General features: G+C 33.4%; 5 protein-coding genes across 6 annotated transcripts; 1 reads left to right on the top strand and 4 right to left on the bottom strand.

The window, feature by feature from the left end:
- Positions 1-7,614: 7,614 nt before the first annotated feature.
- Positions 7,615-12,489, bottom strand: LOC113512725 (protein artichoke-like). Its single transcript, XM_026896639.3, is given in 3 exon segments — positions 7,615-9,477; positions 9,479-10,863; positions 12,316-12,489. Coding segments are annotated over 3 exon segments (3,144 nt in total). The 5' UTR covers positions 12,320-12,489; the 3' UTR covers positions 7,615-7,722.
- Positions 12,490-17,893: 5,404 nt separating this feature from the next.
- On the bottom strand, positions 17,894-25,671 carry LOC113509888 (toll-like receptor 3). 2 transcript variants are annotated; one of them, XM_026893318.3, is made up of 4 exons: positions 25,539-25,671; positions 24,962-25,042; positions 24,632-24,706; positions 17,894-21,877 (listed from the first exon to the last, which is right to left on the bottom strand). In XM_026893318.3, exons 3-4 carry the CDS (start codon positions 24,645-24,647, stop codon positions 18,552-18,554), a joined length of 3,342 nt encoding a protein of 1,113 aa, XP_026749119.2. In that variant the 5' UTR covers positions 24,648-24,706; positions 24,962-25,042; positions 25,539-25,671; the 3' UTR covers positions 17,894-18,551. The 2 variants fall into 2 exon arrangements, with proteins under 2 accessions (XP_026749119.2, XP_026749126.2); XM_026893325.3 differs by lacking the exon at positions 24,962-25,042 and having other exon boundaries at positions 25,539-25,609.
- Positions 25,672-28,427: 2,756 nt separating this feature from the next.
- On the bottom strand, positions 28,428-35,618 carry LOC113522203 (protein artichoke-like). Its single transcript, XM_052899861.1, has 3 exons — positions 35,494-35,618; positions 33,476-33,527; positions 28,428-31,827 (listed from the first exon to the last, which is right to left on the bottom strand). Exons 2-3 carry the CDS (start codon positions 33,492-33,494, stop codon positions 29,693-29,695), a joined length of 2,154 nt encoding a protein of 717 aa, XP_052755821.1. The 5' UTR covers positions 33,495-33,527; positions 35,494-35,618; the 3' UTR covers positions 28,428-29,692.
- Positions 35,619-36,683: 1,065 nt separating this feature from the next.
- On the bottom strand, positions 36,684-60,147 carry LOC116413068 (uncharacterized). Its single transcript, XM_052899868.1, has 13 exons — positions 60,057-60,147; positions 54,773-54,876; positions 53,994-54,065; positions 53,197-53,349; positions 51,571-51,769; positions 50,740-50,907; positions 48,251-48,402; positions 46,989-47,120; positions 45,234-45,302; positions 44,762-44,908; positions 43,068-43,193; positions 38,489-38,580; positions 36,684-36,933 (listed from the first exon to the last, which is right to left on the bottom strand). The coding sequence occupies exons 1-13, from the start codon at positions 60,145-60,147 to the stop codon at positions 36,750-36,752; spliced, it is 1,689 nt and encodes a 562-aa protein (XP_052755828.1). The 3' UTR covers positions 36,684-36,749.
- A 2,041-nt stretch (positions 60,148-62,188) lies between these two features.
- Positions 62,189-71,681, top strand: LOC113522604 (eukaryotic translation initiation factor 3 subunit J). Its single transcript, XM_052899914.1, has 7 exons — positions 62,189-62,527; positions 62,606-62,691; positions 62,831-62,941; positions 65,162-65,300; positions 66,706-66,870; positions 68,291-68,430; positions 71,074-71,681. Exons 1-7 carry the CDS (start codon positions 62,512-62,514, stop codon positions 71,134-71,136), a joined length of 720 nt encoding a protein of 239 aa, XP_052755874.1. The 5' UTR covers positions 62,189-62,511; the 3' UTR covers positions 71,137-71,681.
- Positions 71,682-72,089: the final 408 nt, after the last annotated feature.

The raw sequence follows: 72,089 nt of genomic DNA, 5'->3' as shown, positions 1-72,089 counted from the left end.
GTAGAAACACAAACAGACCAGAGTAAGCAAACGACTTTTGTACAAAATCTCCTTGTTTCGAAAACCTCTACAGGGAGCTCATTGCATCCTACTTGTCTTTCTCACTCTAACATATATGTTATTTATTATATACGTTACCAATACTTTCTAATTGGAAATCTGGCGAACTCGCCTAAGTGAAGTTCGATTATAATTTTATTTCACGTTAATCTGCGCCTAATGGCCCTGGTATTGCAGGTGTTCATATGCTACGTTTACCGCTTACCATCAGATGAGCCGTATGCTTATTTACTACCTCAGTGGTATGAAAAAAAAATTTAAAAAAAAAATTTAAGTTATCTATCAATTATCTGGTATCCATAATACAACCTCTGCTTAGTTTGGATTTAGATTACGTTATATAAAATATGTTTAATTATTAAAGAAAACAAATATTGAACAGTGCCGTCCAGATCAATCAAATAACTTCTAAATTCGAATTAAAATCTCAAAACCGAACCTCTGAATTTTAAGAATTTTATACTCCAGAGACAAAATATTCCATAAACAGTTGGACCACTTATAACAAATGAATAATTTTAAAGGACAATCTATGTATAATTCAATTTGGATTCAAACTATTGAATCAAATTGGAACTTTAAAACAGCCTGTTCATTTTCAAGTTACGAACTCCTTATGGGACACTTAAATTAGATATATAATCCTGTTTCGAAACTTAATTTAAAGTAAATAAAAGCAACACGACAAAATTAAAGAGCATCGGAGCAGGTTTCCTGTTCCACTAAGTTTGGACCCTTCATTTTAATGGAACTTATAGTAATTTCTGATGAAAATAATTTTACGCCGCTTTGTAGGAAAACTTGAAATGTTGTAACAACTGAGAAGGTTATCCATTCTGTACAGGATTTGGTAACTCATAAATTCATTTAAATTATTATAAAGATAATTAAATTATTTCTCTCTCTCTCTCTTTTCATCCACTTACGTGTCCTTGTCGTGTCCTTGAAAGGTGTCTGTTGCCTTTCTTATGAAGTTACTCCATTTCGCGCGCAAGCTGAAGCCTCTCGCAGATTATTAAATAAATATTTAAACTATTTACTCGCTAAATTATTTTAAGTACTTGAAACATCAAATTTGATTACTTTTTTAAACTGGTATTTACCCGTGGCTTCGACACATGACCTGGACATACTGATTAGCCGTGATACTAAATAACTTATATTCTTAGATAAGAAATATCAATAAAACAAACATACTTTTTAAAAGGCCGGCAGCACACCTGCAATGACGTAGGTGTTATGGGTGACCATGGGCGGCGGTAGTCACTTACCATCAGGTGAGCCGCATGCTCGTTTGCCCCCTGTGTTGTAAAAAAAACAACTTTCATATTTACATAATATAATAATTAATAAAAATTATAACAAACTAGTGAGTAGATATGTTTATAAGAAAACTATCTGTTGCCCGCGGCTTTGAATACGACACCGTATGTATGTTGTTGCCCTTTTAAATTGAAATTTTCTGTTAATATTGCTAAATATATTTTGTGCAATTTAAAATAGCAATAAATATATATAATTAATGATAATATAATTATAGATATAAACAGCATAGTTATCATAATATAGATTAAGAAATATAAAATAGATACGTATGCGTGCTTCATTTTTCATTTGTTAGCACTTGTTAATACGAGGCCGTTAATTGAGGTTCATTGATCCGACAAGACTGGTAGTTTATTGTCTGCGATAGGCTCTCCCCTGTCTTCTTATGCTCAAGTTGAATTGTAGCTTTGAAATGCTAGCAATCTCTTGTGAAATTCGTCACGATGGACTAACTGACCTGCTTTCATTCTCGCCTGTTATCTATCACTGGTGCCCCGCCAGCGTATACCGATAAAGCAGTCGAGGTAACCATTCTATTATCATCCATAAAAAAAAAAAATACGCAGTATAAAAATTAATAAAAATCAATTTTAACATGTGAAAGTATAATACCTCCATATTGGGGGAAAGGGATTGTTAGTAATGGAGACTGAGAATCCCATTGCTAGCAATATACCCAACCAGGTCGACCTCCACGCGGTTCCCCCTGGAAACCATTGTGGTTAATTCTAGTGGAATTCGTCACGATGGGCTAACTGACCTGCTTTCATCGTCACCTATCATCCTTCACTGGTGCCCCGCCAGCGTATATCGGTAGCGCAAGCGGGGTTACCATTCCATTATCACCCATTAAAAAAAATACCCTAACAGGTCAATTTCCACATCATCTCTCATATCTCGATAGTACCCCACCAGTACATACCGATTGCTCAAGCGGGGTAACCATTCCATTATCACCCAATAAAAAGTCACCTTCATTTGTATTAATTTCTATTTATACTTAACGTTTATTTTAAATATTCGCATTGTTCATACATATTTTAAATACACAATTGGAACTTAACGATGCGATGAAAAAGGTACTTTTACAGGTATTATATTTATTTATTTATTACATCCACTGGGTGAGCCTTACAGTCTTCCAATACGCTCACCCAGGAAAGCATGAGTACAATAACATATAAAAAGAAATATTACACAAAAATAACCAAAATAATATAAAAAGATTTAACTTAAACAAAAAACATCTGAACACAAATACTCTGTGGTCACTCGACGAAACTCCAGCAAGTTGGAGGCAAATACATCCAATTGCGGATACTGGCTCAATATCATTGAGTAGTTTCAATGCAAGAGATAGGGGAGCTTGCTTAGCCGACTCTGTTCTTCGTAATGGAACATCGAATAAGTGTCTACATATTACCTACATACCTGCTTCTTTTTAATTATTAACGGCTGAAATAATAATAATAATAAAAGTAATAAAGAGAAAATATCTCGACTTGGCTCACGAGGTGACCGAAATGTAGGGGGTGACGTCCACCGAAATCATTCAAATCGTTCTATCGATGAACGGTCTTATCCCAACTAGTCTGGAACATCTAAGACAATTGAGATTTCGACGCGGCTCACTCCCGGGAAAGACGCAGAAAGTGGTGCTCTTAGATTCTGCTTGCATTGTACGCCGGTTTATCTCCCTGGAACCCTGAACCCCGGCTGACTGTGCTTCTGCCGGGATTTAGTTTGCCATCTCCTCTCCTTAAAAGCGGAGATGTAAATTTTCTAAAAAATTAAAAAATAGTACTAGTCTGGAACAACATCTCAGACGGTTGTGATTCCGAGGCGGCTCACTCCCGGGAAAGATGCAGAAAGCGATGCTCTTAGATACTGCCCGCATTGTACCCCGGTTTCTCTCCCTGGGGCGTTGAACCTCAGACGACTGTGCTTCTACCGGAGGTTAGTTCGCCATCTCCTCTCCTTAAGAGGAGAGATGTGATTTTTTTAAAAAAATAGAAAATGATAATACCTGCTCTTTTATTGCGTTAAAGTCCGATTGTGTATTTAAAACTTAATGTTGTTTAATTGTGTTATCCATCACCGGAGTGCTAGTCAAAAGTTTTGATTAAATTGAATTTTATTTTATTTCAGCCCTTAACTGTCCACTGTTGAACTTAAGCCTTCCCCATAAGAGGAGTTTTGCCTGTAGTTACCACGCTTGGCAGGCGGATTGGCAACCGCAGTTAGGCTTTTACAGATGTTTTAAGAAGGACAATGCTGCCCATCCCTCTAACCAAAATTTATTTAACATATTTAAATTCTAAATATAAAAACTCAACATAGTATCTCATTTACTTGTTGTAAAAATGTTAGTAACTATACAAAAATCGCCATAAACACCTGTAATATAAGAACTATTATTAAATCTACTTTAGCATGTTTTTTTTTCTGGAAGTTCGCTAATTGACTCGGGAATAAATTTCAAGCGACGATCAAGTTGGGACCGCAAGGCGAAAAGCTGCTTTGCGCCTGCACAAACGTCTACTTAAAATTCCGAAACGATATCGTGGGGTCCAAGTCACAAGGCGTAAGCGAGTATAAAAGTCTCATATTGCATTGGTTATTTTAAACAGCTATTGAAAGTAGGCGGTTTTTAACCGACTTCAAAAAGGAGGTTCTCAATTTTGTTGTATTTTTTATGTTTACCTCAGAATTTGTCATTTATAAACTGATTTGGAGTTTTTTTTTTTATTTGAAAAGATATACTTTCAGATTAGTTTCATAGAAATTTCATCAAAATCGATCAAATAGTTTACTTTTTAAAAGAAAATAACTGATTGTGGTGGCTTTTTTTATACAAAATTTACTTGTTGATTTGTGTACATTTTTTGTGTCTATGTTATATGTTTAGATACAAATACTTAACATCGGTTTCAATAGATACTTCGTCTCCATAGAAATATTTCACCAAGTTCAATTGTTTTACAAAAACAAAAACGACTTCAATTCATTCACTAAATTGATTTTTATTTAAATTTAAATATATATACTAAACTACAACTGATTATGATAAACTCTCTATGAAACCAATCTGTGAGTATCCTAAAAAATACAACTGAATTCAGAACCTCCTTCATTTTGAAGTCGGTTGAAGAAAGTACTGCGTTTTATTAATCCGTTCTTCGAATACTTACAAATATATCGCCATTTCCTGTAAATTACACCCATAACTTTAAAATAACTCAAGTTTTGCCAAGGAAAACTTAAGCAAACGAGCCAAGGTATGGTGTAGAGTTAAGAGTGGGAACTGGAATATATTAGTTTATAGTTTCGGAAAAATCTAATTTAAATAAAAATATAGGTACGCTTGAAACATACAAATCTCAAATAATGTATTTATTATTGATATGTTTATAATAGAATTATAAACTATAAAGGTCTGAGATAGTAAACATAAAAAAAGCGGCCTTTTTTGAAGTCGGTTGACAATGTACAATAGGTAGATAGATGAAGGTAATGAATTCTTATTAATATTAAAAAAAGTGCGAGTTGATGTGGATATATATATATATATATATATATATATATATATATATATATATATATATATATATATATATATATATATATATATATATATATATATATAAATATATATAAATAAAAAAGTAATCTATTTCATGAGGTTTTCTATTTCTGAAATCCATGTGTATCAACTTGTGGGCAAAGGAAATAATATAAAAAAGTAAATTTTGTATTAACATACTACAGTATGGTATTATACAGTATACTATGTTCAGCAGTGGACAGATAGCGATAAATCATATATATATATATATATATATATATATATATATATATATATATATATATATATATATATATATATATAGTATTTTATAGACATAGTTTTTAACTATATATATTCTATCGCATTCTTCATACGAAGTAGATACCTAACAGTTATTATTATTGATACTTACGATTAGCAATTTCATATATTGGGTCATAATTGTGGTTAAAAACTATATCGCATGGCTGTTTGCATAATTGCTTTTTGAAGTATTTTGATAAGTTCTCAAAAGCAGTTCTAGTTAATAACACGATTTCATTTCGCCTGTAATATTCACATGCCCCTCTATACTATATACTGTAATTATTTTATATTTTTCACTCCAGAAATTTCGGGTTTTTATTCTCACATTTTTGACCATAAATTAAAATAAAACTACGCAGTATAAAAATTAATAAAAATCAATTTTAACATGTAAATACTTCCATATTGGAGGGAAAGAGATTGTTTGTAATGGAGACTAAGAATCCCATTGCTAGCAATATACCCAACTAGGTCGACCTCCTCGCGGTTCCCCCTAGAAACTATCATGGTTAATTCCTGACGAATTCATCATGATGGGCTAACTGGCCTGTTTTCATTCTCATCTATCACCCTTCACTGGTGCTCCGCCAGCGTATCCTGTTAGCGCGGGCGGGGTTACCATACCATTTTCATCCATTAAAAAAAAACACAACTGCTTCACGGTTGAAACACGAATGGGACACTTAGGTACTTTAGCAAACGACTTTTATACAAAGTCTCCCTCTGGTGAAACTTTGTAGTACAGACCCCTAAAAACAATATTTTTCTCAATTGCAGTAATATTAACACTGATTATTCATCAAATACATATCTACGTACTATCAGTACAATGCGAAGGTCTAAGGCTGAGGTAGATAATATTATATCTGCCAATTTATCAACTTATTAAATCAATTGACAATCACGTTCGTACCTAACTTACATTTGCTTTTGTACAATTTTTGGCATAATCGTACTACATTTTATATTTATTTATTCATTAGTACAAATATGTGTACATGGCAGAGCTAATGCTAAAAGCATTCTCTCCCAGTCAATCTTTGAAATACATTGTGATTGAAGAATCCTGGTGCCTGAGCTAGGTAGCAATGAAGCGACCTGTGTCAGTGTACAAGTCACCAAGTTCCCACCACAACTTTTGAGCTAAAGAAAACCTAATATAAATAAATCATCAACATTATCATATCAGCCTTTAACTGTCCACTGCTGAACATAAGCCTCCCCTTTGGAAGGTTTTGCCAGTAGTTTCCATGCTTGGCAGGCGGATAGGCAACCGCAGTTAAGCTTTGGAGATGTTTTAAGAGGGACGCTGCTGCCCATCCCTCGCCCTCTCTTAGTCGGCTCTTACAACACCCGCGGGTTAGGAAGGAGTCGTCTATTCCATGATGATAGAAATTGGTGGCCTGTTCTATGCCGGATTATATGGCAAACAGCTGAGTACAAAGTAAAGAAAAAAAAATGGCACAATTTTTTCACACATCTTTATTAATATTACAAAGAGGAAACATTTGTTTGTATGTTTGTAATGGATAAATTCAAAAGTAGGCAACTGTTTTTAAAAAAAATTTCAACCGTTCGGAGCCGAGCCGGTTTGCTAATTAAATGTACTTTTTTAATTTATTACTGGCAATACAGCTTCGCACGGGTAGATAAAATTTTCTAAAATAATATTATATATAACCTATGTTAATAAAAAGATAAAATAAAAAAGCCCTTTATTTCCTTATCCTTAAAATTACTATTTCAAAATATAGATATTTGTTTGTTTATATTTAATTAGTTATTAATTAATGTTTTGCTTATTGTCTAAATGTTAGTAAGAGTTAGTTTTATTAATGGATATGGAACCCTTCTCGGGTGAAGGCCTCTTCCAGTTCTTTTCACTTATAATTTGCCAATAATTACCTATGTTATTCACTCATAATGTAGCTTTCAAACTGTCAAACTGTTTATAATTATTCTTCTCCATCCAAATGTTGCCTGACTGGTTGATAATTTGCATTGACTTTTTAGTGTAATATTTTCTTGCAATTGTTTGTATTTATAATAAATTTACTATTGTAATGTTATAGAGAAAATAATAAAGAGTATCAGTAGTTTTTGAGATCATCCATTACAAACAAACGACTAAATCTTTCTCCCCTTTATAATATTAATACAAATTAAGGAAGCAAAGATACTGACTTCAATCCACCTATTGAGAAGTAGCTGTTATTCCCCACAAATGTGTACTTAAGACATGAAATATGTTGCTTCTTTTTGTATTTAAACATCAAAAGTTTTATAAGGACTTAAACAATGGCATTTTTTATGGTCATTATCATAAAAAAAATATTCATTAATTGTACGCAATATTTATATAAAAATAATTTATTTCTTAAACATTAAAGGAGGTGGTTCTTCTAATTATTACTTAATTTATTTACAATTATTTACTAACTTAATTATTATATTTACACAAATTAATCCATTTCTATAACATCATTTGTTAGATGTTGAACACTAGGCATAATACGGTCGTTGTTTAAACGATTACGCCATTTATAATAACTATAAATAAAGAACCCACACAGTCCTAACAGTACAACAAGACACGCCAGAGTAACATATATGGGGATATTAGAATTTCTAACTTCTTTTTTATCACTTTTCACATGTTCTCGAACAATGATTTGAGCATTGTCTTTTTCTAATAATTGTTTTAAGTAATTATTGGTTGTTGTTTGAGATTCATTGTATACCTTAATAAGTTTATTTATAGAGTTAAGAACTTCTTTCATATTTTTCTGTATTTCATCGGTGTCTACAATATTTCTGTTAGCAAAATTTTGGATTGTATTACGGAATATTTCCATAGCATTAGACAAAGTATCGAATGCTGTAGTAATATTACTTAGTATATTATTATTAGGTGTTTGATAATTTGTTTTAACCAGATCAGTTCTGCATGTAACTCCATCAACATTTTCAGAATGATAATCCAAAATTTCTGCTGTTATTTCTAATTCACCCAAGTCCTGCGCCTTCAATTTAATTAAATCATTACAAGGAATTATGTTTCCCCCTATAAATAACTTTTTCACATGTGTATCCATAAACTTATCGAAATTTATTTTTTCAATAAGATTGTCATTTAGGGATATAATTGCAACTGCAGGACTTTTATGCAACAGATTGACTTCAAACGAATGTAAAGAATTACTAGACAAATTCAGTTCATGCATATTCTCAAGTCCATCGAAGACTCCATATTGCAATGATGGGATATCATTTCCATAGAGATTTAATGAGCGTATCTCTTTAGTATGAAGAAACGATCCAGGTTGAATACTAGTGATCAAATTAGAACTCATATCAAGGACCGTCAGGTAAGGCATGCTTTGAAAAGAATGCTTGTCTATAAATTTTATTTTATTTGAACTTAAATTTAAATACGACATTCTTTTTATTTTATAAATAAATAGTGGATAAATTTCAGTAATACCACAATATGATAAATCCAACTTATTTATAGTAGTATTCTTAGAAGATTGAAAGTTGAAGTGTTTCTTTACACTTTTAAATGAAACATGAACTAGAGATGATAGATTATCAAATTCTGTTCCATTTAATACTAATTCCTCATTATGATCCAAATATACATGTGATAACTTAGTCAAAGATGTAAATGAATCTGCGTCTAAACTTACAATATTGTTATTTTCTAAGAATACTGTATCAATATTAGTTAAACCATAAAAAGTCTCCTTCGATATGGTTCTGATTTTATTATTATTTAAATACAATTTATTAACACTGGCAATACTAGCAGTGTCAATAAAAAACTTCTCCAAAATATTATGAGACAAATCTAAAATTTCTAATGATCCAGTATTTTTAAAAGCTGCATAATCCAAGGTTGACAATTCACCATAAGACGAATTCAGTACTTTAAGGCTAGTCATGCCCGAAAAGGTCTCATTTTCATATGTAAATGTTCTAGTATTCATAATATTAAGATCCTTTAACGCTACTAATTTCTGAAAAATGTGTGATTTCAATGAATTTGTAAATAAATTGTCATTTAGATATAAAGTCTCCAACGATAACAGATCATCAAATGAATTATTTTCAATTTCAATAATTGCATTTTGAGATAAATCTAATATTTTTAGGGAAGTCAGATTTTTTAAGACAAGCTTTGTTATCTTTTTTATTTGATTATGGCTTACATAAATATTCTAATTTGTTCAAGTAACTAATATTGAAATCAATGTAGTTTAAATTGTTGTAGGATAAATCTAAATCTACCAATGATTCTAAAGTTTTAAATGCCTCCTGAGAAATATTATGTATAATATTTTTACTGAAATTCAATGACTCTATTGGATATATGCAATTTTTATAAATTACCGACTTGATGGCCAATATTTTATTGTTACTTAAATCTAGATTTGGTTCACAAATGCCGTTAAACATGGTACTATCTATAACACCTGTTATATTATTGTTAAACATATGAAATTGCTCAATAGCTTTTCCACTAAAAATTTCAGAAGGTATAGTCGTAAAAGCATTATAAGAAATATAAACTGTTTTCAATTTATTGTTGTTCTTAAAGAAAATATTTGATAGAAAAGTAATTTTATTATTGCTTAAATCTAAAACTTGTAAATCACTGAGATTCTGAAATGCAGTTTCTTCTATATCTTGTATCACATTAGAGCTTAGATTTAATTTTTCTAATTTAGACATTACTTTGAAATTAGGTTCAATTATAACCGTGATTTCATTATTATCCAATGTCAAATCCAACAAATCGGAGAATCTCATTAATGTGTGACCAATATCTTTAAGTTTATTATTAGATAAATATAGTGTCTGAAGTTTCGACAATCCTTCAAAAGTTAGTATTTCAAAACTGTTTATATTATTGTGAGAAAGATTTAAATGAAGTAAATTATCGAAATTTTTAAAATGATTATTTGGAATCTCTGATATTAAATTATGGCTTAAATCTATTAAACTTATTATATTACCATTTCTGACTAAGTCAATTGTAGACATATGACTATCGTCTAACTCCGTAATGACGTTATTCGAAGCATTAATTTTCAGTAGATTATAATTTTTTGCAAAATTTAACAAATTTATTGTGGTAAGGTCATTATGACTTACTTGAATCTGGGTAATTTTCGGTAAATTATAAACTTCATCGGGTAACGAAACCATTTCACAATTAGTTACTTCCAGACTTTTTATATTACTTTTAGGTATCTGTGTGGGTAAGATCGACGAATCCTTATTCAATGGTATTCCATCCGATGATTTTGATTTTAGATTATATATCTTTAGATATATTTGATAGTAATCACTATCGAGTCGCGAATTTTGCGAATCGTAAGAGTTATAGTATCTACCTCTATTATAATAATGATTGTTTAAACAACTCCAAGATCGTATCGAATCATATGCATATCTATAAATTCTATTTCCATCACACACTACATTTCCGATGCATGGACTTGTATCAAATTCAGTGAAAATACAAAATCCCTCGTGGTCGCTCTTTGTGCCATTTATAATTGAAATTAAGAACAAAAATAAAGCGAGATTCTTGAAATCTGGAACAAGAAAAATGTTTTGTTCTTAGATTAATAATTTACAACACGTAATCCTTACTAATATATTAAATGTAAAAGTAAGTTTGTTACTTTTAGACACTTTCACGGCTCGACCAAAGGATATGAATTACTGTTTGTAATGGTAAAAAGAGTATAAGGACAAATAGTAGCATTTATAATAACAGACGCAGTTGCAGGTAAAAACTGATATCACGGAATGTACTCGCCAATCACCACAACCTCCATACATTATCATTCCCAGTATCAGTCAGGATTCGCAGACACGGTGGGGAGGAGGCCTGAACTTGTGGGAGGAGGGGGAGGGGCACTAGTTCTCCCAACTTCATAAACATTCTATGGCAATCCAAATTAAAAACACAATAAATATAGTACTTAAATACTACAAAAAAAAAATAGCACTTAATAGAATAATATTTATATGTATATAATATATCTCACCAGAGGAAGACTATGTACAAAAGTCGTTTGCTTGGGTACCTTTGTCCCTTTCAAGTTTTTACCGTGAAGCAGTTGTGTTTGCATGGCTGTGTTTTGGTTTGAAGGGTGGGATATAGCGTGAATTTACTGGATACAAAGGAAGAACACCTGAGTGCTCAGGAATGGCAACGCATGGGAGGGGGGTATCATAGGCGAAACAGTACACTCTGTTATGTCCATGGTACTGCTCATGTCTATAGGCGACGGTTACCACTTTTCATTAGATGAGCCGTCAGCTTGTTTGCCATTCTGTTGTATAAAAAAAATGTCTATAAAAAATATTACAATTAGATATAAGAACTATAATTGCATTAATTATATTATGTCGCGTAAACAATTGTTGTAACCGGAATGGATCTGTACGTAATTATTAGTTCCTTATATAAGTTTCCACGCCATTCTAAAAATGCTGGGCAGGTTTTGATGAAATTTGCTGATCGTGAAACCTTCACAGCACCACTAACATTATAATATATGTGAAAGTGACTTTGTTTCTTGATTTTATAGTGCTACTTTTGATTCCGGTCAATATAATTCAGTCACGTGTACAAAAATGTAGATAAAATAAATGGAGAGATTGTTATGAGCTTTTTTTTTTCTTTCTTCTTTCTCTCTTTCGTTATTCTCTATTTGTTAAAATTATCCTACTTCTATGCCTAGATTTTGTCCATCGATCACAATTTATTGAAATACATTCAATCTTTTTAAACTGATATAGGATTAATTAATCCGAAGTATGATCTGTCTATTATATAAAAATTAATTAAAATTTATCTAGCCGTTTAAGCGTTTAACTTACAAACGTGCATACGTAATAACAAACTTTTATATTCATTAGTAGAAAGCTTATATAAAAACTATCTCTTTATATAAAAATTATTATATAAATCGCAAAATTGTAATATAACCTAACAAAAAGTATAAAAAGAAATAACGAAAATTTATAACACATACCCATTTTTATTATTTTTTATTTCATATTTTCTTAATACACTTTTTTAATATAATCTTCCTTTATTTACTCTATGAATATTCTTTATAACACTTTATAGCCATGCAGCGCACTAGAATACTAGCTTCTTTATGAGAACAATATTATTATGGCATGTACCTACAATCGGTGACTAATTTATTATCAGTGGCTTAATATAAGCGAACAGTCTCTACAGTCAATGTTATCTCTGTATATCCATATTTTTAAACATATATATAATAAATTGACCATACATATTTTTTTTTATGGACGATAATGGAATGGTAACCCCACCCGCGCTATCGGTATACACCGGCGGGACACCAGTGAAGGATGATAGGTGAGTATGAAGCAGGTCAGTTAGCCTGTTGTTACACAAATTCAACAAGAATTGTTCACGATGGTTTCCAGGGGGAACCACGTGGAGGTCGACCTAATAAGGCATATTGCTAGCAATGGCGCTGTCAAACTCCATTGCTAACAATCCCTTCCCCCCCCCCCCTAACAAACCAGACATATTATCCTGTCTATGCTCGTATTTCTATTTGGTTTATGATCACAATGTAAGGCTTATATGGACACGTTAATATTCAACATTCTTGTCTCAGTAAAATTATCATATTTGGACAAGAGTACCTGAGCAGAAACAATGAAATGCTCCAATTCAAACATACATCCTTCGCTGTCTCCACATTCCCCAATACATTTTTTCATCAATCATCAGATAATGAGTATTTTTAACGTGACCCATTACTGTACGATTATTCTTATTTTTTATACAATTTAGAATGGCAAACAAGCTGACGGTCCACCTGATGGAACGTGGTAACCGTCGCCTATAGACATGAGCAGTACCATGGACGTAACAGAGTATACTGTTTCGCCCATGATACCCCCCATGCGTTGCCATTCTTAAGGACTCAGGTGTTATTCCTCTGTACCCAGTAATTTCACGCCACATCCCACTCTTCAAACCGAAACACAGCTATGCAAACACAACTGCTTCACGGTTGAAACACGAATGGGACAGAGGTACTCAAGCAATCGACTTTCGTACAAAGTCTCCCTCTGGTTGATATTCATTGATAACGTTTTACATTATAAAATAAATTCATTATAATGTTCCAACCCTTATAACAATTATTATTTGGGTCGACGTAATATGTTTTTCCCTTCCATTCTTCTCTATTCGCAGTCATTTCCGCATTCATTCTCATTCTGGTCATATAATCTTTCATACTGTCCATCTATGCCTTTTTAAGTCTCTGCCCTTATAGCCTTATATCTATATTCATACTTAATAACTTTCTTAACTATTTAAAAAGAAGTTAACATTCGAAATGTAATTATTTATGAACCGATATGTATTTTTTTTAATTAAATATAGATACACTGAAGACTAGATATTACAGCTAAATAGTAGTGTGTCTAAGAACAAGAAATTACATAGAAAGAATGATAAAATAAAAACTGTAAATCACATGGTTGCCTCCTTTCCTCTTATGCAAATATAATTAATAAAAAAAAAAACGAAAGATACACCGTCAGCTGCTTTTTTCTCAATGTATAACAGGCTATAAAATATAAATAAAAAAAAACGAGTCAGCAATTTTTTACACCTTGACTTATTTTACTAAAGTTTTAGTAAGGATCCCTAATATTTTCTAGCAATATATATAGTCTATGTTACTCAGGATGAATGTAGCTTTCTAATGGTGGAAGAATTTTTGAAATCGGCAAAGTAGTTTTTGAGTTTATTCATTACAAATATACACACAAAAATACAAATATTTCCACTTTATAATATTAGTGTAGACAACAACTTAGCCAATATTAAGCATGCAAATTATAACTTAATTTTTTTTTTCAATACGACACCAGTAATTAAGTTACACTTGATAGTATAGTACAGTACATAGGATGTTATATTAATATTTATACATATTAAAATTAAAAATAAAAAATTGTTGCAATTTAGTTTATTACAATTAGTTTATATAAATTACTTGTAACACTAAATTACTTGTAGGGGAATTACCAACTTATTTATTATAATATGACTCTGCCTGATATTATGCAGACGCGTTCATTTTATTCTTGTGTGTGCTTTATCAGCAGAGCCATATTTTAGCATATTGCGCAGTAATACAGTACATAGCTGCTACTATAGATAAAGAAATATTTTTAAAATAACTGTATCCCGCAGGTTCGCCCGCGTAAATCGATTTTTTTTTATGGGTGAAAATGACATGGTAACCCCTGGTTCGCCCTGGAAACTATCGTAACCAATTTATCATTGAATTCGTCACAATGGACTAACTGACCTGCCTTTTCATCCTCACCTATCACCGCTTACTGGTGCTCCGCCAGCGTATCCCGTTAGCGCAGACGGGGTTACCATACCATTTTCATCCATAAAAAAAAACTGATTACTATGAACTTACTATATGGGATGATGAAGGATAAAGTCTACAATTGAACCAAATATATTCCAGTCATCCGGACAAAGTAGTCGGTAAAAGCTAGTATTTATAATATTCATACCTTTTTTGTTTGTATTGTACACAACTTCCAATAAAAGTTGATTCTCAATTCGGTTGTATGTTGTTTTTTTTTGTTTGTTACGTCATAACTTTTTTTGTTTGTTACGTCATAAGGATAAGAAAGGAGATTGTTAGTTTATATATTTTTGTTTTTGTATTTTTTTATTTGTGCTTTTTTATTTTTATTCTTTTGTCTCTTTTGCTGTGTATTATGTGTATGTTTTTTTATTATAATTTGTGTGCTGTAAGTAATGTAAATAAATTATCTATCTATCTATCTAACTCCGTCAATTGTGAACCGATGTAGAAAATTCCTAATTTTTTCATCTCACAGATTAGTTCCGTAGAAATTTTATCAAAACCGTTTCAGTAGTTCAGTTTTAAAATCAAAATAATTCGTTTTGCCACAATTGAAGTAATTTTTTTTTTTTTGTGAAATACAATTTCAATATTACAATAACTTATTAATATCGAATTGTCTTGAATATGTTTTTTAACATTTATATATGTAATTTATAATGGCAAATAAACTGACAGCCCACCTGACTGTCGGCAAACCTGCCTTACGGGGGGGAAAGGGATTGTTAGTAATGGAGACTGAGAATCCCATAGCTAGCGATATACCCAACCAGGTCGACCTCCTCGCGGTTAATTCCTGATGAATTTATCATGATGGGCTAACTGGCCTGTTTTCATTCTCATCTATCACCCTTCACTGGTGCTCCGTCAGCGTATCCCGTTAGCGCAGGTGGGGTTACCATTCCATTTTCGCCCATCAAAAAAAAACCTGCCTTACGGCCCAATTAGTATAAAACTTTGTACATAGTTCAATATAAAATTATATGCATACATACATATACATACACACACACCACACCGTATATATTACGTTCATATATAATATCCATTTACGTAACACTTAATTACTTGTTCTTGATATTTATAGCACGTAGATGTTAATTCTAAATATATGTATATATATTGTAGTCCAAACAAAAAAAAAATTCATGTCAAAAAGAAAAAAAACATCAAATGAGTATATCTACTAATTACAGAGGAAAATAATACGTATAATGAATAATACATACATTATTAAAACATTATCATGTGTTTTAGTGATCATCAGCTTGTTTGCCATTCTAAGTTGTATAAAAAAAATACGTACTGTGAAAATTTACATGAAACACAGACACGCAAACATATAAACCGACTAAAAGTACCGTATCGTACCGTAAAAGGGATGGGTTTTTTTTATGGGTGAAAATGGAATGGTAACCCCGCCTGCGCTAACGGGATACGCTGGCGGAGCACCAGTGAAGGGTGATTGATGAGAATGAAAACAGATACAGCCCACTATGATTAACCCATCAGGAATTAACCATGATAGTTTCCAGGAGAAACCGCGAAGAGGTCGACCTGGTTGGGTATATTGCCAGCAATGGGATTCCTAGTCTCCATTCTTAACAATCCCTTTCCCCCCTAAGGGGATGGGGGGGTTGGTACTGAAGAGATTCAACGGGAGCTCCGAGGTACAAAAGATATAAAAGAAACGCCATAGAATCAGGTTGCTGAGCCCTATTAACACTTTGCTCTCGTATGCACCTCAGTGAAATTTGCTGGAGAGAATCAAATGAAAATTTTTGGTTGACACCCGAAAATAAGGGCATTATTTTCGGTGTCATCAAAATATTTCTCTAACATGCACCTTTCATTATCATTAGAACACTTTACTATGTGTTATTATGTATATCTGAACCAATATTATTTGATACACCTTGTCGATTTGGGGTCTATTTTGTAAAAACATGGTAACAAAGAGTTAAATAAATAAGCCAGGCCTGCTGGCAAACATACAAACAGAGAAAAAATGAAAAGCCACTTTTTTTTTTATCAACTTAAAATAGCAAACAAGCTGACGGCCCACCTGATAGAAAGTGGTAACCGTCGCCTATACACATGAGCAGTAGCATGGACATAACAGAGTATACTGTTTCGCCCATGATACCCCCCATGCGTTGCCATTTCTGAAGACTTAGGTGTTATTCCTCCATACCCTGTAAATTCACGCCATATCCCATTCTTCAAACCGAAACACAGCCATGCAAATACATAATAAACATTACCAAAAATATTTAATGTACAATTTCAATTTCATTACGATCACCTTAGTGCCTAAATAGTCGCATACAACGAGCTTTTATAGACGCTTTCTCTAACGCTCAGATTATGTACCTATTTGTAATGATAAGCAGGGCGTACGTAAAGCCTCTGATAGGCGTTCATAGGTTACTGTAACCACTTACCATCAAATGGATAATATACTTGTTTGCCACCTAATACAAAACCTCTATAAAAAAATATAAGTCCGAAAGTTTGTGAAAAGGATGGATGAATGTTTGTTACTCTTTCACGCCATAACTACGGAAGTGATTTAAATAAAATTTGCTACACGGGTAGGTTATATACTAATTTAACACATAATATACTTTAAATATATAAGTAGATTCAATCGGGTGAAACCGCTGTATAGAGCTAGTTTCACAAGTAAAGATAGGAAATTTTCATAATGTCCTTCTATTACTTTTTAACTACTTCGCGCCAAAATTATGAATATTGAATGGACTTGAAATTTGATTGACGGACAGGTTTATATAAAGGATGTTTTATTCACTATATGATATTATAATCAGTGGGAAATAGATCGTGAATCATAAATCTAATATCATCTTAATTAAAACAAAAACTATGTATTACATTATGTTCTTAGTTCTGGTACTTTGTTTGCACGTTCTCTTACTTATACTCGTGTTAATGCAACTTGCCAACGCAAACTGATCTTAATTTTAACTGAATTCCTATACGTAACTGACAGTATGCTTGCAGCTTCACTATCACGCTATAAAAGGAGAACTATTTTACTTCCTTGTAATTGTATAGAGTCGTTATTAATTTCCCACTATATGTATATGTGGCTACTTGAAATATAGAATGAAAAGATTCAAATAAAAATAATAGATAACTTTTTAAAATATTTATTGTAAAACATCGTGTTACAATGCATCCTTATTATTACTTATTAATTAAAGCCAGCTCCGTGCAAGAACCTTTATTAAAAACATTGGCTATGCAAGCCACATCCGAGCTAAGCAACGCCGACAATAGCCCCCAATGCAAACAACTAATCAATAATAGCTAAGACGAAGCGGTCGCAGATAATATTCAGGTCTCACCATAAAAAAAAATATTACAAATTATTTTATAAATCATGTTACATGCCAATGTATGATTTTGAACATTTATTTTCTTATATGCTACTTAATTGATTAAGAACAATTAAATGTTCTTGTCAAATTACTTAAAGAATTTATAATGATAATTTACAAAAAAAAAATCTCGTACATAAAATAATGATTTAATTGCTATTTTAAATTGTAATATTATAAATATTACACTTTAATTATACGGGAATTAAATTATAAATGATTTTTTACAATTCTTATAGAAATTAAAATATTTTTTTATTTATTTTCGTTTACCTAAATACCATTCCCAAAACTTACATTCCATTAATAAAATTCCTTATTTACCCTTCCTTATCTACCATAAAATTGACAAAAATATAATAAAATAGTATAAATAATATATTACTATTAAAAAAAAATAGTAATCTCCATTTACAAGTTTGGACTTTCCATGGATCCTGGCAATTCACGTGAACTATAAGTTCTTCTGGCCCTCACAAACATATTAGATTTATAAAATTTAAACAAAATATATATAACTATAATTATTAGTATCAAAGCAACACAAGTTTCAATAAACCATGGCTGACTCGTAGATTCCACTGGCTTTGTACTGACTACCAATTTTTCGCTACTAGGTCGCTTTGTCGATGATAATAATAATTCTACAGACCGAACACGTGAGTTTAGGGAAGATATTTTACTTTCCAATTCATCGAGTACATTTTGTTTCTCTACAGCCATAACTTCTCCTAAATCTTGTTTTATTTTATTTACATAAAGTATAATAGAATCGAATGTTGCATTGTCTTTTGACAGAGGTATCTGGGATATTTTAAATGTATTATTAAAAATCAATGCTTTTAAAATTTTCTGTAATAAAACATTAGTATAATTACTCTCTCTTGATACAACTGAGGAATAATTTGTCAATAATGTAAATTTTTTTTCAAAATCATTACTAGACTTTTCGATGTTGTCTGTAATATTTTTTAAGTAATCAATGAAATTAGTCTCTTTGGGATATTGTGTATTTCTTTCATTTGCCACTTTTGACATAATGTCTCTTATATCGTTTAAAATTTTCTCGCTTTCTAATAATTTGTTATCATTTATAGTACGATCTGAAGTGGTATGTGTAATTGCGTTACGTTTTTTACAAGTAATACCATGTGAGTTTTCATTATTTATATCAAACCGAATTGAAGTTACCTCAAAAGATATACTGCTCTTCTTCAAATTAACTATTATATCACAAGGTATTGGATTTTCGCCTATGCTCAGTGTTTTTAAGTTAGTTCTATTGAAATCATCCGCAGGTATCGTACTTATTTCATTATGGTCCACTATTAACTTTTCCAGGTTTTTAGCTTCGTAAAATCTTTCACTTTCTAAATCATTAATATAATTATATGATATATCTAATGTACTCAAGTAACTCAGCCCCCTTAAAATACCATACGTGAGTGTGGTTAACGAGTTGTGTGAAATATTAAGCCACTGTAAGTGAATATTATCCTTAAATGAACCAGGTTGTATATACGTGATTAAATTATAACTCAAATCCAATATGTTTAAGTAATTTAATTTTGAAAATGCATGACTATCTAATTTTTGGATTGTGTTATTATTTAAATCTAAATATTTAATATAAGGCAATAATTGCAAGTTTAACTTTGTTACATTTTTAATATCACATTGTGCTATATATAATTTTTTTAACGTAAGCGAGTTTCCATTATTTTCATATTCTATTTTTGTACGAATACCAGATAAATTTAAATCGTATAATTGTTTATTGTTTTGAATCAGGGACGTTTTGAAATTTAATTTTGAATTATATGACAGATCTAATTCCATTAATTTAGGCTGATCAAAAAAGGAACCGCTGTCAATAATTTGTATTTCATTATGTGCTAAATTAATTGTAGTCAGACCAACTAATCCTTGAAAAGAATACGAAAACATTGATTTTATTCTATTATTACTCAAAAATAGAGTCCGTAGATTTTTCAATTCCGTTGAATTTATAGTAAATTTTACTATCGCGTTATAAGAAAGATCTAATGATTCTACAGCACCCGTATGCGAGAATGTATTGTATTCTACTGCACTAATATTACTATGCGAAATATTGAGATCTTTTAATTGTGACATTCCATTAAAAGATTCATTTTTGATAATTGTTAACTGGGATCCTGAAATATCTAGAGATGGTAAAGAATTTAATCCATCAAAAGTACCTTCTTGTAACGCACCGCTGAGAGGATTGTTATGAATTTCAAAACTTATTAGATCACGTAATGACTTAAATGCTTTAGATTGTAATGATGATATATTATTATTGGATAAATCCAAAACTCTAAGCGAGTTCAAGTGACTATAATATTCATATTTTATTTGAGTTAAATAATTGTTGCGTAGCATGAGAGAACGAAGACTTACTAAATCTTCTTTATTAAACTCAATGCTGGTAATTTTATTGTTTGATAAATCCAAATGTACTAAACTGTGAAGTGATTTAAAACTTTTTTCAGATAAAATTCCAATGTTATTATGGTTTAATAATAGTTCTTCTATTTTTTCGAGGCCGAAGAAAGCATAATCTTCAATAGATGTTACTTGCTGATAACTTAAATCTAATTTCAAAACAAGTCTTAAACCTTCAAATAAGCCTTTTACAAGAGAACCCTCTAAACTGTTACCTGTGATAGAGAATTCAAAAATAATTTTATCTTTAAACATATCTTTGGGTAATGTCTTAAGTTTATTATTTGAAATATTAATCTTAGTCAAAAAAGTATTGTTCAAAAACGTATCTCGGTCTATTAAATCTATCTTATTATTGTTTATATTTATTGTATTTAAAAAAATCATATTACAAAATATGCTCTTTTCAATATTAACAATGTAATTGTGACTTAAATCCACTGATACCAACTTCTTCAAATATGCAAAATCTGTTTTTTCTATTGTGCTAATTTTATTATGGCTAATGTTTAATGTTGTGAGGTCAGTAAATCTGAACATTGAAGAGTTAATGTTACTTACCTCGTTATTTGAAAGGTCCAGGTATTTTAAGTGTTTTACGCCTTCAAATGTCCCTATAGTTAGCTGCGATATGTAATTATTTGACAAATCCAATGATGTAAGTTTACTAAATGAATCAAAGGTGGCATCTGGTATTTCCCTTAATAGATTATGTGATAAATTTAATTTGGTTAGATTTTTATAAGGAAACTCGTCGATTTCATTAACCTCTATAATTTTAATTAAATTAAACGACATGTCTATTTCACTTAAAAGTGGTAGTATCCACTTGTTTGAAAGTTTTGCGACATTAAAGTTGTTTCTCGACATATTCAAATACATTAAATTGTCCATTGGCATAAAACTGGGTGAAATACTATTACCATTATCGCTAAGATTAAGGCTTACAATTAAAAACTGATAAACGTTTGGAACAGTGAGTGGATCTTGGTGAACTATTTCGTTATATTTGAATTCAAGAGATACTTTTGAATAATAATTTGTATTGCCGTGATAAGGATTATAATGGTAGATAAAATTTGAACAACCATCATTATCGTCTACTCTAATTACATCGTCTCTTGTTTGTATAAAGCTTTCAAAATTATTTAAGTTATTCGTACAATAGATAACAGTTAGGCATCTTACATCATATCCACCTGTACATCCATCCTGAGGCCGTGTTACTGTAACCACATACTGAAATGTGTTTACTAATAACGAGATATCTGTAAAACATTTTACACAATTAGTTAATTATTACTCATTATCAACCAATCACTGTTAGTTTACAATTGCACAATTATCCATATTAATCCTTATACATATTATGAAAAATAGCGTTCAATCACGACTTTGTCCTCTAGACCAGGATACGCTCGCTTACGTTTAATATGAAAGTGAGTTTGTTTGTTACCTCTTAGCGCCTTATTGGCTTGACCAATTAAAGGATGGAGAAGAGAATAAGCTATTATTTATCCCGATCACGAGGAAGTACCCGCGAATACTAACTAGTATTAATGGGGGGGAGGGACATTACTAGCAATGTACTCAGTCAGGTCGACCTCCACGTGGTCCCTGGAAACCATCGTGTTAAATTCCAAGTGTATTCATTGCAATGGGCTAAGTAACCTGTCTTTTCATTGTCACCTATCATCTCTTACTGGTGCCCCGCCAGCGTATACCGTTAGCGTGGGCGGTGTTACCATTTCATTATCATCCCATAAAAAAAAACTTGTATTAATGTAGTTAATATTTCTGCAGTTTATATTATTTATGTAAGCTGAATTAAAAGTAAGCTTTAACAAGAAAGGTTCTCGTGTTATATGTCCCCATACAAATACTACGTTTACTTAGTAGTAGTTTAGGCCCGTGCCCGCGTCACAGTCACTCATGACTAAGGATCACGAATTGATTCCGAAACCAGTCGAGCTTTTTCGATCTAGTTACAAGTAAGTTAAACAGGTAGCCATTAAATTAAAACAAATCTTTCCTCTTTCCAGTATTAGTGTAGTCCATAAAATCGTACGATCGTAAATACATGCTTTTTATATAAGGAAACTTTGTACAGAAGGCCCACTAGGGCATGGGTACCACTGTCCCACCTATAACTTTTGGCAGTTGTGCTTCACTATAAATAATAATCTTATTAGTATAATAAAATAATAACTAGACGATGTCTATGTATATAAGAGATATTTATATAAGAAAAATTTAATGAGAAGTTTCAATAAAAGCAATAAAAGCTAAGACAATATTTTTTTACAAATTTGTTTGTCTGTACGTTTATTTATTTAACGCTTTATTGCACCAACATAACAGGATTTGTTGAACAATTTTCAATAAATATAGTGTAGTACAAAAGGCGATCTTATTGCTAAGCAATCTCTTCCAGACAACCTTTGGATAGAAAGAATTAAAGCATAAATAGGTATTTTTTAGAGTATACTGTTTCGCCCATGATACCCCCCATGCGTTGCCATTGCTGAGGACTCAGGTGTTATTCCTCTGTAGCCAGTAAATTCATGCCATATCCCACCCTTCAAACCGAAACCCAGCCATGCAAACACAACTGCTTCACGGTAGGAACACGAATGGGACAGAGGTACCCAAGCAATCGACTTTTGTACAAAGTCTATATCTATAAGCTAAGGTATTCTCCATTGCATCGAACCTACAATTGTTGCACTTATAAATTACATAGATACCTCTTATCTATGAATATTATTTTTTTTTATACCACTGAGACGGCAAACAAGTATACGCCCCACCAGGTGGTGAGCGGTTACCGTAGCCTATAAGTGCTTGCAATACGTATACCTCACGTATTGCAAGCATCGCGCGCGTTGCCAACCCTAAAAACATTTTTTTTATCCTTTGTTGCAGAACTCCATGCTGTGGTCTCTTGGAAAATCCTCGAATATTATGAGCAAGGCTGGATTTATCACTAAAAGATCTCTTCTAGCCAACCCAATACAATACAATACAACCCAATATCTTTTACTGTTTCAAGTTTTTTTTATAAAATTTAAAATAGAAAATAGCTAACGGCATACTTAATGGTAAGTGATAACCTTGGTCTATGTAAATGAATAGACTTGAGCTTCACAGTACTACTCATACCGTAAGGGGAAAAGAAATTATTAGTAACGCGGTCTAACAGCTCCGTTGCTAGCAATATACCATATCAGGTCGACCTCCACGCGATTCCTCCAAGAAACCATCGTGGTTGACTCGCTTCCATGCTCACCTATCATCTGTCATTGGTCGCCCGCCAGTGTTAAACAATAGCACGAGCGAAATCACCATTCCATTTTAACTTGAAAAAAAAGTCGTTACTTTATAATAGTATAATGGTATTGGGGGGGAAGGGATTGTTAGTAATGGAAATTGAGAATCCCATTGCTATCAATATACCCAACGAGGTCGATCTCCACGCTGTCCCCGTGGAAACTATCATGGTTAATTTCTGATGAATTCATCATGATGAGCTAACTGGCCTGTTTTCATTCTCATCTAACACCCTTCGCTGGTGCCCCGTCAGCGTATAACATTAGCGCAGGCGGGGTAACCATCCATTTTCACCATAAAAAATTACAATGGTATTATGCCTCCGTATCTTGTAATTTGGCAACTATTAGCAATACCCTCCTTATGGGGGAGACCTATGTCCAGCAGTGGACAGTTAACGAATTATATAATGATAATATGAATCTTATAATTTGGCTTAGGGTTAATGTTAAAGGCATCCATAGGCTACGGTAACCGCGTCTACCATCAGACAGGCCATATGTTTGTTTGCCTTCATAGTAGTATAAAAAAATAATCTTGTAATTTGACACCACATCCCCTACTATTTAAATCAAAACACAGTCATGTAAGCACAGCTGCTTCATAGCAAAAATACGTGTAGGACAGAGGTACCCAAACAGACGACATTTGTACAAATTCTCCCATCAAACTGTATTAAAAACAATACTTACAAAGTAATGGATCCATGTCAATTCCATATAGATTTTAATTTTAAATGTGGAATATGGTAGGTATTTTTTTTTTAACTGGAACAATAAAAAATATGTTAACAGCTGAAAAAAATAATGTATTTTATTTAAGAGCAAGGGAAGAGATTGTTAGTAATGGGGAGTCAATATATATAAATATACCCTATCAGGTCGACCTCCATGCGGTTCCTTCTCGAAACTATCGTGACTAATTTATCATTGAATTCGTCACAATGAGCTAACTGACTAGTTCTGATTTTAAAACCATAATTAATTTTAAACTTTTGCGTTGTTTACACATATTTTACATACCTGTCCTGACGTGATCACCACTTAGTGCAATCCACGTCGAAACGTCGGCAATAAAGAAACAGGTATGTAGGTACTATTTACCTGCAAAGTTTTTTCATCACGTTAACTCCCAATTGTGTATTTAAAAATAAAACACCATATTTTGTAGACACATTAGATTAACAATATTTAGTTTTCAACGCTTCATTATGTGTAATAATTTAAATAGTTTAAATTAAAATAATAAAATAAGGAATTCGGCTGTGTTTCGGTATGAAGGGTGGGATATGACAGTGAATTTACAAGGTACAGATGAATAACACCTGAGTCCTCAGGAATGGCAACGTATAGGTGGTATCATGGGCGAAACAGTACACTCTGTTATGTCCATGGTACTGCTCATGTCTATAGGGGACGGTTACCATTTTCTATCAGGTGGGCCGACAGCTTGTTTGCCATTCTAAGTTGCATAAAAAAAGGAATTCTTTATTTTTCTCACTGGAGCTTACAGTAAGCGTGCTAGTCTTCCTAACGATATAATCGCAATTATATAAAAATCAAACAAAAATAATAATTGTGTAAAATAAAACACACTTACATTAATTAATTATAAATTAAGCGTTACACTTCCATCTGAATCCGTACTTAAATTAGGAATGTCTATTAATATAATGTTTAAATAGTATAAAGTATTTAGGATTACGTCGTGAAATGTTAGAAACCATTCTAGAACTTTGTAAATTAACAATTCGCTTCTTGCAGCGTTGTCGATCGATGAAAACAATGGTTTTTCCTTTCTTTATTTCTACCCACTAGGGACTTTAAGCTGTTTGACTTAAAAATTTTAGCCTGTTTATAAATTAAGTTTTTTATTAAGACTTAGAATACTAATTATTTATATTTAAAAATATCGTAAGTAGTCGTTGACTGTAAACATGGACGCCATGTTTATGGCGTAGTATGTGTATATATTGCTAAATACACTGAATACCAACACAAAACTTCTTGTGTTACATGGGTATCAAAATACTTATGAGTTGCCATTTCTGAGAACTACATATGCGTATGCGTCCTTACACTGCAAAGTCACTGCAATATCCCACCATTCATTCATTCATTCATTTGCATTCCCTTTATGAGAGAGGCCTCTTTATTTATTTATTTATAAATAACTATTACCACACTTACAGAAACGAAACGTGTCGTTAGCCATAGGTTTATTTTACAAACTTTAAAATTTTAAACAACATTAAAAAAATATGTCTAATTTGTCATTAAATATATCAATATCCGGCTTCTGAGCAATTGGAGAGTTGAGCAGAGAAATGGCCTGATTAATTAATTGGTAATTGTGAGCAATGTTCAACAATCGACTGTTAAAAGCTAATATAATGATGTTGAGCCGACTCTTCGAAATACAGCCATGCAAGTACAGCTGCTTCACGGTAAAACACGCGTGGGATTCATGTACTTGGGTACACAAAAGACTTTTGTAGATACAAAGCTTAAATGTAGATAGAATGTCTTTACACAAATAATAATGCTTCGAGAAAAGCGTGTCAACTTTTTCATACAATTTTGCGTGATATGTGTAAGATACATTCTGTGTGTAAGTATATAGAACACTGATAAAGAAACGAGTCGGTCAATTTGATAATTAGCTGACAAAAAGTTGCCTCGTTTTTGAGACACGATGCTCTATCTATATAATACGAGGTTTGTCCGGAAAGTACGTATAAAAGTTTTTTAAAAATTTTATTTTACAATTATTCAGGTAAATCAATTTTATCCCCTTCAAAGTACTCCCCCTGTGACATAATGCACTTGTGCCAACGCCGTTTCCACTGTGAGAAGGCTCCTTGAAAGTCCTCTGGTTGTAGGTTTCTCAGCTGCCCCGTCGTAGCTTTTTTTATCTCATTTATGTCCCCCAAATGCCGCCCCCGAAGTACCAATTTGGTTTTTGGGAACAAGAAGAAGTCACACGGGGCCAAATCCGGCGAATAGGGGGGGTGTTCGGTCACCGTAATGGAATTTTTACTCAAAAACTCACGGAACGATCTTGGCGCAAATTTTTTTCATTTGAAGTTCGTTTCTTAGAATTTCGTGGACCACGGTTTTGCCCAAATTAAGCTCTTCAGCCACCTGTCTGACCGTTAAACGACGGTCCCCATTAACACAAGTTCGAATTCTTTCCACGTTTTCGTCGGAATGTGAAGTGGAAGGACGTCCTGAACGTGGGTCATCTTGAACGCTTTCTCGGCCCTCTCTGAATCTTTTTAGCCACTTGTGGACGGTTGGTTCCTTCACAGCATCATCCCCATAAACTGTTCTGAGATCGGCAAAAATTTCACGGCCATTCTTGCCGAGTTTCGAGAGAAACTTGATTACGACGCGCTGCTCTTCAACGGAAGCGGGCTCCATGCCGACGGGGTTTCGTTAAGAGGTAACTTCACAGATGGCGTGACAAGCCAGTTCGCACCGCACGGCGGTCAGACCAGAACTGAAGCATTGTTAGGGACATAAGGAAGGGGTCCTGCGCTTACCTGGCCTCTCCACTCCTCTTTCTCGCATTCCAGAACACTTTTATACGAACTTTCCGGACAGACCTCGTATAAGATACAAAGTTTTCCTCTGGTAAATTAATTCAATTTAAACAAACCAAATATACGGAACCATGTCTTAATATATACAAATAAATGTTAGGTCTTTATCAATGGTACTGACAGGACGTAATGTGATACCGCTGTTCATTTCAGTCTACATACAATTTTGTTTGTATATATGTACATTTATTATCATATTAATTATTAGATGTTTGGATGTTTGTTACATAATGACAATCCATTCATGTCCCACTACTGGGCATGAGTCTTGCTTTTTTTTTCAACGTTCCGTACCAAAAATATATAAAGGAAACCCCTTATGGTACGAGTATGTCCATCCGTCTGTCCGTGTGTTGTTTTTAAAATAAAATAAAGTTTTTTATCGTTTTTTCTTTTTTTTTTTCACCTATGAAATACTTGCAAAGTGTACTCTTTTTGAACAAAAAATAGTTGGTCACCTTACCATTAAAGAAAAATCATTGCATCATTCAGCCGTTTAAGCATGATTAAATAACAAATATACCGATGTCTGTACAAACTTTCACAATCAATTGACTCGCGACTTCCGTTAACGTATACAACATAACACCCTATAACACATACTTTAACCCTGCAAAATGTATTTATATGTATATACTAACCCTGCATTTGAAGATATCGATCTTCATGTCAATTTCCCTAGAAACTATCATAAATTAATTCTTAGAGAATTCAACACGAAGAGCCAAGCGACCCAACTTCATTTTCACCTATCATCTCTCACTGGACACCAACCAGCTATATAAAATAACATATTCAAATAGTACACATGTACTAAGTATTACTATTCCATTTTCACCCATTAAAAATTGTTTACATAGTGATTTTAAATGAAACAGTCAAAATATTAGACAGTTTATATATTACTGAAGTTATAGCTAAATCTAACGTTCATATTTTTCCAAATATTTCATAAGAATGACAAATCACAATGAGAAAACAATACAAATACAAATAAAGTAAATTAACCTCATTTACTCATCTTTGAGACAAAATGTACAACAACGAACAAAAACAAGACAGGCGTTGTAAATATTTTTTGCCTGACATCCTCATGAATGAGGCATTTAAATTTTAAACATTAAACACTTTTTACATGCTTTAGACAAAATTTTTATATTCTTTTTTTATCTTATTCAATTACATTTTGTCTCAAAATTAAATAGTGTAATCGGTTCTGAGGCACCATTTCTCAAAATCGATAATTATAGCATTAACCAAAATATTGAATTATTAATGAATTTTTAATTATACTTGTTTAATTTCAGTGTAGTATATGTAGTATACAATGGGAAACGACAATTCAACAAATACAATTAATTATAATCATAATTACAAGTAATAATGTTAACAAAACTGCTATTATAGTATTATACAATATGTTAATTAACATGATGCATTTCTTAAAATTAATGTTAGTATTTATTAATAAAAACTCATATTTTTATTCTAGATAAAATCTTAAAAAAAGTAGACAATTAATTAAAATTCTCAATAAAAAAATTGTATCTATACCAATGGCACTACACGTACAAGATATGTACCTATTATTATGTAATTCTGTTAGCATAGATACACATTGTTCTTTTCTTTTTAAAAAATATTTATTTTTTCTAGATTTTTTGGAAATACAAAGTTTATCCAGGGAAAAAGTCCTAGACTCTATAATGAATACTAACATTAATTTTATGGAATGGATTTGGTTAATTAACATACTGTTTATAACAGTTGTATTATTAAATTATTAAAAACTACACTTGATTATGTAAATATGTCTGTTAAAATACTATGCAATGGAAAACGTAAATACGACAATATATAATTATAATTAAATCTACATAAGGAATATAGTACTTATTATCTACCAGTTAAAATAACTGTTATTAAACTTAATAAAAATAAAATAATTAATGGCAGTATGTAAATCACAAAATAAACATTTTTAAGATCTTTTTTTTTAAATAGAACACCTTAAATGATATTCTTTTTTTTAAATTCCCTTCACAAAATAAAAGAATTCAGCAATCAAGCTTCACATAAACAAAGATTATTAATAACTATTGTAATAATTTTAATGAAACAAGACAAATTAATCATGCATTTAAAAAACTCAAATATTCTTCGATTCTGCATATAAAGAATGCCACATAAATTTTCTCAATACGTAGGTTTGGTTCTTGATAGCTTCCAAAATTTTTAAATTTACTGCCAATAAACGATCAGAATCCGTCAATGTACCAGATTTCGAATCTATCTGCACCAACTCTCCTATCTCTTTCTGCACGCATGGTATACCTTGCAATGAATGTTTTCCCGTTCCACCATTAAGTGCGTAAGGTCTCATTTTGGAGAAATTATTATTATAATCACTCAAAGCTGTTCCTAACCAATCACAAGTAAAATTGTTACCATCGATGTAAACTTTTAATTCGTGCTTGTGAGCAACCCAGCCTTTGTAATCCAAGAATATCATGCTATTATGCTCGATGGACAGAATATAAAGGGATCTCAGATCTATAAAAACTTTAGAATCTAAATAGGATATGTCATTATTAGATAAATTTAAATATACGAGACTCGTCATACCTTGAAATATTCCGTATTCAATTCCAGTCAAATCATTATGAGACAACCGTAAAGTCTTCAACTGTCTAAATTTATGGAAAGTTGCGGGAGCTATTTTACTAATATCATTGTAACTTAGATCCAGATGGGTGATGTTAGTTGGCAAGCACAATGAAGATGAATTTAAATATTGTATGTAATTATTGCTCATATCAATATGCTCGAGATCAATTTGGTGTTTTAAATCGATATTCGTAGGATCCGATATGTTATTAGATTGTAACATCAACTTTTTTAAACGCATACCTTCACCTGATGGAATATTCATTTTGTAAATAGCATTGTTAGATAAATCCAAAATGCCTTCATCAGGATGAAATATCTTTATGTGCAAATTTTCCAATACTTTCAAATCATTAAATTTCATATCAATGCGCTTCAGTTGATAATTATTAATAAAAAGGAGGTCTGGTATACCATCAATGTAGTTATTCGACAAATCCAAATTCTGCAGTCTATTCATAGACAAAAAACATTCCAAATTTAATTGAGTTATATAATTTTTGCTCAAATTTAAATATTCAATATAAACTAAATCGTCAGCGTTAACTCGAAAATTTGTTAATTTATTCTGAGACAAATCAAGCGATGTCAAACGTACTAAATATCTGAAAGCGTTATACTCAATAGTTGTTATAGAATTCTTGGACAAATCTAATTTAGTCAGTACATCAACTCTCTTTTTATGATGGTCGTGTCGAGTGAACCGAGACATTAACTCTACAGAGGTAGCATTAGGCAAAAATGTCAAATGATTTTCAGAAAGTAAGATTTTGCAAACGGCGCGCCCTTCAAAATGCTGCCAATGTCTCAAAAACAATTCAGGTGTCAAAACGTCTAGTTGATTCCACGAAACATCCAAAATTACTAAATGCTTTAAGAGTTCCAAGGAATCGTCATCTATAATTTGTATCTCATTTTTGCTCAAATACAAATTTGTTAAATTACCCAAAGCATTTAAAGCACCAATTTGATTTTTAATATTGTTATTATTTAGACGCAGTGTTTCTAAATTGGTCAAATTGTCAAAAGAGTTTTCGTCTAAGTACGATATCAAATTGTAAGAAAGGTCTAATTCTATCAATGATGTGAGGTTTTCGAACGCACTGGAAGGTATTTGTTGTATTTCGTTGTGTGCTAGATTAAGATGTCTCATTCTGTTCGGTAACATTTCAAATTCAAAAAGACCTTCGACGTCAGATAAACGGTTGTGAGATAAATCCAAATATTCTAATTGTGTAAGTGTATAGAACGCGTTCTCTGTAATTTTTTCTATTTGATTGCCAGAAATATTAAGTGTCTGAAGCTGTGGCATATACTGAATAAGAGAGAGATTGGTCTGAGGCCATACTCCGGATGCTCTAAGACTTGTAATGGAGTACAGGAACTTTGGATTCATGCTTTTATCGAACCTGTCAATAGCATCAGAGAGGTAGACATTGACTTTAACATGATAGTTGGTGGAGCCTTGGCAGTGTTCAGGTAGACCAATATCTTGGATAACCCTTATGCAGTGAAATCGATAACTACAGTTGCCAGTATTATATGACTTTTCAAGAGGACAGTAGCAGAGACACGATGAAACCATCAGCAGCATGATCAAAACGAACGATGTATATACTGAAAAAAATAATAAGCAAAATTAATTAAAAATGATCTGTATCATTTCGAATATTAAAAATATTACATATTTATGTATGAAAATAGAAATAATAAAAAAAAATAGAAATACTGGAAAGGTTTCAAAGTAAGACAATAAGAAACATGCTTAATATACCACAATATATAAGTAATAAATTTATGTATATGGACATCAAACTGAAAACGATAAAACAGGAAATCGAGACATTCAGCAAAAACTATCAGTCCAGATTGAACAGCCATAGAAATGAATTGGCCGCTCAATTACAGGGATCGGGAAGCATTAGTTTCTCTCGTTTAAAAAGACACAGTATCCAAGGTAGAAAGATTTACAGGCAGAAACTGAGAGCTGGTTAATGGATTGGCCTTATCATTTATTAACAAAATTTAAACCTGACATCCAAACAGCAGATTGGATTATTGTTCTATAAGGAACAGATTGCCAATTAGCAGACTAGAAAAAGAAAAAAAAATTAAGTAAATAAAAATTTCGAAGCGAGCAGGAAGTCATCTTTAGATATAATTTTCATATATTTTTTGTATGTTGGTTTGTAATAAACAAAATTCAAAATCTACTTAATAATTTTTAATAACATAACATAGACTCTATGTTATGTTATTAAAATTGATTAAGAAATGTAGAATTAAAGGAAACTATAAAGTGTTATAATTTTAAAGCTATTGTTTTTATTTAAATTACAGTGTTTTATGATTTGTAATCGTTTGGGGTATGGGGTTTCATAAAATTTAGTAAGCATTCTGTTATCTTAAAGTTTAGGAACCCATAACATAGACTAATTTCCTCTTCAAAATAATTAGAAATCCCTACGAATATTACAATAATACAACTCAAGTTATCCAAAATTTGACTGTTTTAACAGGCAAATAACTTTAGCTAATATAAAAAAATATAATTTATTTTCCTATCTAGCAATACGAAGCCAATTCATATGATTTCTATATCATTTTGCAATTATTATTACCATTCATATAATACACTGTTATGCTAAAAACCTGTTGGTATAAATTCCTATAAATATATAAAATGGAAATACTTTTTCATATATATATATATATAATAAGTCAACTATGGAGAATAAACGCAATAAGAAATAGTTTTAAAACGTTTAAGCCGTGATGGGGCCCTTTTGGGATCCTAGTAAATAAAATACATTGTATATGTAAATACATATATTGTATCGGTTATTTACATTAAAATATATGTAGTCCAAAAATATAGTAATTAGGTGTAAAATATATAAAACCATTCCAAATACAAAATCTTTAACATTGATAGTTGTTAAAATAAAACGCAGACAGACAAATAGACCGAGTTCTTTTTTTTATACCACAAAGACGTCAAACAAGTATACAGCCGGTCTAATGGTAAACGGTCACTGTAACCTCCTTCCTTTCCTTTAAAAGGTTCCTTTGTACCATTTTAAAAAGATATAAAATAGATTACCAAAATACAGTGATGTACCAAAGTCACAAGAATCGGCCGTGTAAGAGTGATGAGTCTGATGATGCAAACGTTTATAGGCTGCGGTGACCATTTACCATCAGGAGAGCCGTATATCTGATTGCCTTATCTAATTCGATTTAATATTTATCATTTAAGACTCACCTGCCGCCATTTTTGTCATGTTGGCATTCCTGGAGATTAGTTTTCAAAAATTCTGAAATAAATACACGACAATTTAAGATTATATATTTCATAAAAAAAGAAAATATTTAATCGTGATAAAATAATACAGACATTATCATCATCATCATCATTTTAGCCACTATTCGTCCACTGCTGGACATAAGCCTTCCTCTATATCCATATTATATAATGATCACATTATTAGTATGATTATTTCTATCGATTTAAAAACAAAATCAAAATTAACTCACAAAAAAATTAAAATAATTGTAAAGTTCCTCCCTTTTCAATCCGACTTCAAAAAAGACTTTTTTTTCCATCCCATTTTTTCATTCACCCAACTCATAACAATAATAATTAATATACAGTCGTATGAGACTTGAATAAATTGTAAACAAACTACCTGAGCATAGAACATTCCTACAGTAACCTGATCATGTTCGTGACATCATGGGAGTAAACGTTTTGATGACTTCATTGTGTTTTTTTTTTCTATAACCAATCAACTTATCAATTACAAGAAGTTGAATATATATGTAATTCCAAGCTCATTGTTATAATGTATAATTAATAACAAATACTAAAATACAGTTTTATATAATATTAAACTATGTATATAAAACTCTGCTTCTATACAGAAATTGTGAAATGCACACAATAAAAACATAAAATATACTTTTTATGTGAGTTATAAATTTTCGATAATAAAACAATTATAAAGAAGTAGCAATAACGATTTTAATGCTTATTTATAATTATTTAAATTATAATATTGCATGCGATAAATTCAAAATATAAATGGCAATATAACTCTAGTAAAAGTTATTAAATATTAAATTATTAACAAACGCACTAAAAAGTATTATCAGTCATCCCTTTTTTAAAGTTAATTATAAAATAATTACTTATATATAAATATTAAAATTAGCTAATTTGTTTTTTTTTTCATTTGTCTATATCAATAAATACTGGCTGAAAATACTATTACACCCCGTCCCCCCTACCGTGGGTACTTAAAAAAATATAATCTATATTGGCAATGCATAAGATAATGTATTTTAGTTTCTGTTTATTTTTAATTGTTAAATTATGTATACAACCATGTTGTAGTTACTTTTTATCAATATTAATCCCCCCATAATACTAAAGGGGGTTGGGGCTGTAGCCCCTTAACATAGGTTATAATATTAACCTATTTTGAAAGCCTAGTTCAAACCACAACTACTGTACCCTTTTAAAACTATAATATTAATATTAGTAAACTTAAGAAACTACATTTATGTTTTTTACGAATAAATCTCATTTCACTTTTTTTTTTCATTTCAATCTACGAATATAAGAAAATTGTATACCACAAAAAAAAAAAAAAAACACTTCAATTGTGACAAAACTATAGTTTCTTTGATCTAAAACTAAACCACTGAACCGATTTTGATAAAATCCCAATAGAGCCAATTTGTAAGTATATCCTTTGAAATAAAAAAATAATTTCTCAAATCGATATAAAACTGATGAAGTTATGAGAGAACAAACCTAAAAAACATTAGACTTCTTCTTTTTGAAGTCAGTTAAAAACAGAATCAATTCAATTTATTTGGTTTAACAATATTACATTGTTATTGAATATGATATTTTTTTAACATTTTATTGGTACAAAATCACAAACATACAACAATTTCACAAACAAATAAGTCGATAATAAATGGTCTGAACTAATTTAAAAAAAAATTAGTAATTATATACAACAGACGAATTATTTATTGCTAAAATTAATTTATTAATCAATTAAGGCATTTCTCTTTACATTATATAAATGCTAGCAAAAGTTATCTTGCTCCTGCGCCACGTACCGGTGCCATTTTACCAGGATAAAAACTACAATATCTCTCAAATTGGAATAAACCACACACATTTTTAAATTTATTTAAAATCAGTTGAGACACGGATATTTTATTTAATAATGAAAAAACAATTTAATAAAAAAAAAGTAAATTTACCTTAATCTAGAAGCCATATATTGAACGTTCGTCACAACTCAGTACCAAGCTCAAAGTCCGTACAATACATAACATAATTCGACGCCTAATGTTCTGCTGATCCCAGTGAAATGAGAATGCTAATGTCCATACTCCGTCAAGAATTAATTTCCCATACTTATCACCGTTTACCTACGACCACAATGTATCTCAGAGACATTTTTTTTTAATGGATGATAATGGAATGATAATATCGCCTAAGCTAACGGTGCACTGGTGATGGATGATAAGTGAGAATGAAAAGGCACATCAGTTACCCCATCATGATGAATACAAAAATGAAAATCAGCACGATAGTTTCCAGCGGGGAATACGTGGAGGTCGACCTGATAGGCTATATCGCTAGCAATGGAACCAGTAATACGCATGACTAACAATCCTTTCACCTCCCTCAGAGACATGTTATCTATACAATAATCAATCGTTTACAAAAACGTGTAGTTAATGAGGATCTAACAGCCATATACACCTATTAGGTCGACCTCCATGCAGTTCCCCCTGGAAACAATCTTGAATTCTTTATGAATTCGTCACGATGGCTAACTGAACTGCTTTCATCCTTTTTTTTTCTTTATACAACTTAGAATAGCAAACAAGCTGACGGCCCACCTGATGGAAAGTGGTACCCGTCGCCTATAGACATGAGCAGTGCCATGGACATAACAGAGTATACTGTTTCGAGGTTTTGCCAGTAGTTGCCACACTTGGCAGGCAGGTTGGCAGCCATAATTAGGCTTTGATGGTGTTTTAAGAGGGACACTGCTGCCTATCCCTCAACCATTAAGTTCCTTAAGTTCCCTTAGTCGCTTCTTACGACACCCACGGGAAAGTAAAGGGTAACCCATTCTATTCCGGGACCATTCGGCGAAAAATTTAAAAAAGTTTAATAAGGGCATAAAAAATCAGACGAATTAAAAATCTCCTCCTTTTAGATAGGTAAAGAGGTTTCTTCAGGGTCGGCAACGCACGCGTAATACCTCTGGTATTGCAGGTGTTCATAGGCTACGGTAACCACTTACCATCAGGTGGACCGTATGCTTGTTTGCCACCGCAGTGGTGTAAACAAAAAAACATATCACTTAATTGCAGGAAAAAAAATAACTGTTGTTTCTATTTAAATATATTGTTAATGTAATAATTATTATACGTGTAGGTAAAATGTAATACACAGCGCAAATCAAAGTGTCACATCTACGAATATTTTGCCATTGCCAGATTCAACGGTCATCAAAATCTTCGAATTCCGGGTATTCATCGCCATAATGGACAGGGAACATGGCGGCACAATCGTCTTCGCCGGAGATGGGGTCCCGACTAACATATGTGGGATTCAAATCCATCAGTTGCAATAATGCTAAATCCACTTGTATGGACAGCATGAAAGCGATTTTTACGTCTTCACTGAAATAGATGTTAAGTTACGTATTTATTTCATTATCATCATCACTGGTACCACGGCAGCGTGAAACTTTATTAACTCCAAACCGATAATATAACTAATAGGCAAGAATAACGATATGACAGACGGACAGACAAAGTTGCATCAAAAGGGGGACTACAAAATTCTTACAAATGACCCCTTAACTCTGTTCCGTTTATAATTCACCTACCAAATATAATATTATAAATGTGAAAGTAAGTTTGTTCCTTACCTTATAGCACTTTGACAGCTCAATCAATCATTATTATGGGGTGAAAGGGATTGTTAGTAATGGTTTCTAATAGCTTCATTGCTAGCAATATACCCTGTCAGGTCGATCTCCTCGCGGTTCCCCCTGGAAACTATCGTGTTCTATTCCGAGTGAATCCATCACGATAGGCTAATTGACCTGCCTTTTTTTTATACTACTTAGAATGGCAAACAAGCTGACGGCCCACCTGATGGAAAGTGGTAACCGTCGCCTATAGACATGAGCAGTACCATGGACATAACAGAGTATACTGTTTATTGTCACCCTCACTGGTGCCCTGCCAGCGTATAGCGTTAGCGCAGGCGAGGTTACCATACCATTGTCATCCATTAAAAAAAAAGTACCATGATGATGTCATCATAACATTAGCGCCCATACAACACCGTTCGTATGTCCCTAACGATAACACGACAATTCGGGACGCATCGGCCTGTCTAGACATATCCGTTGGACAGCTGGTAATTTAATACTGTTATTACACGTATGATTTATTTTTACTACATGCGTTTCGCGGCTTTGCTCGCCTGTCCTATGTATTGATTAATAAAACCTATTCATGTGCCAAATTTCATTCATATCCGTTCAGCTGCTTCAGCATTAGCGAATAACAAACATATAAATATTCACATTTTTTTTATAAATAGAATGTTTATGTAAAAAAACAAACGGCCTACCTGAAGGAACGTTTTTATGGTTACTATTGTAGCCCGCGCTATTAGTATAGACCGGCGGGGCACCAGTGAAAGACGATAGGTGAGGATGAAGCAGGTGAGTTAGCCCACCGTGACGAATTCAACAAGAATTGTTCACGATGGTTTCCATGGGGAACCACGTGGAGGTCAACCTAATAGGGCATATTGCTGGCAATGGGGCTGTCAAACTCCATTGCCAACAAACCTTTACCCCTCATCATGGTATGATTAGGGGGGAAAGGGTAGAGGGAGACTTTGTACAAAAGTCGATTGCTTGGGTACCTCTGTCCAATTCGTGTTTCTACCGTCAAGCAGTTGTGTTTGCATGGCTGTGTTTCGGTTTGAAGGGTGGGATATGGCGTGAATTTACAGAGTACAGAGGAATAACACCTGAGTCCTCAGGAATGGCAACGCATGGGGGGTATCATGGACGAAACAGTATTATACTCTGTTATGTCCATGGTACTTGCTCATGTCTATAAGCGACGGTTACCACTTTCCATCAGGTGGGCCATCAGCTTGTTTGCCATTCTAAGTTGTATAAAAAAAATCTTGCAAAGTAAAGGTACTGACCTGTCATGCCTCTTTGCAAGCGAGTCGTATTGTCTCACAGTGTATGCTATGTGAACTGCGTGGGGTGGTGACTTAGCTTTAAATATACCCATCTGTATAAAAATTACATCAGAATATATTAATTTTATCTGAAGTAAGAATAATATGTATCACTACTCATTCATCATCATCATCAGCCTTTAACCGTCCACTGCTGAACATAAGCCTCCCCCTTGGAGGGTTTTGCTAGTAGTTAGCAACAATTTTGGCAATTAGGCTTTAGAAACGTTTTAAAATGGACGCTGCTACCCATCCCTCGCAGGGGGGAAAGGGACTTTTGTACAAAGTCTCTCTCTGGTATAGTATGGTCTAGGCTAGAGGATGAAGCAGGTCAGTTGGCCTATCTAGTCAGGTGACGATTTTTTTGATGGGTGAAAATGGTATGGTAACCCCGCCTGCGCTAACGGGATACGCTGGCGGAGCACCAGTGAAGGGTGATCGATGAAAATGAAAACAAGCCAGTTAGCCCATCATGATGAATTCATCAGGAATTAACCATGATAGTTTCCAGGGGAAACCACGAAGAGGTCGACCTGGTTGGGTATATTGCTAGCAATGGGATTTTTAGTCTCCATTACTAACAATCCCTTTTCCCTCCCCGAAAACTCTTGTATTTAATTCCCGGAAAATTTGACACGACGGCCCAACTGACCTAACTGATACAATTCGAAAAAGGTAGAAAATAAATTAAGATTTACCTACCTCTTTCTATATAGTGCCCTACCCCGTGGAGTCATTACTTTTTTTTGGAAAGAAGTGATTTCTTTTATGATTTTTTTTTTTTTACAAAATTGTCGTTTCTAGGTAATCATATAGTTTTTCTTTTTTGTTTTGGACACTATACATTTAAAACGATCAATATATTTTCATGACATTGTTATTTTATTATCAATAACAGTGTCCTATTTACCACAACAAGCCCACCCTAGAGATGTATGCAATAACAAAAGTGCAAGGTAATGCAAAAATGCAAAGTATACGAGGATTCCCCGCTTTTAGAATGCGCAGCAAATTCTTATAAATGTTGACGTAATCACTTGCTGTATTACGTTACGCCGAATGTAGAACAAATGTGTCTACAGTAAGACAGAATACAAATAAAGTTGTAATCTTTTTCAACCGACTTCGAAAAAGGGGTTCTCAATTTAGTTGTTTTTTTCTTCTATGTTTGTTACCTCATATATATGAGCCCATATTGCCCACCAGTTCAAATCTGATGTAGATACATCAGATTTGAACTGGTGGGCAATATGGGAATACCGGAATGGGGAAATAAATGGGACTAATCTGTGTTGGTCCCATAGAAATGTTCTCAAAATAGATTCAGTAATTTAATTTTTAGATCAAAGTAACTGTTTCCGCCACAATTGAAAGCGGTAACCGGAAACACAAAAGGAGGGAAAGGGATTGTTAGTAATGGATGTTAGACTGAGAATCCCATTGCTAGCAATATATCCAACCAGGTCGACCTCCTCGCGGTTCTCCCTGGAAACTATCATGATTAATTCCTGATGAATTCATCATGATGGGCCAACTGGCCTGTTTTCATTCTCATCTTTCACCCTTCACTGGTGCTCCGCCAGCGTATCCCGTTAGCGCAGGCGGGGTTACTATACCATTTTCACCCATAAAAAAAAAATCAGAAACGCAAAAATATCTTCATAAATAACAAATTTATAAAACCTGTAAAAAACTGCAATTATCTAAATATTTTCGATACAAATCATTCAAATCGGATATTATGAAACAAGAATATTTTATAAAAAAAAAAAAAGTACCTAATAATAATAAAAATAATGTCACATAACTCCCAGACGTCAAATACATTTTTCTTTATAGGATAAATATACACAAAAATTGAGAATTCCATATGAAAAAAGCACAAATCACTTGTAAACCTGCTACTATCGTTTCAATTATCACATAATAATAGCTAGAATTAAAAAACAAAAATAAATAGAACCAAATATGTAGTACCAATATTACTCGTGCCTACTAGATGCACAGAATTTAAATTCACTCAAATATACATATATTTATTTGTATATAATGTAATATAAATTATATATATATTGTTATATACGGTAAATGAAAATCTTATATACCAGAGGGAGACTTTGTACAAAAGTCGATTGGTTGGCCACCTCTGTCCCATTCGTGTTTCTACCGTGAAGCATTTGTGTTTGCATGGCTGTGTTTCGGTTTGAAGGGTGGGATATGGCGTGAATTTACAGGGTACAGAGGAATAACACCTGAGTCCTCAGGAATAGCAACGCATGGGGGGTATCATGGGCGAAACAGTATACTCTGTCATGTCCATGGTACTGCTCATGTCTATAGGCGACGGTTACCACTTTCCATCAGGTGGGCCGTCAGCTTGTTTGCCATTCTAAGTTGTATAAAAAAAAATGAGTAGCTGTTTACTAATTATTATGTATTCCACCCATCAAAATTCTAATTATTTGTCTAAATGTTAATCATGCTGTATTGTATACACATGTTTTTTAATTGTATGTAACCCAGTATTTTTTTTTTTGATGGGTGAAAATGGTATGGTAGGCTGCGCTAACGGGATACGCTGGCGGAGCACCAGTGAAGGGTGATAGGTGAGGATGAAAAAGCAGGTCAATTAGCCCATCGTGATGAATATATCAAAAATTAACCACGATGGTTTCCAGGGGGAACCGCGTGAAGGTCGACCTGTTAGGGTGTATTGCTAGTAATGGGTTTGTTGGAACTCATTTCTAGCAGTCCCTGTCCCCCCTGTAACCCAGTATAAAAACCATAATTGTCTATATAAATATATATAATAGATAGATAGATACTCTTTATTTTTTTCTCCAAAAGATTACAATAGTAAACTTATTATAGATACAAACAATTACAAGAAATAATCACAATGAGAAACCAATGGGCGTTCTTATCGCTAAAAGCGATCTCTTCCAGGCAACCTTTGGATGGAGAGGAGTAATTATAAACAGTTTGAACGGAGGCACGACAAAGATCCTATTATTTCTAAATATGGAGATATAATAAACCTAATAATAATACAAATAATACAATTATTTGTATTATTATTATAAATAATTATTTGTTATGTGTGCGTCATTAAAATAAATAAATATTAAAACAGTAAAATAATTTACAATAATTAGAATTAATTAATTAATTATACGAATAGTAATTATACATTCCATAAGAGATAAAGGCGACTCTAAAAGCCTAACTGCGGTTGCCAACCCGCCTGCCAAGCGTGGCAACTACTGGCAAAACTCTCCTTATGGGGAAGACTTACGTTCAGCAGCGGACAGTAAATGGCTGAAATAATAAGATAAAGGGCTTCTTTCATTCTATATACGTATACTCACTTTTTTATCAACTTAGATATTTTAACACTAATTTAAACTAATATTATATAAAGAGGAAAGATTTGATGTATTGTTTGTAATGGATAAACTCAAAAATATATTGAAAACAAAAAACTAAATATATTATAAAAGATTTTTCATTTATATCATAGAAAGCTATATTAATACATATAATAAAATAGTAACAGTTCACTGTCTGTACATGGAAGATATATAAGAAAACCTATTATTATGGGGGCTTTATCAGCACAATGGAACCCAAACAAAGATTTTTAGAATTTTTATCTTTTTGTCTGTACGTTTGTGCACGTTTGTGTGTTACTAAGTACACATACTACATACATATCTGTCTAAGTAGACATCTTTTTATTAAATTGATTATGACAACACCTTAGTACCTAAACGTCAGCGTAATATAGGCAGGATACTTTTACAAACAAAACGTGCCTAATTCCCACGGGAAAATGTGCCAATGACTCGCGAACGTCGCTGACATAGATATAGTTCAGTTACATTCTCATGAAGTTGTATTACTTTATAAAAATTTGAACAAACAAATAAGTGGACTCGAACATAGTCTACTGATATTCAAAAGTAGTACAAATCATACAAAATTTAAATTTTTAATTTTTAATAGGCGCCCACGTGAAAGGAAGGGTTGGCTCATTCTATGATACGATGAGGACGTAATATATATATATATATATATATATATATATATATATACGTGAAAGGAAGGGTTGGCTCATTCTATGATACGATGAGGACGTAATATATATATATATATATATATATATATATATATATATATATATATATATATGTTAATGTAGATAATATGGTTATTATATGTATTATTATATCAACCGTTAACTATACACTGCTAAACATAAGCCCTCCCCATAAGGGAGGCTTTGCCAATAGTTGCCACGCTTGGCAGGCAGTTTAGCAGTTAGACTTGGGTATTATAACAAAGACGCTGCTACCCATCTATCGACCGTTAAGTTCGATCTCGATCGAGATTCGAGTTCGATCGACTTAAGTCGCCTCTTACGACACCCACAGGAAAGGAAGGGGTGGCCTATTCTATTCCGGAGTATATGAAGTATGTAGTGTAGTATAGTAATGGATTGGTATAAGTATTATGGTGTTTATATCCATCTGACACTTACATGAATAACTGATGCTTTATATTTTTTTACAGCTTCCAGTGCTGCGTACCGCTTATTGATTTCAAGCATAACCAGTACATGTGGCGGCAGGTACTCGGACTGAGGGGCAACGAATTCGGATACCAACTGAAATGTACAATTTAAGTAAATATATATTTATAATTTTGCACGTATTACATCTCTATACGCATTTAAAATTGATGAAATTTTTATCGTGCCTCCGATCTATAGATTTCCTGGAAGAGATCGATTTTGGATCGACTTCAAAAAGAAGGAGATTTCCTATTCGACTGTATAATCTTCATACTAATTTTTTTATACAACTTAGAATAGCAAGCCGACGGCCCACCTGATGGAAAGTGATTACCGTCGCCTATAGACATGAGCAGTGCCATGGACATAACAGAGTATACTGTTTCGCCCATGATACCCCCTATGCGTTGCCATTCCCGAGGACTCAGGTGTTATTCTTCTGTACCCTGTAAAGAAAATTTGTACAAATGGCAAACTTAATGCCATATGGTATTCTCTACCAGCTAACCATTAGGTAAAAACAAAAAGCGTATATTACTAACAATGAAGAGGCTTTTTTATGGTACTCAGAATGACATATAAACTGACGATCTACCTAAAAAGTGTTAACTATCACATGTAGACGTTATCATCATCATCATCATTATATCAGCTTTTAATTGGCCATAGCCACTGCTGAACATAAGCCTCCCCGTTGGGGGGTTTTGCCAGTAGTTGCCACGCTTGGCAGACAGATTGGCAACCACAGTCAGGCTTTAGAAACATTTTAAGAGGGATGCTGTTGCCTATCCCTCGCCTTCCCTTAATCGGCTCTTACGACACCCACGGGATAGGAAGAAGTGGCCTACGGCACCACACGACTTATAGACGTGAACATCACCATAGACATAACAAAATACAAAAATGTAATATCCTGAGAACTCGGCTGTTGTCTCCAAGATAAGGACCCTATAATATATCCTGCCATGTCCCACCCTTCACACAGAAACACAGTCGCACGAACACGGCTGTTTCTGAATAAGCAGGGCAATGTTCCAATCAGACGACATTTGGACAAAGTCACTCTCTGGTAGAACTTCTCATTACTAATAATCTCTTCCCCTCTCCTTCCCCTATGAACAACGGGACCTTCTTTAACAAATGAATGTTGAGCAGTAACTCCACTTGCGCTATCAGCATACGCTATGAAGGGCACCAGTGAGAAATGATTGATAAGAATGAAAAGGCAGGTCAATTGCTATATCATAATAAATTTAACAACAATTTATTACGATGGTTTCGGGGGGAACTGCATCGAGATCGACGTAAAGTATATTCTAAAAAAAGGTTTTTTAAACCTTATTACTCCTTTAAATCCTTTTTCCTTTAACCACGGGACTTTTTTTAATGGGTGATAATGGAATGGTAACCCCGCCCGCGCTATCAATATACGCTGACAGAGCACCAGTGAGGGATGATAGGTGACGATGAAAGCAGGTTAATTCTAGTGGATCATGATGAGATCCATTGGAATTAACCACGACAGTTTGCAGGGGGAACCGCGTGGAAGTCGACCTGGGTTTATTTCCTGCAATGGGCCAGTTAGATTCCATTACTAACAATCCCTTTTTCCCCGAACAGCGGGACTATGACTGTATGGATAAGTGACGATATTAATGTACCTTCGGGAACAATATAGCAAGTCCATTAGCCTTCGCAATGTCATTGGGTGGCGCATAGAAACCAGGCACAAGGAGTCCAGCTGGCGGGAAGTATTCACTTTCGTCTTGCTCTCCAGTACTTTCTTCTTCGACTTCTTCTGGTGACTCCTAAAATATCCAGATAAAAGAATAGAAACACAAAGAAATTAAATTCTAAATTCAACAATGACGTGGCATGACTTAATGATACGACACACTGCTTGGTGTAATGAGGTTTCAGGTTCGATTCTCGGTCAATTTAAGAATTGAACTTATCAAAATGGACTCGGTCTGGGTGTTTTGAGTTAAGTCTTCAAATGCTCTTTGCTCTATTCCTCATAACACAAGGAATCCTAACTTGAGGGTCAAGATTTTAGTGTAATTAAATGGCGCTTATTAAAAAAATAATTACCAAAAATAATCTTTATAGAAATATAACAATTCATATACATACCTCTGGAACATTTATGTCTACTTCTTCATCTTCAGATTCTTCTCGTAAGTTATCAAAAGCAGATAAATTCTGAAATAAGCTTGTGTATTTAATTACCATTTATTTCTACATTTTTTATTTTTTCTACTATCATAAAATTAAATAATAAGACATAGAGTATACAGAATTCAGTTTTCTACAAAGAAATATCTTCAAATAAAAGAAACGTTGCAATAATGATCGGAAAGAATAGCTTTCTAAGCTCTGTGATAAGATAAAAAAAAAACTAATGGCTCAGCTGAACAGTAAAGAAAAACTAGACGCCATTTAAATGTTACTGTAATGGTCCTATTTTAATAGAATACTAGCGATCCGCCCCGGCTTCGCACGGGTGGAACGCTAAAAAATGTGTTTATTTACGATATTACATTAGAATATTATCATTGTTCCCTATTATATTATGCATGTATTATACATATAAACCTTCGTCATGAATCACTCTATCTATTAAAGAAAACCGCATCAAAATCCGTTGTGTAGTTTTAAAGATCTAAGCATACATAAGGACAGACAGACAGCGACAGCGACTTTGTTTTATACTATGTAGTGATGAATAAAATAAATGAAGTAAATCATAGTATTTATTTTATATGTATTCATCATTATTCATCATCATCATTTCAGTCATAGAATAGCATTTTTTTAATGAATGATAATGCAATGGTAGCCGCGATTGCGCTAACGGTATACGCTGGCGGGGCACCAGTGAGGGATGATAGGTGAGAATGAAAAGGCTAGTCAGTTAGCCCATTGTGATAAATACATCTGGAATTCAGAATGATGACTTCCAGGGGGCACCACGCGAAGGTCGACTTGATAAGGTAAATTTCTAGCAATGGGAGTGGTTGTCCGTAATACTAACAATCCCTTCCATCTCCCCTTTATAATATGTATTATATATAAATATATTATATATAAGCGGTCCCGGCATAGAATAAGCCACCCCTTCCTTTTCCGTGGGTGTCGTAGTCTACAAAGGTAGGGCGAGGGATAGGCAGCAGCGTCCCTCTTAAAACATCTGTAAAAATCTAGCCTGCAGTTGCCAACGCACTTGCCAAGCGTGGCAACTACAGGCAAAACTCCCGTTATGGGAGGGAAGGATTATGTCCATCAGTGGACAATCTAGGCTTAAATAATAATCATAAATAATATAAATGTGTAAGTAAACTTTTGTTGCTTAACTTTTTTGGCTTTGGTAGGACATGCCCTATTATATTTGTTAATACCGGGAACTAGTAACCCTATTGCTACGGTAGCAACATCCCCTGTCCAATCAACCACCACGCAGTTCATTTTGGAAACGATTGCAGTTATTTTCTGGTGAATTCGACACGATGTGCCAACCTGACTTCATCGGGGAGAAAGGGATTGTTAGTAATGGAGACTGAGAATCCTATTGCTAGCAATATACCCAACCAGGTCGACCTCCTCGCGGTTCTCCCTGGAAACTATCATGGTTAATTCCCGATGAATTCATCATGAAGGGCTAACTGGCCTGTTTTCATTCTCATCTATCACCCTTCACTGGTGCTCCGCCAGCGTATCCCGTTAGCGCAGGCGGGGTTACCACACCATTTTCACCCATAAAAAAAAACCTGACTTCATCTTCACCTATCATTCTCATATTCATCAGAGGAAGTCACTAAAATCAGACGAGATTCCAGTACCCCTTTTATCAATTAATAAAACAGTAAAGAAACAGATGGAATGACTAACTCCAGCCTTCAGAAGATCTAACTTCCGTTGTTCTTTTTCTGCCTTCTTAGCTTCAATCGCTTCTATTTTAGCTTGTCGTTTCAGACGTAACATCTCTGATATACGTCTAACTCGTTTTTCTTTAGCGTCCTCCTAAAATTAAAAAAAAAAAACTACAATTCGACAAAGGATTATAATTCATCGTATCACATTAGGATCCCATATAATTTTAGCGTCCCTGTATAACAGAAATTTGTTTCATCTATTCTTATATAGCTCGGAATGGCAAAGCACATTGACAGGCCACCGGATGGAAAGTTGTTACCGTCATCCTTAAACACTTACATCACAGAATTCTTTATAATGCCTATGGCACCCATTAATTGGCATTCCTGAAGACTAAGGTATTATGTCTCCGTGCCCTAGAACATTACAGCCATAATTCTTCAAATAGAAACACAGGCATGCCACAGATGTTTCAGGACAGAAACATAGAGTGGTACAGAAGTAGCTACTCCAACCGAAGACTTCTGTACATAATTTCTTAAATGCATTATGATTGTGAGAATTTTCAAAGATGTTTAGCTATCTGTTAATCATAGCTGAACGACTTTATATGAAATATGGTACACAGAGCAACCATTCTTCATTTAATATATATATATATATATATATATATATATATATATATATATATATATATATATATATATATATATATATATATATATATATATATATATATAATTACTTTTATCGTGAATCAGTTACAGGGACAAACCCATGGAGTTCTATTCCTTCTTTCTTTCCTTCTATCTTTACGTCAAATCCCTTGTAGTAATAGGCAAAGAGAACCAAGTGCCAAACGCCTTTATCCTTACATACATCTCTTGCTTTCTGCTCTTCTATCTCGTTTCACGCAAACACCTGTTCCAAAGACTTTATTTCTCCCTCACATAGAACACAGTTTCTCTAATTTTAATAAACTAGGTCTCCATCAGTATCTACATCTACCACAGGGAGACTTTGTACAAAAGTCGATTGCTTGGGTATCTCTGTCCCATTCGTGTTTCTACCGTGAAGCAGTTGTGTTTGCATGTCAGTGTTTCGGTTTGAAGAGTGGGACATGGCGTGAATTTACTGGGTACAGAGAAATAACAACTGAGTCCTCAGGAATGGTAACGCATGAGGGGTATCATGGTTAGCTTGTTTGTCATTCTAAGTTGTATATAAAAAAAAAAACAACATTTATCCACTTTCTTATAAAGATGCATTCCAAGTACCTTTTGTTTTAATCTCTCTTCACGCCTTTTCTGCCATATCTCTTCTCTTGTAAGACTTAAGGACTTGTAAAGATCGAATGCAGTGCCACTTCTAGATTGTTTATCGTTTTCCAAATCAATAATGTCTTCATAAAGTATTTTTCGTACCATAGCTACAAACCATATGCTATGCATTATATACACTCATATATACATATAAACTTTTTTTTTTTTAATTAATAGATGTTAATAGAATGGTAACCCGGCCTGCGCTAACGGTATACGCCGTCGGGGCACCAGTGAGGGATGAAACGTGGGAATGAAAAGGCTGGTTATTTAGCCTATCGCGATTTCATCGTTTCCAGGGGGGACCACGTGGAGGTCGACCTGGTAGAGTATATTGTTGGCAATGGAAAGATAGTTCGTATTACTAACAATCCCCTCCCCCCTAAACATACATAGTTTATAAATCATTTTATTCAAGCAATCAATATTATTTATATAGGTGTATAAAAAATATAGTATTCAAATATTTTTTTTTAATTTATTTATGCTTTATTGACCACATTACAAAAAAAATGTCTGGTACAAAAGGCGGACTTAATACTATAAAGCATTCTCTCCCAGTCTATATATCCAGTTTTTCTTATAGTTTAGACTTAGACTATTTCGAAAGTGAAAAAAGTGTTGTCCTCCTCTCTCCTACTATGGACCCTGTTGGGCACAGCAAGTGCCCAACAGGGTCCCAGCAGGTGCCCATAGTAGGAGAAATAGTACAGTGGTCCATAATTGAAATGTTATGTACTAACTATATTATGAAATGCAACAAGAAATAAATAAAAATAGTTCTACCATGCAATCAAAATACAATTTTAGCTAAGAAAGGAAAGGGAGAAACTGAACTATTATATTTTTCATATAATAGTAAAATTTTCCAAATTATGTATTAGAACAAAGACAAACTACCAAGTAAGTAGCAGAAGATCATAAAAATTAAGATATTATAATAAACATATATGTACAATTACATAGAACAAAGTAAAAAAATAAATCATTTACAATGACAAGAACAGACCAGTTGTATTATGTAAATAAAATAAATAAATACCGGTACATATTACTAGTGTAAGTACTTATGTATAACCCAATAAGATACCCTTAAAACTTATCTATCTTTGGATTATCCATAGGGAATCGAAAAGGTCTGAATAGCATAGTTTTTAAGACGTGCGTCTTGAAAAACGTTGCCTACTTCACAAGGTTCTATATTGTAAGATAACTGTTTATTAAAATACAAATATATAATAATAAATTTACGTTATTTCTTATTTGTTCTTCCATGATTAAGTCTTCATTCATTGTATTTTTTTATACAACTTAGAATGGCTAACAAGCTGACGGCCCACCTGATGGAAAGTAGTAACCGTCACTTATAAATATGAGCAGTACAATGGACGTAACAAAGTATACTATTACGCCCACGATACCCCCCATGCGTTGCCATTCCTGAGGACTCAGGTGTTATTCCTCTGTACTTTGTAAATTCACGCCATATCCCACCCTTCAAACCGAAACACAGCCATGCAAACACAACTGCTTCACAGTAGAAACATGAATGGGACAGAGGTACCCAAGCAATCGACTTTTTTAAAAATATACCTATAGATAATCTGGTTAACGATTATTTGTTACATAATGTTTGTAATGTTTAGTTTTTTTTTTATGATATCATAAGAATATATTTTAAATATTTAATTTTAATTACTAAAGCCGACTTCCAAAAGATAGGAGTACACAAGTCGCAAAATTTTGGGGAAATGAAGTTCTTGGAAAATTTTATGGGGAAAAGGAATTGCTTAAAGTATTTTGGATACTTTTTGAACAATTTTGATACTTGTAAACATTATAGCGGTATATAAATACAATAAAATATGGGATTACAGATACTAAAATAGAGGATAGGATAAGAAAGGAGACGGTGAGAGAAACTCAAAGTAACGAAGGTCGGTTTTATTTATTTATTTTTCTTTCCTTCGTCCACTTTGGCAAATCTTAGTGAAAATCAATACAAATTTATTTATGGTAAAAGTATAAAAAATCATATTGATTTGGAGAAAAAAAATATTTAGTATTTGGGTAAAAAATTAATGATTGCATCTTAAAAGAACTTTCATCATCTTATCTCAACCATCATGTGTCCACTGCTGAATATAGGCGTACCCCATAGCCTGTCATAAGAAACGGTCCTGAGCCACCTGTATCCACTGACTCCCTGCAATGCATTTAATACCGCCACTCCATCTAGCGGGAGATCGTTCTACACGACATTTGTATAGGGTCGCCACTCATGAACCTTTCTTTCCCATCGGTTGTCAGTTAAAAGAACTATACATAAAGTATTCTGTATTGCCCGTAGTTCATGTCTAGTAGACAGTTACCACTTTTCACGAATGAACTTGTTTGTCACCTCATCACCATCATCATCATAAAAGAAACTAAAATTTACTAACAAACAAAATGTCGATCAGTATCAAGCATTTGGAAGCATATAGCGAGAGCTGGACCGGACAAAAGTTGGTGTATTGACGCCTCATTGATTGGAGCGTCGCCTGCATATAACACATCCATAGCTGTTTCCTTCGTTAATTCCACTTCCTCGCGGCCAACCATTATAATATCTGGTTTAAAATTATCGATTTATGTATTGCTCTTAATATAGTTTTAATTATATTTTATATTATCTTACTAGATTTTACCCGTAACTTCACGTACCGATATATGTTTACTGACCTGAATAAAAAGCAGACTACATGACTTTCCATTCCATATACTATGTGGATTATAGTCAAGATTATTTAAAAAAAAATTTTTCAGTTAAGCCGTTAAAGTACTAGAAGGTAACAAACATACAGCAACGCAATTGCCGAGAAATGAATTTACTAAGCAAATTGTTAATAACTTAGCTGGCATCGTTATTTTTTCTAATAATACAGCTTTCTATATCTTTTATTTTCTGTCAATGTGTGTGTTTATTTGTTACAAACAAACATACAAATTATGAAATTTCTGCTCCTGACAATATTAGCATAGATAAATAATAGTAATAGTCGAGTGGGGGACTGCAGTGTCCCTCTTAAAAGATCACCAAAAACTAATTGTCGTTGCCAACCCGCCTACCAAGCAAGGCAACAACTGAGCAAAACCTCCCAAGAGGGAGACCTGTGTTCTGTAATATACAGTCAACGGCTGTATCATCATCATCATCGTTGATCAATACAATTTATGCCACGATTAAAAATAGTTGCCTTTTCTCTACATCATCATAAAAAGTACAACTTAACTGTTTTCATCCCATTTCTCATACAACTCAGGGTGCGCTCGCGTCGCATGCGGCCAAAACAGTACAAAGTTCAAATGTTTCAAATGTGGCACCATGAGCTCTGCTCGGTGCCGTTTCCGAGCAGCTTGCCGAGCCGCTTGTCGAAGCGACAAAGATAATTCCTCTTGTTCTTTCTCTTCTCTTCTTATTTTGAGCCATTCCTGTGTATATTATTAACAAATTGTAAAAAATAAACGCATCACACACACACACACACACCATTCTATTGTATGCATACCTACATGTATGTGTGTGGGGGAAAAGGATTGTTAGTAATGGGGTCAAATAGCCCCATTACTAGCAATATACCCTATCAGGTTAACCTCCACGTGGTTCCCCCTGGAAACCATCGTGAACAATTCTCGTTGAATTCGTTACGATGGGCTAACTGACCTGTTTCATCCTCGTCTATCATCCTTCACTGGTGCCCTATCAGCGTATACCGATAGCGCGGGTGGAGATACTATTTCATTATCACCTATAAAAAAAGTGTTATATAGATACCGATCCGATATATATATATTGAGTTCCACAATATATAGATATCGGGCAGTTATTCTAGACACTGATTGCGGATATAAAACCATCACACATTTCGATATCGCCCATACCAGTCAGATTTTCGAATATGTTAAAAGTTTATTATCCAATTTTTTTTTTTATTTTAATAACAGGCATTTAACATATTCGTTATTGAGCCCATGTATAAATGTGATAACTAAAATATATACATATTGCTATATATTATCCACGCCTAGCAACCTGTAGTACGTCATTTCATTTCAGATCATTGTGTAAACAGTAATTTGTATTCCAATGTCATGGCAAGTAGAAAATAAGCAGAAACTTAGCATTCCAAACAAGCCTCTATGATTTTTGATATGCTTATTTGTTACTTTGGTTTTATAGCGAAAATAAATAAATAAAAGAGTAATCAGGTAATACGTGAAATTTACAATTCAGTTCTTCACGATTTTATAATACAAAGCACTTTTTTATATACAAAATTTTGATGTAAAAATAGCACTACTCTATTAATACACGAATCTTCATACATATATTGAAATATATATAAAAACAAACAGTTTATTTCCAAACTTCCATATTAATAACAACCATTTTTTTTATACAACTTAGAATGGCAAACAAGCTGACGGCCCACTTGATGGAAAGTGGTAACCGTCGCCTATAAACATGAGCAGTGCCATGGACATAATAGAGTATACTCTTTCGCCCATGATACCCCCCATGCGTTGCCATTCCTGAGGACTCAGGTGTTATTCCTCTGTACCCTGTAAATTCACGCCATATCCCACCCTTCAAACCGAAACACAGCCATGCAAACACAACTGCTTCACGGTTGAAACACGAATGGGACAGAAGTACCCAAGCAAATGACTAGTATTTAGGGATAACACCGCCCATTGTTGCCTCTTTGTTTTGCTTTTAGGTAATTTAAGTAAATAAGTATTCATTTCGTTTGTGTACATATTGCTAATCTTTATAATCTGTATCATTCTTTGAAGGTAAAGAGTTTTCATCCATACATTCATTCATACTAACAATAAGTATAGACATCTCAAATAACCATTTCATCAGGCGTTGGTTCGTCGAGCTCATAAAATGGACGATCAGTGCTAACGCCTTGGGACTCCAAATTAAAATAATATAATTCACTTTTAGCCACATCTGCAAACGTGAAGCTATCCATACCACGGAAAACCTTCGTAACTCTTTTTTTCTGGAAAACATATTGAAGTTTTCACGTCAAGAGAACAAACAGCAGATATTACAATTGAATTATAATAACATTTTATTAAACTCTGTGTTATTTTGAAGTCCATATACATAAGGGTTGACGTCAGGCAGACGGCCGATCGTAAGACTATAAGTCAAATCCTTTAGTAATATAGATAAAACCATATCACGCCAACCCTAAATAATAATTGGGATAAGAAAAGAAAGATAATAATCACTAGTTCATCTATTCAGCCTTTAACTGTCCACTAATGAACATAGGTCTCTCTATAAAGGGTTTTGCTAGTAATTGGTACGCTTGACAGGCAGGTTGGCAACTCCAGTAAGGCTTTGGTGATGTTTTAAGAGGTACCCATCTTTTGATCATTAAGTACTATGGGGACACCTTTTGAGACACCCACAGGAAAGAAAAGGGTAGCCCATTCTTTACTGAAAATATAAGACATAAAATAGACATGTGGCATACAAATATGTTGATAGTATTGCTTCAATCAGACCTTGCTCGACAAAAAACGAGATACCAAACGTGACCCATCTCATTCTATGTCATGCATTTGCTAGTATTAACGATTCTATCGATATAATCATTTTCCACTTGTTTAAAGAAACAGATTTTTGTTAACTTACAACTATGAACATATATACAGGCTCACTCTGATTACGAAATCTTCTCAACATCTCTATTTCATCTGAAAGTACCTTAAAAGTGAAAGAAGTTAAATTAAAATTAACACAAAATATAAAACTTTTTTTTATACGACTTAGAATGGCAAACAAGCTGACGGCCCACCTGATGGGAAGTGGTAACCATCGCCTATAAATATAAGCAGTACCATGGACATAACACAGTATACTGTTTCGCCCATAATACCCCCCATGCGTTGCCATTCCTGAGGACTCAGGTGTTACTCCTCTGTACCTAGTAAATTCACGCCATAAAAAATATCCTAAATCATATTATATATTAATTATATATTAATTATAATTAAATAATTCAGTCTAATTATATTAAATTATTGCCAAAACACCTCTACGTTGATGATTAATTCTACGAACGACGAATCTAAATAAAATCAATAGACACGATTCCCCTGGAAACCATCGTAGTTCATTTCTGTTGAATTCTTCACGGTGTGGCAGTTGACCAGCCTTTAAGTGAGGAACTTATCATCTCTCACTGGTGCCCCACCAGCGTATACCGATAGTCCAGGCGGGGTAATCATTCCATTCTCTTACATTACAAACAAAAACTAGAATAATTGGCTTTCATTTTTTTTAACTGTATCCCTCAGTTCAGATACATTAATTAATATATAAAGTATCCTATATGCCAAGGAAAGATATAGCCCACGTATAGATTCATTTGTACTATGTCTTGGGGGCTGAGTAGTTACTAAAGTAGGTACCTTGAGTAGTATCATCTTTCCATCACTCCAATCCAGTTTGATCCTTGTAAACAATCTGTCGAGGGCTGTACAAGATCCAAAGTAAGAGCAGTAAATTTCTGCACCTGGTAAATGTAAAAAATAGGTTATTAAACAAAATAAGATATCGTAATGGGTGAAAAGTGTAAAACTATAATAATACTAAGAATAATTTGTTTTAACTTTGTCCACGACTTCATATGCATTGGATATTAGAAAATCAAATTTTAAAATTCGACCTACAAGAACACAACTGTGAAAACAACATTCAGTTTGGTACAGTAATGTTTGCATTATGCCAAAATAAATATACACGTATACAGTTAAAAATAATCCATTTTTTTTTTTATTTTAAGGTACTATCGCTAACACTCATAGAAGCGTTTACCCATATTTGCCTTTAAAGCTAAATCAAAAATAAAAAAAATATTAAATAGCTACAACATGATTATCTTATTATCAGGTCCTTCCAAAGAGATTATATTTCAAATACAAGATGTGATATCTCTAATATGCATACGTAGGTATTGCATACCAGGTATTAGTTATCTGAATACTGGCAGACAGTACCGGCCTCAGGGTTTTTTTTTAATGGGTGATAATGAAAGCGTAACCCTTTTTGCAATATACGCTGGCAGGGAACCAGTGAGTTATGACGTGGCTAGCCCTGAGTAAGGCATGCTCGCTTAAATGTCCAGACAGGTGGTAGAGTGGTGGGCCGGAATATTAAGTTCCTTAAAATATGGTTGAGCGCAATGATAGCTGGCTAATCCGTCATACTCGTGAACGGGTGCTGCCTATCAGGACTGGCATTGGCTGACTATGTTAAATATTATGATCTGATCTGCTTAGGAGTTTATATTCATACAAATTCATTATTTATATGATTAAACTTTTTCAAAAAAGTAACACCTAAGTTTTTGCCCGTTCGTCTTGACTGTAGTTGCATTCCGAAAGGGCAGTAATGAAAAAACGACTATTCAAAAATGCTTAAATCTTAATTTACTTAAATAAAAATAATTCTTTCTTTCTTTCAGATGATAGGTGAGTATGACCAACAAATCAGTTAGCCTATTGTGATTAATTCTAAGAATTGACCGCGATGTTTTCCAAGGAGAATCACACGGAGATCGACCTAGCAGAATATATTACTAGTAATAGGGCTGATATTACTAATATCTGCTGGCGATATCTATAGGTGAGGGCGGTCGGATGGACCATACTCACCTCGGAATTATCCGGTGCCTACTCCTGAGTATGACATGGAACTTTCAATGACAGACAAAAACACGTCTGAGAATATATATTGTGTATTCTCAAACGTGTTTAAGCCCGTCGGGTAGCTTCGCCCATTAAAAAAGTTAATGGACCAAGCCACTCGACGGCCTTGTCTTGAAGCCCATGCGGTGCTAACATCACTTGCTCTTTGGACACATAGCTCAGCGATTCACAATGAGAGTGAAGTCAGCGCACCGTTGCCAACTTGTGGCTTCTGTTTGCTCCAGTGCAGGCTGTAAAAGGGGGGAGGGGAGCAATCAATGAATGCCTACGTTTATTGGTTATTTAATTAAATTATTGTTTTTTAATTAACCTAAGTTTAACCTAGATGTTCTTCGTTTCGATTTGGGTCCTCAGCGTGGAAAATAAAACTATCTAAAGCTCACCAGGGGGTAATAAGAAGAGGGAGGCGGTGCACAGCATATACCCTAGGGGGAAGGGATTGTTTGTAATGGGGAGGATGGAGAAATGGAGGAAATTACTCCCCATTGCTATTAATATATACTCTATCAAGTTGACCTCCACGCGGTTCCCTCTGGAAACCATCGTGACTGATTTATCGTTGAATATCTACATCACGATGGGCTAATAGACCTGCCTTTTTATTGGAGTTCGCATCCGTGACGGGGTGGAGTGCAAACGGTCCCCGGGAATTTCATTCTGAGATTTGAATACTTCATATCACAGAATGAAATTGCAAATCGTCAGTTTATTTAACCGGTAGGAGCCCGGCAGTACCCACACAGTCCTTTAAGCCTGGGGTCTGCATGATGCAATTTTTTGGCGTAAAAAAATAAATAAATGCCAGATACACTAAAGCCGGCCCTGCTTACAAATTCACCGCACTGCATACTGTGAAAATACTCAAATGACGATAATAATAGTCCAGTCATTAATAACATGTAAACATTTCTAAATATGTACTTTGTACTTTGAACTCTGTGAAAGTGTTACAAATATTTGTTTTACTAGCAACTAGTTAATCGTTTTTAAAGATTTATCATTTATCAAAAACATGTTAGACTCTTTTGTCTTAACAAGTCCTAGTTTATTCAAAGTTTGTGAGGATGGGTAGATATTTGTTAATCTTTCACTACCAACTAACTGCAGAACGGAATTAAATAAAATTTTAATAAACTTTAACACATAGTATACCTTATATGCTGATAGACACGAGAAAAGCCGTGAGAAACAGCTAGATATTTGGGAGACTTTGTACAAAAGTAGTTTTTTTTTTTATACCACTAAGGTGGCAAACAAGCATACAGCCCACCTGATGGTAAGTGGTTACCGTAGCCTATGAGTTTGCTTGGGTACCTCTGTACCATTCATGTTTCAACCGTTAAACAGGCGTGTTTGCATGGCTGTGTTTCAGTTTGAAGGGTGGGATATGGCAGTTAATTTACAGAATACAGAGGAATAACACCTTAGTCCTCAGGAATCCCAACTCATGGTGGGTATCATGAGCGAAACAGTATATTTTGTTATGTCCATGGTACTGCTCATGTCTATAGGCGACGGTTACCATTTTCCATCAGGTGGGCCGTCAACTTGTTTGCCATTCTAAGTTGCATAAAAAAAGATATGCAACTGTAATAATGTACGAGCCACCTTAGGGAAAATCATAATCGTCGCCTATAGACGAAAACAGTACCATGGACATAACAGAGTATACTGTGTCGCCCATGATACACTTCAGGCATTGCCATTCCTGTGGACTAAGATGTTACACCTCTGTACCTAGTATGAAAATATCTCTGTAATATTTTTACCATAACAATTCCCATAAAAAAATCATAATCAACATTGCATATTTAATGAATAAATATAAATCTTAGGAGTATATAAACAAATAAATTGGCCCCTCGTGGCGTATTTATCAAGAATTAACTACGAGTATTGCTAGAGTGGATCGCGTGGAGGTCGATCTGACATTGTTATTTTTGTTTATTCCGCATATCACGCAGAAACTGCTGCACTAATTTGGATGCGGTTTTATTCCTGACAGTTGTGTTCCTGAAGATCTAACTAAAAACTGGTGTACGCTTCATCTTGAAACACTATCTAGAAGTGGTCAGTTTAATTGATTTTCTCACTTCTGGAATCCACGCGTATATATAAAGCAACGAGCAAAAAGTAAATATTTTAAAAATAAAAATTTTGTACAGTTCTTAATACAAAATTTTAAATTTTAAAGTTTCGTATTCAGCAATTCGAGAAGTAAATCAGTTTGTGATTTTAATTTTTACTGGAGAGAAACCCCGCGGCTTGCAAATGCCGGTCTTGCGGGAATTTCTAAAAATCTTTTCGTAACGAACATCGTCGTTAACGCTGTAGGCGGTTTCTTATTTTTTTTTTTTTTTTATATATATATATATTTTATGAGTTCTTTTTTTAATGGATGATAACAGAATGATACCCCGCCTGCGCTAACGGTATACGCTGCCGGAGTACCAGTGAGTGATGGTAGGTGAGGATGAAAAGCAGATCAGTTACTCCATCGTGGTGGATACACTTGGAATTCAGGGGTAACCACGTAGAGGTCGACCTGACCTAGCCACCAGTCCTTTTGCTAGCAATAGGACTGGTTGTTCGTATTAATAACAATCCATTCCCCTCTGGCTATGAGACCAAAAGCATACAGACAAAATGTATCCATCAAAAAAGAAGTATGGGAAATATTGGATACAATAATTTTCAACTTTTATGATTGTGCCTCAATCACCACACTAACACAACACATAATATTTACACCAAAAGATCAAATTTTGCCTAAGATAGTAATTTAGCTTACCAGAGGGAGATTTTGTACAAAAGTCGATTGCTTGGGTACCTCTGTCCCATTCGTGTTTCAACCGTGAAGCAGTTGTGTTTGCATGGCTGTGTTTCGGTTTGAAGGGTGGGATATGGCGTGAATTTACTGGGTACAGAGGAATAACACCTGAGTCCTCAGGAGTGGCAGCGCATGGGAGGTATCATGAGTGAAACAGTGTACTCTGTTGTGTCCATGGTACTGCTCATGTCTATAGGTCACGGTTACCACTTTCCATCAGGTGAGCCGTCAGCTTGTTTGCCATTCTAAGTTGTATAAAACAAAAACAATTTAGCTTATTATCCAAATATTTTTAATAAATGAAAATAGAAAGATAACCCCACCTATACTATTGGTTTACGCCTGCAGAGTACCAATGAAAGATGACAGACGAGATATAGTCGAGAGAATATAGTCAAGATAGTTAGCCTTTCGCAATGAATTCTCCAGGAATTAACCACGATGATTAGAGGGGAAAGAGATTGTCAGTAATGGAGACTGAAAATCCCATTGCTAGCATTATACCCAACCAGGTCGACCTCCTCGCGGTTCTCACTGGAAACTATCATGGTTAATTCCTGATGAATTCATCATGATGGGCTAACTGGCCTGTTTTCATTCTTATCGAACACCCTTCACTGGTGCTCCGCCAGCGTATCCCGTTAGCGCAGGCAGGGTTACCATACCATTTACACCCATAAAAAAAATTAAGAAAAAACCACGTTGATTTTCAGAGACACCATATCGAGGTCAACCTGACAATATATTACTAGCAATGGCGTCGCTATTCATTACAATCAAACAATACTCTTCCTTAAATCGAGATACTTAGGTATATTTTCTAATTAATTCTTAATTAATCAACTAATTATATGAATATTTTATTGTTATGTTAAATGCTTTAATCCGCGACGTTATACACGTGTATTTTAAAAATTGTACCTCCTTCAAGGTCAAGTTTTTAAACATCCTTTTTTATTGTTCACCTACGCTTTATAAAGAACTGCAAAGTTTCAATAATTCTAGATTCAGCATTTATATATGTGTCAGTCAATCACTCGGCATACTCTTTATTTATTTATTTATTGGAAAACCAACAGCTTACAATTTATAGCTTTTGTATATATAGATTAATCGTGAATTCACTAGCTCTCTACAATATATAAATTTACTAACAAATAAGATGGTCCTCGTATAAATTAAGTACATCAGTCAGCTCGTTTTCATTGTGAATTTCCATGAACAGTTCCACTTTCCTTCGCGCCATTTTGATGGAGACAAATTGTATACGATGACATAATTTATATTCAACTTGGTCATGCTTCCGAGTAATGCTGTTAGTTACCTAACTAAACAATGTTTGTCTCTCATTGTTTGTATTCAAGCTATAAAACAAACATACAAATAGACATAAAAACTAAGAGTTTTTGCTTTTGCTCCTACTTTTCTTATTAAGGTCCCTTATACCATTATTTTATTGGTATTTCTTAAAAAAAATTAAGGAAATACCAATAAAATAATGGTGGATAAAATTTGGCAATATTTATATGTTTTAGTTACAATATCTATATTCTGGTCCAATAACAAATATATTAAAAATAATTTATATCTGTTAAAAGTCCGTTATCCAATATATTTTTTTAGATAACAGACTTTTAACAGATATAAATATTAAATAGATATCTGACGGATACAGGCAATATCGATATGGGTGATGACCTTTTTCCGCCATCAATATCCAGAGAAACCCAATATATAGATATTGGATCAATATCCGTTTTACCCATACCTATAAAGAGACGAGATATGATCTTTTTTTTTTTTGTAATGTATAAACTTTAAACTTTCCTAGTTACGAGCGTTCATAACGAAGTGTGGAAGTGTCGCAATTATTTGTTAATTATCGAAAAAAATGAATAATTTTTAATATTTCCGACTGATTATTTAAAAAGTTCTCTGCCTACGAACTAAAACTTTTATCATACAATAGTATTGATATTAAGCTATCATTGAAAATTTTTATTTTAATTATCAATAATGAATTAGAAAAATTTCGATGCAAAATATGAGATAAGTGCAAAGATTTTAATGGTAGATTTATATGCAACGTATTCTATGACAAAAGTTTTAGTTCGCTAAAAGGACAGCTTTTAAATAATCAGAACTATCGAAAATTCTCTAATTGTTACCATATTGTATTACAAACGCTCTTAACTGATTTAAATTTTTTTTTCACGTGTAGTAATTTACAATTTGAGCAAATGACATGGACTATCTTTTATTTAAAAAACTAATTAATTACTTAACCGGTAATTAGTCTTTAATATTGCCTACGTAAAGTCATCGTATATATCGTCACAATTTTATTATATGTAGGGTAATTATATAGTTTTATCGAATTAACTATATCTTAATAATTTTAAATAACAATATGGTAGACACCTAGCTCAGCTGCCTGTTGACTAATGCAATTTTTACAATATTTTTTTTTATTTATTTTTTTTGTACAACTTAGAATGGCAAACAAGCTAACGGCCCACCAGATGGAAAGTGGTAACTGTTGCCTAAAGACATGAGCAGTATCATGAACATAACAGAGTATACTGTTTCGCCCATGATACCCCTCATGCGTTGCCATTCCTGAGGACTCTGGTGTTATTCCTCTGTACCCTGTAAATTCACGCCTGTAAATATGCGAAAGTCTAAAATACTTACCCAATAAATAATATATTGTCAACATAATATGTATAAAAATTGTGTAAATAAAAGTGACCAAATATTATATAAATTAATATTGTATTAATTAAACATACAGTAAATGGTCGAGATTTTTTTAAAAAAATCAAGATGTTTTTTGTCTAAGTATTACGGGAAGGAAAACACTATTACCTAAATGTGATTCGTCTAAGTCCACCATGAATGCTATTGTTACATAAATTAAATATAGTACCTGCGCTTGCAATATGCGCTGTTATTTGTTGTATCATAAAATTTTGTGTTAATATGTCAAAAAATAACATTTTAAACACACAACAAAAATTTTGGATAATAAATAAATTCAATGTAAACTCGCTTGCGCAATCCATATACGCTAGTGAAAATAAATTGTATTTCATATGTTACACATATGCTTATAAAATCGGGGTCATAAATGTAGTGTAAGGTACTTGCGATATTCTAAGGTTTGGATACTAAATAAAATGCCTCATTTATTATTATGAAAATATTCCTATTCATAAATCGATTTTAAATCGAATGAATAAAAATAATACAGTATGGCAACACCACTGCAAACTGCCATCCGCCATATTGAAAGTTTTAGTGATTCGGAAAATTATCCCCTGCGATGGAGTCATATTTTTGCTTATCAAATTTTGAAGATATTTATGTTGAGAATTCGTTAAAATTATGTCAATTGTCCATAGTTTCTCAATTCGGTCGCGGTCATTGCAGAAAAGCGTCGATCGTTTGACAAAATTCGCTTGAGATTATTATTTGTGTGCTTGCCGTCGACCCTGGAGACATCTTGTGATTAAAAAGCACCGTTGCGACAAGATTGTTCACTGTCTGGTTTTGTCATTGTGCGAAACGGTAACAAAATTAGTATTGGTGCTAAGTACGACCCACAATCATGGATGTGTCGTGGGGTAAGTGTTTGTTATTGCGTATAAAATATTGATTGTTACTTTGGTGTCATTGTGATGTCATTTTATGGTATTTTTCAGACGCAGACAATTTTGAGCCTAAGCTCCCGACCACGTTGACATCATCGAATAAATGGGAAGGCGAAGACGAGGAAGACAACGTCAAGGTAACAACACAGTCTGCCAAATATTTAGAACCGTGTTATTTATATGTTATTTTCATTCATTCCTATATTTTTTCTTGAATTTTCTTTGGACACATAACCTCAAAATGCTTACGTGTTGACGTCACTCTTCTTTTTTCAGGAAAGTTGGGAGGATGAGGAGGAAGAAAAAAAAGATGAGGAGAAAAAAGAACTTCCCCCTGCCCCGCCAAAATCGAAAAAGAAAATACAGGATAAAATAGCGGAAAGAGAGGTATGTGTTTAAAATACCACACATATTGTATCTATTTTATAATTAATACTAAGCTATGAAACTTTCTAAATCATAATAATTCAAGGCCAATAAATTATAAAGAGAATTATAGCCAGTTGTAGAGTAAAAACAAATTACTGGTTGACTTTTTTTTCATGTAGTAACATTTAACAAAGGGTAACAAATCAAATTTATAAATATTTACTATATTATTATTACTTTTGTTGGATATACACATTATCTTTTTTAAAATTTAGCATTTTATTTTCCATTATTGGACAATTTGATTATTCTACTGATTACTTAACTTGAATATTAAATATTCTAACCATAAGTTTACCCACTGACCCTCTTAGATTCCTCCCATAAATAATTATAATTTAATTTTATTTGATGACCCAAATTCATTATTAGCTAATAACAATAATGATTACTTAATGTTGCCATAAAATTTAAATATTCACTGCATACCTACATACTTACATAATATTTAGATCATATGAATATGTAATATCTTGATAGTAACTGGCTGTTTAATGATAAACGAGTGTCAGAATAAATATATATATATATATATATATATATATATATTATTGCACTTGTAAATTATATCAATTACTATCATTACTATCTTTTCAAATTTAGAAAAATTTAAATATCACTCATAAAAAAAACATGGAAGCACAAAACAAAATATTTATTTATTAAATATACTAGCTTTTACCCATTACTCTGTACCTGTGACCATGATATAATGATTGATGATAATAAATCATAGCCTATGTCCTTCTCCATCCCATATTGTAATGTTATATAAATAGGACTCCATTTTCCGCGCTTAGCCTCTCATTTGGGCCCTTATGCATATGAGTCGTGGCTAGTACAGCCAACCTAGCTCCGCTCAGAAGCGCAGAAGCTTCCTGGGTTCTTCATAGGCCTCACGGAGCGACCTCACTGTTCCGAGGATTTCTAAATGTTGATGGGCCACAGCCTCACATTCCAGGATTATGTGAGCAGCCGTTTCTTCGTCGTCGAAACAACCTCGACATAGACCTCTATGTTGAGGCCGTCTGTGAGATGTCTGTGGCTCCTATTGTGTATAAATGTTTGTTTAATGGCCAATGGCCTGTTATTGTCCCTATCATTATTTTGAGGTTTTTCAATCTCATATTGTAAGTTTATATCAAATTTCATGATGATTATTTAATTCTCTATGAGGTAACAAACACATAATCATATTTATAATATTAGTAAAGATGCTAGTTCTATTTATGTGAGAGTGTGACACCCTCTAACATAGGGGTGTGGGGGGGTTGTTAATAAAGAGCATTGCAAGCAGTATACCTTGTTAAGTCCACCTTCATGTGCTCCCTCCTGGAATCTATAGTGGTTGAGTCCAAGTAAATTTGTCACAGTAGAAAATATACATGAATAAATAGAATCCTCTCTGAATAATGGCTTAATAAGTTAAAACCTTCAGGAATAAAATTGTGAAAATCATATTTAATTTGGTGCAGTAGTTTTTACATAATATCAGAATAAACAGACAGACAGATAATATTTCTAAAAATTGTTATATTGGTTTTATTAAACCCCTTCATATAATTTTTTTTCTCAAATACAGTGTAAACTCCAATAGCAAATAACAATAATAATATAAATAATAGCAAACTTCTATTTAACGAAAAACTCTTTAAAATGTACTCATTACTAAGGTTTGTTTGTTTTACATTGTTACCTTTGTATTGAAACACTATAGTGTTGCAACCACTCTCAATTTACTTATATAAAAAAAAAATTAAAAGAACCGAATATTTTTGAAGATGATTGCATAAGAATAAAATACAAGGAAAGATACAATTATAATACTGGCATAGTAAAAAATGACAAACAAATATAACTAATTATAACTTTGTTACGTCTGTACTTATTCAAAACATACTTTGTTAAATAAATGTATTTTTATCTTTAATTTTTTTTCTCACTTAATTTTCTCAAAATTAAAAGGTAAAATAATATTGTTTTTTCACTCTCTGTTTAATGAAAAATCTGTGTGTTATAAAAACATTAAAATACTTGGTCCCTACGATTTCACTACTAGACTTTTCACTGTATTTGTCATATACATTTGTAATGTACATTTTAATAAAATTGTAAGTAGACTACTTACAATTTTATTAAATATTAGTAAGATTAAGAAGAAAATTTTTATGTCTTCAGCGGCTGGAACGCGAGAAACTAGAAAGGCTTAATGCAGAGAAACCTGAGGAACTGACACCAGAACAGAAGCTCGCTGAAAAGCTACGCCAACAGAAATTACAAGAGGAATCTGATCTCCGACTTGCCATGGAGACATTTGGTAAGTCTATTATAATAATTTCTTTTTAGTTTAAATGGTGGACTAGTCCAAATTCCATTTTTTTTTATTATTTTAAATAATTACAAGAAAACTATAAAAAAAATTAGCTAAATCAGTTCAGCTGATAATGTGATGATTCTCGTGTAACATGCTTCATCATAATTTTAAGCCTTTAACTGTCCACTGCTGAACACAAGCCTCTCCCTTGGGATCTTTTGCCAATAGTTGCCACTCTTGGCTGGTAGATTGTCAACCGCAGTTAAGCTTTGGAGGTGTTTTAAGAGAGACACTGCTGACCATCCTTTGCCTTTCCTTAATCATCTCTTATGACATCCACAGGAAAGGAAAGGGTGGCCTACTCTATGCCATGACCACATGACATGTGATATGCATGCATAGCAATGAATAATATCTAACTTTTAATCTATAAAAATGCAAAAGTTATGATAACAAAGGTACTGATGGATGTTTGTTACTATCTCATACAAAAACTACTGAAAAAATTTAAATGTGATTTCATATTGGATATTATAATTTGATATTGGGATAGGTTGTATTCTAATATACAGAATAGTTTATATACTGATTAGAGCAGGCAAAGTAGCAGTATTCAACTAGTATACTGCATATTACTAGCTATATACTGTATATTTAATTAGGTTAATTTTACATTACACTTTTATTTATTTCTTTATATGTACATTCTTTTTTAATATATTGTAGATAATTAGGTTATAACAAATATATACACATGCTGACTTATCCCTTGAAGGTATTTATTGCAGTTTACCATAAGAACCTGTTAATGGTAGCTCTCATTAGCTTGCTTTACAGTTTGCTCGTAAGTTTTAGGCTAATTTGTACATGCACTTTCCTAATTATATTTTCATATTACATTCTGATCCAAAGAAACATATTATAAAAAAATTATAATATTTAGAACACTCCATTTTAATATCTAATATATGTGTATATGTCTAGCCTAAATTTAACAATTAAATTTGTTCATAAATTATGTTAAATAACAGGAAATGTGGGAGAGGTTTCATTGATGAAAGAATGCGAGTAACAAACATCTAAAGTAAATTATAATAAGCTGCTATGCTATTTGGAATGAAAAGTACATAGGCAACTTTTCACTTTAATCAATCAAACATAGCAATAAACAAATATCAACAAAACATAATCTCGATACCGAAGTGGCGGATTAAAACTATACTATATTAAATATTAATAATAATTAGTTAAATTTAATTTGATGAGTGTTACTACTATTAGAGATAAATTTAATAAGATAGAGTAAACTTTTACCCTTGGGGACCATACACTAAGAACACATAAACTTGTTAAAATTTTAAAACATGTAAAGCATTGGAAAATAAGGCTATAACAATAATATTTACAGGTGTGACAGATGGTAGTGGTGGAAAAATAGATAGCTTCAATCCAACTACAAAAGCAGAATTCACAGAGTTTGCTGAGTTGCTCAGCAAGAAAATAAATTTCTACAAAAGCAAAGATGAGTTCCCCGGATTTGCTGAAGAGCTGTTCAGGAATATAATTGTTCAAAGTAAGTGCTGTATATCTATAAAAAGCTCATAGTATTGTAGAAACAATTGAAATGATAACACTGTTTTTTTTTTAATGTGTGATAATGGAATGGTAACCCCACTAGCGCTATCGGTATACACCGGCGGGGCACCAGTGAGGGATAATAGGTGAGGATGAAACAAATCAGGTTAGCCCATTGTGACAAATTCACCAAGAATTGTTAACGATGATTTCCAGGGGGGACCACGTGGAGGTCGACCTAATATTGCTAACAATGGGGCTGTCAAACTCCATTGCTAACAGTCTCTTTTCCCCCCTGAATTACATGCTGGTAATTCAGCATTCAGCTTGGCATTAGAATACCGTGAGGAATTAGATGATAATTAAGTTACAATATTTAGCCCACCATGATGAATTTACCAGGAATTAGCCACAATTGTTTCCAGCATCTCTCTGAACCGTATAGAAATTGGTCTTATCCACGTTACTAGCAAATTGCCCAACCTAAAACATACTGTTTTGCTTATAATTGCAAAGCACATATTGTTATCTGAGTAATGAACCATATAGTTAGCTCTAGAAATTGATTATGCAGGGAATACGAAATAGAAACACCAGTCCCCTGGATCAATGCATAATTAAATGTTTATCTTAATTCACCTAAATTGGATCACTGCATACAATTTTTAAATTAAATTTTTAATATAAACTACTTTCCCTCCCTGATATCATATGAGTATATTAATGAAATAAATGAAACCAACTCTTCCCTTTCAAAAAGAAAGAAGTAATTTGTTTAGTTCTTAATCCTACACTAAATTACAATTTTTTTTTTATACAACTTACAATGGCAAACAAGCTGACAGCCTACCTGATGGAAAGTGGTAACTGTTGCCTATAGTCATGAACTATGGACGAAAGTACTATGGACATAACAAACTAAGCTGTTTCATCCATCAAACTCCCCCATGCGTTTCCATGATTGAGGACTTAGGTGTTGTTCCTCTGTACCCTGTAAATTCACTGCCATATCCCACCCTTCAAACCGAAACACAGCCATGCAAACACAACTGCTTCACGGTAGAAACACGAATGGTACAGAGGTGCCTAAGCAAATGACTTTTGTACAAAGTCTCCCTCTTGTATTTTAACAATAATTAAAAAAAAAAAAGGAATAGCCCTAAAATTGTTTTACTTAGCTATATGACATACCCTATATGGTATATAATCTTAATTAGAAATTACTCGCTTTTTATATGGTAATTTTTTAACACAAATCACTGTTACTTAAAATTTTTCATACATTTTCCTACATATCGACCTTGTCTTGAGACTTGCAAAGACAACAAAAAAAGAATTAGCCAAATAGTTTCAGCTGTTCTAAACGTGATGCTCTTAAAACTGTTTGATATTGGATATTTATTTGTTTATATTTACAGTGCCCTCGGCTGACATTAAAAGGATAAAGCTTTGCGTAGACAACCTTTACATTGAAAAACAAAAAGCCGAGAAGAATGAGAAGTCGAAGAAGCCAACAAAGGGCAAGGGCAAGGCGAAATTAAAAGTGGAGGGTGACAACGTAAGTGTTCTTACTACACATGTTAAACTTTTTTTTGTTATTCACTATTGAAAGGAGAATAGACTGATCCTCTCATAAACCTATTTTTTCTATTAACCTCTTTTGTCTCTTTCTCTTGTGCTAATTTCCTAATTTGAAAAAAGTGACAAAGCAATGTAATAAATAAAATAGGTTTTATAGGTTTTAGTTATTATGAATTTCACTTAATGGAAAGTGGCTATTGTTGGCTACGACATAGCAACATTTGGGCGTCACAGAGTACCCTGTGACACTTAATTTCAATAAACATGATGGGACAGATTTTTCAATTCTTTAAAATATGTTTGAGCGCAATATTGGCTAACTTGCCCATCATACTCGTGAACGGGTGCTGCTTGTGGAGACTAGTTGGCTCCTGTTTTCTTCTTTATTTCACATTGAATACATACATACGATTTAAAAGAGTTTGTAAACAATCATATTTGAATAAAGATTATTTCTATCGTTATCTTATAAGTGGACGTCACTTCGCAACCATTAGGTTTTTGTTCCACAGAGAAAAGCGGTCGGTTTAATCGTGTCACAAACATAACATGAAACCATCACGGAAGTAAGCCCTGCCGATTACAAAACAAAATATCAAAATTGGAACAAAATTGGTGATGTAACATCGCGTAATGTAGTCATAAAAATTAGACGAACGATAACCTCTTTCGGAAGTGATTTAAAAAAAATATATTCACCGAATTTATCAATAGCATTATCTATTACGGCCACATTCGTCTCTGCTGTGATGCATTTCATCATGATCAGTTAATTGCATACTTGTCGCGGCCATTAACCCAACCTTGCATCATATACGCTGATATAATTTATTTTTAACGATAATCGAGTTAGTATTATAAATACGAAAGTTTGTAACTATAAATTTAATAGATAAATGTTTGTTACACATTCATGCAAAAACTACTAAACTTACTTTTTTTAAATGGTATGATAACCCCCCTGCGCTAACGGTATACGCTGGCGGGGCATCAGAGAGAGATGATAGGTAACAATAAAAAGGCAAGTCAGTTAGCCCATTGTGATATATTCACTTGGAATTTAACCGAGGGGAAACCTCGGTGGTCGACCCGACAAGGTGTATTGATAGTAAGGGGCTAATCCTTATTAGAAAACAAGCCTTTCTCCCCTCACTGTAAAATTTTGAAGGAAATTTGGTACACGGATAGATTATATCCTAACATTGCGCATTTAGGATGTTCTATATACTGATTTATGCAGTTGAAGCCGCGATACAAAACTAGTCATTCTTATTTTCATGTATTGAAAGATTGATAAGGTAAAAATATGATAAGTTATGTCATCTTTACTATCACATTGATAAGAACCTATCTGAGAAATATCTCACAAAACAAGACTAGCAAAACCACCTGCCTCATTAGTCTATTACCAGATATTATTAGATATATAGATAGATTGATGCCTTATTAGATATTACCAGAGGGAGACTTTGTACAAAAGTCGTTTGCTTGGGTACCTCTGTCCCATTCGTGTTTCAATCGTGAAGCAGTTGTGTTTGCATGGCTGTGTTTCGGTTTGAAGGGTGGGAAATGGCGTGAATTTACTGGGTACAGAGGAATAACACCTGAGTCCTCAGGAATGGCAACACATGGGGGTATCATGATCGAAACAGTATACTCTGTTATGCCCATGGTACTGCTCATGTCTATAGGCGACGGTTACCACTTTCCATCAGATGGGCCGTCAGCTTGTTTGCCATTCTAAGTTGTATAAAAAAAAGTCTTGTTTTTTCATGCAACTTAGAATGGCATACAAGCTGACGGTCCACCTGATGAAAAGCGATAACAGTCGCCTATGATACCCCCATGTGTTGCCATTCTATAGGTAGTCTGCAAAAAACTCAAAATCGTATTTAAGTATGTATATAAATTGAATAGTACCCACAATATAAACTGCTTAGTTTGGAACTAGATGGCGTTCACCACTTGCTAGCTTTCTTTTCTTTATACTCTCCGTATTACACCATAGTCCCATTACTAACAATTCCTTCCCCCCGACAATTACGAGTTTTTTTTGATAGGTGAAAATGGAATGGTAACCCCGCCTGCGCTAACGGGATACGCTGACGGAGCACCAGTGAAGGGTGATAGATGAGAATGAAAACAGGCCAGTTAGCCCATCATGATGAATTCATCCGGAATTAACCATGATATTTTCCAGGGGGAACCGCGAAGAGGTCGACCTGGTTGATTATATTGCTAACAATGGGATTCTCAGTCTCCATTACTAACAATCCCTTTCCTCCCTACAACTACGGGTTTTTTTTAATGGATGATAATGTAATGGTAACCCCACCCGTGCTATCGGTATACACCGGCGGGGCACCAGTGAAGGATGATAGGTGAGGATGAAGCAGGTCAGTTAGCCCATCGTGACGAATTCAACAAGAGTTGTTCACGATGGTTTCCAAGGGGAACCACGTGGAGGTCAACCTAATAGGGCATATTGCTAGCAATGTGGTTGTCAAACTTCGTTGCTAACAATCCCTTCCCCCGACAACTACGGGTCAGGAAGGGGTAGCCCATTCTATGCCGGGACCACAATATATAAATTACTTAATTTTTCTTTGTTATTTTACAGGCCCATCTCAACCAATACGACTCATACGGCAATTTCGAAGACGATTATGACGATTTCATGTGAACATCACATCGCATCACATACGCAGCGCTCTTATTGCGAACGTGTAAAACGGAATATCACATCGTTCGCACTCTTTCTCGCCGCTTGAATTGTCCACCGGCGGAAACGGGACAGAGAGAGTGGATGTTCCGTTTTACATATTAAAATTAGTGGGTTTTTGGTACCTGATTTTCGAACGAGCGCGATATTATAAATAACACTTCACTAACGTTTCTAATTTTAACCGTATCAATAGAATTGTCAATCATTCATCCATTTCATACATAATTCTATATTTTGATTTGAAAATAAAAATGTGTAAATATCGTAAAAAAATTAATTATGTAACAAAATAGACCGTACCGATAAAAAAATTTGATTCCATTATATGTGTTATATGTTTGAATGTGTGCCCATTCAGTGTTCCTGTTCGTACATCAGGTACTGTGAATTACGTATAGCCTATATTATACATATATATACAATGTAATATACAGTCGTTTCATTGTACGGTTATGGTCCGATGTTATGTTATTATAGATAATAAATTTTTTATTGTGATAATATTTGTGCTTTTTATTTATTTCCCTTGGAAGCCATCATAGTAAATTTTTGTTGGATGAAGGACCGAGTTACTTGCTTTTTTTATTACCTTTTTTTTCTAACCGTACGTGCTGTTTTTGTTTAATGGATGATAATGAAATGGTGACCGTAACTGCGCTATCGGTATACACTGGCGGGCCACCAGTGAAGGATAATAGATGAGTATGAAAGCAGGTCAGTTAACCTATCTTGACGAATGCGAAAAATATTAATTACAATGATTTTCGAGGTGAACCGCGTGGAGGTCGACCTGAGAGGATTTGCTAGCAATGGGGTCTTGGGGGACAGGGAACGTTAGCAATGGAGTTCGACAGCCCCATTGCTAGCAATATGCCCCTATTAGGTTGACCTCCGTGTGGTTCTACCTGGAA

The sequence above is a fragment of the Galleria mellonella genome, unplaced genomic scaffold, assembly GCF_026898425.1.
Source record: "Galleria mellonella isolate WM207_F2 unplaced genomic scaffold, CSIRO_AGI_GalMel_v1 utg63, whole genome shotgun sequence".
Classification (NCBI taxonomy): domain Eukaryota; kingdom Metazoa; phylum Arthropoda; class Insecta; order Lepidoptera; family Pyralidae; genus Galleria; species Galleria mellonella.
This window is presented reverse-complemented; position numbering and strand designations above follow the sequence as displayed.

Excerpts from the sequence above, each read along its gene's own strand:
- LOC116413068 (XM_052899868.1), bottom strand. The coding sequence starts at position 60,147 with ATGGCGCGAAGGAAAGTGGAACTGTTCATGGAAATTCACAATGAAAAC. Across the intron at positions 54,877-60,056 it reads ATACGAGGACCATCTTATTT|GTGCAGAAATTTACTGCTCT; the intron begins GTTAGTAAATTT and ends TACATTTACCAG. Across the intron at positions 44,909-45,233 it reads TAGACATAAATGTTCCAGAG|GAGTCACCAGAAGAAGTCGA; the intron begins GTATGTATATGA and ends TGGATATTTTAG.
- LOC113522604 (XM_052899914.1), top strand. Across the intron at positions 62,692-62,830 it reads ACGAGGAAGACAACGTCAAG|GAAAGTTGGGAGGATGAGGA; the intron begins GTAACAACACAG and ends TTCTTTTTTCAG. Across the intron at positions 62,942-65,161 it reads ATAAAATAGCGGAAAGAGAG|CGGCTGGAACGCGAGAAACT; the intron begins GTATGTGTTTAA and ends TTATGTCTTCAG.